We start from the raw sequence: 72,089 nt of genomic DNA on the forward strand, positions 1-72,089 counted from the left end.
TAATTACGATTTATAATTTAAATTTTTATTGTATTTACTTCGATTTGTACTTCAGGGAGCGCAAAGTGCAGAATAAAAAATATCGCTGTGATGATTGTATGCTCTTGTATCAATTGTTTGGAGACAATAAAAGGGTGGAAATGGCTGATATGAGAGGGCATAAGTTGAAGGTGACTGGAGGAAAGTATAGGGGGTGTCAGAGAGGTTTTTTTACACTGAGAGGGGTAAAGCCCTGCAACACACTCCGGGGTGGGGGTTAAAGCAGATATATTAGGGGCCATTTATGAGTCTCTTAGATAGGCACATGGACAGAAGAAAAATGGAGGTTATGTGGGAGGGCAGGGTTAGATTGATAGGAGAGGAGTTTAAGCAACATCGTGGGCCGTAGGGCCTGTATTATGTTGTCCTATTCTGTATTTTATGTTCGCCTGCCTGAGATCAGCCTGCCCTCGTATTGCGGCGAGCATTCGGTCCGTGATGACAGACGAGAAGAACTCGTCTATCTCGAGCCCAACAACAGACAGAGCGCCATCACTCGGTGAGAACCCACTCAGCAACATACAGATGCAGGGGAGGTGATTATTACGTACCCCAGTCACAGTCTGGGTGACCCACAAACACACAAGCGAACAACTGTATAACCTGAGCTAAAATAAATGAACTTGAACGTGAACACATTTCAACACAAGATCAATAAGTAGCGCCGGCCACTGGGAATGCTGAGGTGAGTTGTTGGCCACTCTGCCCCCACCTGAGGGATCAGCCCTCCCCAGCAACCCCAGAGTCCACAACAAAGTTCAAAAGTCCCGATGGTGGTCAACACAGCCACCTGGAGCACTGGCAGTGTCTGTAGCTCCCCCCCCCCCCCCCCCCAGGAGAGGCACTGTTTAGTGAGGCAAGAGGCAGGGCCCCGGAGTGTCACTTCCTTCCTTCAGCCTGGCAGAGGGCCGATATGGTGCCAGCCGGTCCCAGTGCAGTACGACTGCCTTCCACTGCTCAGGCCACTGCATCCGGTATACCACATCGGAGATGCAGACCTCTCCCCCCCCCCCACCCCCACCACTTCCAGTGGCTTCCACGCTTGGGGGATAGTCTCTCCTTCTGAGTGTGGGGCAGTAGACCTGTACTGGGGCCCCCACCAGGTACCACTGCATGGGTGCCCTAGACTGGCGTCCCGCCTGCACCCAGGCCAATAGAAGCGTCCCCGCAGCTTGTCCAACGTCTTTGCGGCCCTGAAGTGGCCAGTCCTGGTGGCCCCTGGTTCTGCTGTGTTGCGTTGGCTGTTGTGGGGTGTACTGCACAGCAGAGGGCCGTGGTGAGACTGGTGGTGGTTGGTGCAGGACCCAGCTGGTCCTCTTCCTGGAGCTGCCCTGCCGGAGAGCACCAGCTTCGGCAACAAGCACGTCCACATGGGTCCCTGGCAAGACAGCACGTCCAGGCCAATGATGCAGATGTTCTGGATGTTGGCTAGGCATACCTCGTGCTCCACTGGGCTTTTCCCCTCTACGACACGCAGTCATCTCTTCCCTTGCATCACTGCACAGTTGCCGGGGACCATAACCCGCCGGACTGCCCAGTTCCCAGGCTCTCCCAGTGAGTCGGCATCCAAACTCTGGGAGCACGGCCTGGGGTGCGGAGGAGACTCAGCCCCAGGGTCTGAAGGTCTTCCATCCAATGTCGTAGCTCTTCAATCTTCTGTCCGTTTCTAATCCCACTTCTGACGCCAATGTGGCGAGCATTCTGTCCACGATGACAGAGAAGAGCTCGTTTAACTCAACTGCCATCTTTATTGTGACAAGCAGCAGCTCAGTCACATACAGATTGGGGAGGGGATTATGATGCACCCTGGTTACAGTCAGGGTGACCCACGAACCTGAGCTAAAATGTAACAATTAATGAAACTGAACATCTCACCATAATTCCACAAGCGCATTTTGAAACGGGAACAGTACGCAGCGCTGGCCACTGGGAACGTCGGTGTGAGCTGCCGACGTCGCACCGGAGCGCCACGGTATTGGACGTGGAATGATGATACAGGAAAGGAGCCAGACGCCGGACGGTGCAGGGCTTGCCATCGTTTTGCTTCAGAGCAGTATCCTAAATGCAAGACGCTGGAAATCCAGAGCAGCACACACAAAATGCTGGAGGAACTCAGCGGGTCGGGCAGGATCTCTGGAAATAAATAAACAGTTGACGTTTTGAACTGAATTGAATTGACTTCATTTCTTACATCCTTCACACACATGAGGAGTAAAAATCTTTACATTATGTCTCCCTCTAAATGTCCAATGTGCAATTTACAGTAATTTGTAATAAATAGTATGTACAACAGGACAGTCAATATCACATAGAAACGCAAATTAATCAGTCTGATGGCCTGGTGGAAGGCGTTGTCCTGGAGTTAGTTGATCCTGGCTTTGATGCTGCGGTACCGTTTCCTGGATGGTAGCAGCTGGAACAGTTTGTGGTTGGGGTGTCTCGGGTCCCCAGTGATCCTTTAGGCCCTTTTAACGCACCAGTCTCTATAAATGTCCTGAATAGTGGGTAGTTCACATCTACCGATGCGCTGGGCTGTCCGCACCACTCTCTGCAGAGTCCTGTGATTGAGGGAGGTACAGTTCCCGTACCGGGCAGTGATGCAGCCAGTCAGGATGCTCTCAATTGCGCCCCTGTAGAAAGTCCTTAGGATTTAGGGACCCATACAAAACTTCTTCAACCATCCAAGGTGAAAGAGGTGCTGTTGTGCTTTTTTCAGCACACAGCCAGTATGTGCAGACCACGTGAGATCCTCGGTGATGTGTATACTGAAGAATTTAAAGCTGTTCACCCTCTCAACCCCAGATCCATTGATGTCTATAGAGATAAGCCTGACTCCATTCCTCCTGTAGTCCACAACCAACTCCTTTGTTTTTGTCTATAGAGGTTAGCCTGACTCCATTCCTCCTGTATTCCACAACCAGCTCCTTTGTTTTTGCAACATTGAGGAGAAGTTGTTCTCTGACACCACTGTGTCAGGGTGATGACTTCTTCTCTGTAAGTTGCCTCATTATTATTTGAGATTAGGCCAATCAATGCCGTATTTTGGACTGAGACTGTAACCCTTCATCAAAACTGGAAAGCAAATGGGAAAAGCCAGAATAAGAAGGTGGAGGGGGGAAGGAGAAGGAACACAAGCTGGCAGGTGAGACCAGGTGAGGGGGAAAGTGGCTGGGTGAAGGGGGGGATGAAGTGAGAAGCTGGGAGGTGAAAGGTAGAAGAGGTAAAAGGCCAAAACAGGAGGAATCTGATAGGTAATGGACAGATGAGGAGACAGTTAACAGGCAAGCTAGAATGGAGAAAGGGAGAAGTCAGGAAGGGTTGAGAAATTACTAGCAGTTAGAGAAATCAGCGTTTATGCCATCAGATTAGAACGTACCTGGATGGAATGTGAGGTGTTGCTCCTCCAACCTTAGTAGACATATTGGAATGGGAAGTCAGATTGAAATGGGTGGCCGCTGGGAGATCCTGCCTTTTGTGGTGGTATCATAGCTTTAAGTTTACAAATCAGTTGCAATACGGCAGGCCTGCAAAAAGGCAATATACACGTGTGACCCACTCTGAACCTGTAGATAAGCAGTACAATAACTGACAGGGATTTGTGCTGGAATAGAATAGGGGAGACTTCTAACACACTGTGAAAAAACCTGTGGGGTTAGCTAGATTTATAATCTGACTCCCGAGCATATATCAAGCAGTGAAACTCTGAGACTCGTGAAACGAATACTTCCTTCTGTTTATATCACTTGACCTTGAAGTGTATTCAGTTTATGCAATGGGAGAGATCCATGGTCAGTACTAGAGATCCTGACATTATTTACACCAACTGCTAGCAAAATTCTGCATCCTTTCATCGCTAAATATATATACTGTTTACTGTAGCTAACACCTGAGCTGTTTTGAGGATCCCATTTTGTCCATCACAGCTGATTCACATGCAGGTTCAGTTTTCTATATCATGTGTACATCGAAACACACAGAACTCAACAAAACCGACATACGAAGCAACAACAGCGAAATAATCGCCATTCTTCCCACCCTCACACATAAACAATCCTCTAACACCAGAACAGACCATCTTCTTTGGTGGACTCGTGGATTTGCAGACACTGCGCCCCGACTTCGCCAGGCGACTTGCAGAGATTGGCAGACCTGGGCTCTGACCTCGCCAGGCGACTTGCAGAGATTGGCAGACACTGCGCCCCGACCTCGCCAGGCGACTTGCAGAGATTGGCAGACCTGGGCTCTGACCTCGCCAGGCGACTTGCAGAGATTGGCAGACACTGCGCCCCGACTTCGCCAGGCGACTTGCAGAGATTGGCAGACCTGGGCTCTGACCTCGCCAGGCGACTTGCAGAGATTGGCAGACACTGCGCCCCGACTTCGCCAGGCGACTTGCAGAGATTGGCAGACACTGCGCCCCGACTTCGCCAGGCGACTTGCAGAGATTGGCAGACACTGCGCCCCGACCTCGCCAGGCGACTTGCAGAGATTTGCAGACACTGCGCCCCGACTTCGCCAGGCGACTTGCAGAGATTGGCAGACACTGCGCCCCGACTTCGCCAGGCGACTTGCAGAGATTGGCAGACACTGCGCCCCGACCTCGCCAGGCGACTTGCAGAGATTGGCAGACACTGCGCCCCGACCTCGCCAGGCGACTTGCAGAGATTGGCAGACACTGCGCCCCGACCTCGCCAGGCGACTTGCAGAGATTGGCAGACACTGCGCCCCGACCTCGCCAGGCGACTTGCAGAGATTTGCAGACACTGCGCCCCGACTTCGCCAGGCGACTTGCAGAGATTGGCAGACACTGCGCCCCGACTTCGCCAGGCGACTTGCAGAGATTGGCAGACACTGCGCCCCGACCTCGCCAGGCGACTTGCAGAGATTGGCAGACACTGCGCCCCGACCTCGCCAGGCGACTTGCAGAGATTGGCAGACACTGCGCCCCGACCTCGCCAGGCGACTTGCAGAGATTGGCAGACACTGCGCCCCGACCTCGCCAGGCGACTTGCAGAGATTTGCAGACACTGCACCCCGACCTCGCCAGGCGACTTGCAGAGATTGGCAGACACTGCGCCCCGACCTCGCCAGGCGACTTGCAGAGATTGGCAGACACTGCGCCCCGACCTCGCCAGGCGACTTGCAGAGATTGGCAGACCTGGGCTCTGACCTCGCCAGGCGACTTGCAGAGATTGGCAGACACTGCGCCCCGACCTCGCCAGGCGACTTGCAGAGATTGGCAGACCTGGGCTCTGACCTCGCCAGGCGACTTGCAGAGATTGGCAGACACTGCGCCCCGACTTCGCCAGGCGACTTGCAGAGATTGGCAGACCTGGGCTCTGACCTCGCCAGGCAACTTGCAGAGATTGGCAGACACTGCGCCCCGACTTCGCCAGGCGACTTGCAGAGATTGGCAGACACTGCGCCCCGACCTCGCCAGGCGACTTGCAGAGATTGGCAGACACTGCGCCCCGACCTCGCCAGGCGACTTGCAGAGATTGGCAGACACTGCGCCCCGACCTCGCCAGGCGACTTGCAGAGATTTGCAGACACTGCGCCCCGACCTCACCAGGCGACTTGCAGAGATTGGCAGACACTGCGCCCCGACTTCGCCAGGCGACTTGCAGAGATTGGCAGACACTGCGCCCCGACCTCGCCAGGCGACTTGCAGAGATTGGCAGACACTGCGCCCCGACCTCGCCAGGCGACTTGCAGAGATTGGCAGACACTGCGCCCCGACCTCGCCAGGCGACTTGCAGAGATTTGCAGACACTGCACCCCGACCTCGCCAGGCGACTTGCAGAGATTGGCAGACACTGCGCCCCGACCTCGCCAGGCGACTTGCAGAGATTGGCAGACACTGCGCCCCGACCTCGCCAGGCGACTTGCAGAGATTGGCAGACCTGGGCTCTGACCTCGCCAGGCGACTTGCAGAGATTGGCAGACACTGCGCCCCGACCTCGCCAGGCGACTTGCAGAGATTGGCAGACCTGGGCTCTGACCTCGCCAGGCGACTTGCAGAGATTGGCAGACACTGCGCCCCGACTTCGCCAGGCGACTTGCAGAGATTGGCAGACCTGGGCTCTGACCTCGCCAGGCAACTTGCAGAGATTGGCAGACACTGCGCCCCGACTTCGCCAGGCGACTTGCAGAGATTGGCAGACACTGCGCCCCGACCTCGCCAGGCGACTTGCAGAGATTTGCAGACATTGCGCCCCGACTTCGCCAGGCGACTTGCAGAGATTGGCAGACACTGCGCCCCGACTTCGCCAGGCGACTTGCAGAGATTGGCAGACACTGCGCCCCGACCTCGCCAGGCGACTTGCAGAGATTGGCAGACCTGGGCTCTGACCTCGCCAGGCGACTTGCAGAGATTGGCAGACACTGCGCCCCGACTTCGCCAGGCGACTTGCAGAGATTGGCAGACCTGGGCTCTGACCTCGCCAGGCAACTTGCAGAGATTGGCAGACACTGCGCCCCGACTTCGCCAGGCGACTTGCAGAGATTGGCAGACACTGCGCCCCGACCTCGCCAGGCGACTTGCAGAGATTTGCAGACATTGCGCCCCGACTTCGCCAGGCGACTTGCAGAGATTGGCAGACACTGCGCCCCGACTTCGCCAGGCGACTTGCAGAGATTGGCAGACCTGGGCTCTGACCTCGCCAGGCGACTTGCAGAGATTGGCAGACACTGCGCCCCGACCTCGCCAGGCGACTTGCAGAGATTGGCAGACCTGGGCTCTGACCTCGCCAGGCGACTTGCAGAGATTGGCAGACACTGCGCCCCGACCTCGCCAGGCGACTTGCAGAGATTGGCAGACACTGCGCCCCGACCTCGCCAGGCGACTTGCAGAGATTTGCAGACACTGCACCCCGACCTCGCCAGGCGACTTGCAGAGATTGGCAGACACTGCGCCCCGACCTCGCCAGGCGACTTGCAGAGATTTGCAGACATTGCGCCCCGACTTCGCCAGGCGACTTGCAGAGATTGGCAGACACTGCGCCCCGACTTCGCCAGGCGACTTGCAGAGATTGGCAGACACTGCGCCCCGACCTCGCCAGGCGACTTGCAGAGATTGGCAGACCTGGGCTCTGACCTCGCCAGGCGACTTGCAGAGATTGGCAGACACTGCGCCCCGACTTCGCCAGGCGACTTGCAGAGATTGGCAGACCTGGGCTCTGACCTCGCCAGGCAACTTGCAGAGATTGGCAGACACTGCGCCCCGACTTCGCCAGGCGACTTGCAGAGATTGGCAGACACTGCACCCCGACCTCGCCAGGCGACTTGCAGAGATTGGCAGACACTGCGCCCCGACCTCGCCAGGCGACTTGCAGAGATTGGCAGACACTGCGCCCCGACCTCGCCAGGCGACTTGCAGAGATTGGCAGACCTGGGCTCTGACCTCGCCAGGCGACTTGCAGAGATTGGCAGACACTGCGCCCCGACCTCGCCAGGCGACTTGCAGAGATTGGCAGACCTGGGCTCTGACCTCGCCAGGCGACTTGCAGAGATTGGCAGACACTGCGCCCCGACTTCGCCAGGCGACTTGCAGAGATTGGCAGACCTGGGCTCTGACCTCGCCAGGCAACTTGCAGAGATTGGCAGACACTGCGCCCCGACTTCGCCAGGCGACTTGCAGAGATTGGCAGACACTGCGCCCCGACCTCGCCAGGCGACTTGCAGAGATTTGCAGACATTGCGCCCCGACTTCGCCAGGCGACTTGCAGAGATTGGCAGACACTGCGCCCCGACTTCGCCAGGCGACTTGCAGAGATTGGCAGACACTGCGCCCCGACCTCGCCAGGCGACTTGCAGAGATTGGCAGACACTGCGCCCCGACCTCGCCAGGCGACTTGCAGAGATTGGCAGACACTGCGCCCCGACCTCGCCAGGCGACTTGCAGAGATTGGCAGACACTGCGCCCCGACCTCGCCAGGCGACTTGCAGAGATTTGCAGACACTGCGCCCCGACCTCACCAGGCGACTTGCAGAGATTGGCAGACACTGCGCCCCGACTTCGCCAGGCGACTTGCAGAGATTGGCAGACACTGCGCCCCGACCTCGCCAGGCGACTTGCAGAGATTGGCAGACACTGCGCCCCGACCTCGCCAGGCGACTTGCAGAGATTGGCAGACACTGCGCCCCGACCTCGCCAGGCGACTTGCAGAGATTTGCAGACACTGCACCCCGACCTTGCCAGGCGACTTGCAGAGATTGGCAGACACTGCGCCCCGACCTCGCCAGGCGACTTGCAGAGATTGGCAGACACTGCGCCCCGACCTCGCCAGGCGACTTGCAGAGATTGGCAGACCTGGGCTCTGACCACCGGGCCTCCACTGGATCTCTGATTGCCCTTCCGGTTTTGATCCAGACCTCCGATCAGCCCTCGGGCTTCGACCTTCGGTACCATGGATGATGACGAACGAGAACCCGGCACGACGGCCCGAACTCCAGGCCTCGAACGCCGGACTTACCGAGGATGAGGCCCCAGTTGTGTGCAGCTGGCCACGCCCTCACTGCTGGCCTTCAAACCTGGACCGGAGGCTTAGACTCTGAGCTGCCCTCCAAGTCCCCTACATCTCTGTCCCTTCACCTAAACCTAACCCCAAGGACTCAAGCATGTTGCCACAGGTGAATGACGGAGAGCATTCTAATTGGCTGGTACGGAGGCAGCAACGCACGGAATGGGAAGAGCTGCAGGATATGGTAAACTCAGCCGGCTCCATGATGGGCACTAGCCTCCCCACCACTGAAGACATCTTCAACTGAAGATGCCTCAAGAAGGTGGCTTCCATCATTAAGGACCCTTGCCACCCAGGACATGCCCTCTTTTCACTGCTACAATCAGGGAGGAGGTACAGAAGCCTGAAGGCACACACTCAGCGATTCAGGAACAGCTTCTTCCCCTCTGCCAACAGATCCCTCAATGAGCATTGAATCCACGACCATTACCTCACTTTTTTGCTTTTTGTTTTGCACTAATTGTTTATTTTTTCAATTTTAATGTCATAGTTTTTTTTATTTATAGCACTGTACTACTGCTGTAAAACAACAAACTTCACGACATATGTCATTGATAGATGAGAAGTCACCTTCAGCAAAGGTGGAAGAACAAATCCCATCCTCAAAAACAAGCGTAGACATGCAAACGAGACGGTGGGCCACATCAGAAACCACTCCATGTCTGTCAGCATTTCCTTTCCATCAAGTAACATCCTGGCATCAAAACCTCCATTGGAGAATTGTCACCATGCACCCAGTAATCCTGGCAAATGTGCTTCCTTCCACAATTCCAAGACACTGAAAGCCCCACTCAGATACAAGAGCTTCTACACATGCTGGAAATCTTAAGCATAACACACTAAATTAGAGGACCATAGCAAATTTGGTGGCATCTATGAAGGAAAATAAACAGTCATGCTTAAGGCTGCTTTCATTATTCTCTACCAGATATGCTGCCTGACTTGGGAGTTCCTCCAGCGCCTTTCTTTCTGTGTATTGCTCAAGATTTACAGTATTTGCATAATTTTCTGTGTCTCCCTTTTGCTGCTCCACTATGAAGGCTCTTCAAAGGATGTCTTCAAAAGAAGTTTTCCTCCTCTCTTCAACGGGAGTTCTGCAAGACCCTCTCTCCCTTCTCCCAACCTGTGATCTCTGCAGTCTTGATGAAGTGTCTTGGCCCAAATCATTGGCTGTTTATTCCCCTCCATTGGTGCTGCCTGACCTGCTGAGTTCCTCCAGCATTTCGTGTGCTGGCCAAAATCTCTGCTGTTTAACACACACAAAGTGCTGGAAAAACTCAGCAGGAGAGGAATAAACGGGTGATGTTTCGGGTCGAGACCCCTCAGCAGGGCTAGAAAGGAAGAGGGAAGAGGGTGAAGGGGAAGGAGTACAAGTTGGCTGCTGTTAGGTGAGGGGAAAGGTGGGTGGGTTGAAGTGAGAAGCTGGGGGGAGATAGGTGAAAGCGATAAAGGGCTGAAGAAGGATAGGAGAGGAGAGTAGACCATGGGAGAAAGGGAAGGTGGAAGAACACCAGAGGGGGGCAAGGAGAAGAGGAGCGTAAGAGAGGAAATGGAAAAAGAGGGAAGGCAGAGTGGGAGAAATTACCAGGTTAGATAAATTGATGTTCGTGCCTTCAGGTTTTTATGCGTTATCTGGATTTGATAATACAGTACTTTTATATATTGTGTTATTATAGTCTAAGATAACAGGTAGGTGGGCAAGATTCCAAAAGTGGCCCCATGCAATGCTCTCTGGTCTGGTGAGCATACTGACCAGAAAGTCTTGCCTTTCCTACGTAGTGCGAAGGAGGTAGCTGTGGAATATAAACGAAAGCAGTAAAAACATCTCCTATTTACATAGTGCCATTATCGTAGCCAGCACATTACAAAGCAGATCATGAGGGTGTTATCAGTCCTCTAATTGATATAATTATGTATGTATTCACATATGGCAAGATAGAGTAAGGTTGATTGCAAAAACCATAACAGTTATTAGCCTGCCAACCCTTTCTTGTGAATGCACTTGTTTGTTTTTGCAGTTACTGCCTTGGATAAGTGAATGAACCATAAAAGACAGACAAAGAGAGCCATAGGGGTAACATTAGAAGGAGGGAAAAGGAAACCTTCTGGGTTTTGACTTTAACCACTGAATGGCTGAACAAGGAGTTTAGGACCTCTAAGCTAACGACCCAATGCCTTAGTAATCTGGCAAATCCAGGAGGTTGAATAATGATCCAGGAGGTTGAACCATGCAATAAGGACACCAGTGAGTGAGCAGTCAATTTGGAATCACACCCAGATACAGAAAATGGTGAGGAGATGGAGAATGGTCCCACTGTGGTTTTGAATGAGAAATAATTCTTGTAATATTGGAGCAGTGAGGTAGTTAAGTACAATGGATATTAGTTTAAAGTGTGATTTATTGATCACGTACAGTGAAATGCATCAATTGTCTTAACATAAGCTACACAGCTAGGGACGTGCTCGGGGCAGCCCGCATGTCTCGCCACAAATTCTGGCACCAACATAGCATGCCCAAAGTGTTCAGCAGGACAACAGAGAACGCAATGAACAATGCAACAACAGCGAAACAAGTCTCTTTCCTCCCCCTCCAACACACACACACACACACACACACACACACACACACACACACACACACACACACTCACACACACACATACACCACACACACATACACCACACACACTCTCTCTCACACACACACACACACACACACACACACACACACTCATACACACACACACACACACACACACACACACACACACACACACACACACACACACACACACACACACACACACACACACACACACCCCAATTATCCCAGTACCCATGGCTTCAACCCCATGATTTCCCTAAAAATTGTACTTTGATCCTGCAGGTATTGAACAGAATACAAATAGTTCCTCACAAGCAAGAAAACCCAGGCTAAACCAGTGTGCAGGTCACCATCGTCATTTAATCATTGGCTTATAGCTTAGAGCAATCCTGGGTCACATTCCTTCACTCCAAATAGGATTAAAGGTGCAAAAGAGGTTTAGAAAGCTAAAGTGCATTTTGTATACAATAATGATCCATTTGTCCAGTCATGCTCATCAAAGTGCTGGCCTGAAAGAGTTGCCTTCATGTGGTAAGAAGGAAGGAGAAGGGATTTCTTTAGCTAGAGGGATAATAAATCAGTCCTGATGGAATGACAGAGCAGACTTGATGGGCTGAATGGCCTAATTCTGCTCTTGTGGGCTACATATCTGAAGTGATGCACACCGGTTAACTTCTCCACTGAGCCCATCTTTCTGTTTCAAGCAAGCGAGCAGTGAACGATTCTCCTGACAGCTGCAACTTGTGTGTGGATCTGCCCATTGGGACGCGATGCAATTTCTCACATTACCCACAAAATGCCAAAGAAATGAAGAGGTTTTTTAATCAGATTACAGTGTTTTACTCAGCTGCTGTACTGCACCGCCAAAAATAGCCGTTGCGGATTATTTCACAAAACCCCCGTTTTCAGAGCAATGCAAGTATAAACGCCAGGTCACAAAAATGTTTGTTTTATTGGAACAGGAGCTCTGCACTGAGGTTTGTAGCAGTTTAATTCACAAGGATCTGGATCTGAAGGGAAAATGAGTTCCCCAGTTCCTGCAGCATCTATGGAGAAGAACAGTCAGTGTTTTGGGTCGAGATCCTTCACCTGCACCAGAAAGGGGGGAGTTAGAATTCTGGCTACTTCACTAACACCCCCTTCCCCTCCTTCCTTTCCAGTCCTAATGAAAGGTAGCCTGAAACATTGTCTGTTTTCTCCCTTCCATGGATGTTGAATGACCCGCAGAGTTCCTCCAGCTCTGGGTTTCCAGCTTCTGCAGAATCTCTCGTGTTCATGATTTCTGCATTTGCTGTCCTGCAGGTGCTCTGGCATTTTGGACCAGTTGGTCTGACCCAGTGCCACCGTGTTCTAGAAATGCCCGCTCTTTTCATTTCCACTTCAAAGACTCAGAGCCGCTTTTCTACAGCGGCTTAAATTCAATTTTTCCTCAATCTTTGATTCAGGTAGTGGGCATTTGCAGCTTCAGACGTTGTCACAGTACATCTGGTCGCATAAAATGGAAAGGGTTCTGTTCTTCAGATGTGCCTGGCACTTTGAAACTTTGAACGCATCGTGGTCGAGATTCAATGCAATGGTTTAAAATAGCTTCCACTTTTATTTTAGCCAACAAAATCTACAAGATGTGAAATTGATGTACCATAAGATCTAGGAGCAGAATTGCGGCCATTCGGCCCATTGAGTCTGCTGCCATGGCTGATTTATTATCCTTCTGAACCCCATTCTCCTGCCTTCTTCCAATAACCTTTGACCCCCTTACTGATCGAGAAACCACTCAGGTTAGGTTTTATCACCTGTGGCAGGTTGACTGATTTCAGCAACCAAGTTAACTAATTGTGGTCTACCTCAACTTGGACGGGGAAGAGAATCGGCCATGTTTTATATTACTTTGATGACAATATTCAGTAGCATGGAGACAACCACTCTACAACGAGTCTCTGAATAAGTAAATATACTGTTTTTCATTTATAGGATTATGGCAATTCCTTTCCTTCCACAGATGCTGAGTTCCTCCGGCAGACTGTTTATTGCTCCAGATTCCAGCATCTGCCGTCTCCGTGTCTCCTTCAGGCTGTGCGTTCTTCATTTTAGCCACTTTCTGGGCGAAAATGATCTTCCTTGAAATTCCACTAATTTGTCTTTAGTAAATCAAAACCATGGTACTAACATGGTTAGAGCATTGGCTGATTGATGAGAGGCAGTGAGTGGGAATAAAAGGATCCTTGTCTGGTTGGCTGCCAGTGACGAGTGGTGTTCCACAGGGGTCAGTGTTGGGACCGCTTCTTTTTATGCTGTGTATCAATGACTTCGATGATGGAATAGATGGCTTTGTTGCCAAGTTTGTAAATGATTCGAAGACTGGTGGAGGGGCAGGTAGTGTTGAGGGAACAGGTAGGCTGCAGAAGGATTTACAAGATTAGGAGAATGGGCAAGAGAGTGGTGATTGAAATACAATGTTGGAAAATGTATGGCCATGCACTTTGGTAGTAGAAATAAATGTGCGGAATATTTTCTAAGCAGGCTGAAAATCCAAAAAATTAAGGTGCAAAGGGACTTGGTTGTCCCTGTGCAGAACACCCTAAATGTTAACTTGCAGGTAGAGTCGATGGTGAGGAAGGTAAATGCAATGTTATCATTCATTTCAAGAGGTCTAGAATACAAGAGCAGGGATGTGATGCTGAGGCTTGATAAGGCACTGGTGAGGCCTCACCTTGAGTATTGCGAACAGTTCTGGGCCCCTCATCGAAGAAAAGATGTGCTGGCATTGGGGAGGGTCCAGGGGATGATTCCAGGAATGAAAGGGTTATCATACAAGGAATGTTTGATGGCTCGGGGTCTGTACACTCTAGAATTTAGAAGGATGAGGGGGGATCACATTGAAACCTTTCAGATGTTGAAAGGACTAGACAGAGTAGATGTTTCCCATGGTGGGGGGAGCCTAGGATAAGAGGATAGAAGAGCGTCCATTTAAAACAAAGACGTGGAGAAATTTCTTTAGCCAGAGGGTAGTGGACTTGTGGAATTTATTACCACAGGCAGCTGTGGAGGCCAGGTGGTTGAGTGTATTTAAGGCAGAGATTGATAGGTTCTTGATTGGACATGGCATCAAAGATTACAAGGAGAAGGCTGGGGAGTTGGGCTGAGGAGGGGGAAAAAAGCATCAGTGATGACAGAATGGTGGAGCAGACCCGATGAGCCAGATGGCCTAATTCTGCTCCTAGGTCTTATGGTCTTAGTTGTTTGTGTCAAATTAATTCAGTCAGGATTGTGCTAGGCAGCCCGTGAGTGTTGCCATGCCAACAGAGCATGCCCACAACTTACCAACCCAAACCTGTATGTTTTTGGAATGTTGATAGAAATCAGAGCATTTGGAGGAAACCCATGAGGTCATGGGAAGAACATGCAAACTCCTTGTAGACAGTTGTGCGAATTGAACCCAGTTTGCCGGCGCTGTAAACCGTTAAGCTAATCATTATGTTCCCACGTTCGCACTTCCCCCACCCCCATACTGCTGCTTCGCATACAGAGCAATTATGTTACCTTTCATCCTTAATCTATGACCTCTAGTTCTATTTTCATCCAGCCTCAGTGGAAAAAGCTTGGTTATATTAACCCTTTATATACAGCTCATAATTTTGTATACCTCTGTCAAATCTCCCCTCATTCTCTACGCTCTAGGGAATAAAGTCCAAGCCTATTCAACCTTTCCCTATAACTCAGATCATCAAGTCCCAGCAACATCCTTATAAATTCTCTCTATACTCTTTCAGTCTTATTGCTAACTTTCCTGTAAGTCGATGACCAGAACTGTACATGATACTCCGAATTCGGTCTCACACTGCTGACGCATGGCTGTGTTGCAGGATTCAGCTCAAACCATGTCATCGAGTTTGCGGATGACTGAACAGTGGCTAGCCTCCAACAATGATGATGAGTCAGAGTACAGAGAGGAAGTGGAGTGGCTGGTGGACTGGTGTGAGAAAACAACCCAAGTATGAACACAGGGAAGACAAGGGAAATCATATTGGACTACAGGAAGGTGCAGGTGTCCCATATCTCTCTGCGGATGCATGGCTCCTCTGTAGAGAGAGTTAAGTGCACCAAGTTCCTGGGAGTTTGCATCACAGATGATCTTACCTGGTCCCTTAATATCACCTCCCTGAACTAGAAGGCACAGCAGCATCTCCACTTCCTAAGGAGACTAAGAAAAGCAAGGCTCCCTTCCCATCTTAATTACATTTTATAGGAGTACCACAGAGATCTTCCTGACAAGTTGCATCTCCATCTAGTATGGGAGCAGCTGAGCATCAGACTGGAAATCCCTACTAAGACAGCGAGAACGGCTGAGAGGATCATAGGGGTGTCTGTACCATCTATCGGGGACACTGATCAGGAGTGCTGTGTACGTAGGGTCCTTCGTGTTATCAAGGAACTCACCCGTCCATCCAGCATCGTCTTTGACTTTCTACCATCAGGAGGAAACTCTGATACATAAAAGCAAGAATGGTAAGGATGGGAAACAGTGTCTTTCCTCAGGCACTAGCCTCCAAAGTGTCATTGGCTAATCTGTTCTGTACCTTCCAATATTTAATTTATGCACTTGTGTAATTCATCTGTAGATTTCATCCTTACTTTCGTAAGTTATTGTGTGCTTTGTGTGTCATGTATACAACTGTCCTTCACACTCTGGTTTGAAGAAACTTTGTCTTATTTGATGGTATAAATGACAATAAACTTGACCTGACCAACGTTTATGCAACTTAACCTCTCAACTCTTGTACTCAGTACTATGATTTATGAAGATCTACGTGCCAAAGGCATCTTGACTTTAACTTAAAGTCAAATTATCAAATTATACGTTGGAAGAGTATAATTCTGGAAACTGAATTTCTCTCATTAGACAATGAACTAATCAATGAGTTTCTGTGACTGGTAAGACAATAAGGCATAGAGCAGAATCATGCCATTTGGCCCATCGAGTCTACTCTGCCATTCTATCATGGCTGATTTGTTGTACCTCTCAACCCAATTCTCCCGGCTTCTTTCTGTGACCTTTGACCTCCTTACTAATCAAGAGTCTCTTAACCTCTGCTTTAAATACAGTATATACAATGACTTGGCCTCTGCAGCTATCTATGGCAATTCGACAGATTCACCACCCTCTAGCTAAAGAAATACCTCCTCATCTCTGTTATAAAGGGACTTCCCTGTATTGTAAACGGATGAATTCAAAGTAACAATTCCTGGTAGTTTTTTTGTAAGTTCGGAAACAAGAAGCATTATTCCTCTCATCTGACTCTGTTCATCTTGTGGGATGGGTAAGATATTTTTTCTCCTTTCACTGAAAACATTGACAAACGTTGTACAGATATACAGGCACTAGCTAGCAGAATGGCCTTGTCCAAGTTTGTCAGAAAGTCCAGTTAATCAAGGTCATTGAACTCTACTCTTTTGGCCTCAACATATTTGGTACAAAATTCAAAATTCCATTTCAGGAATCCAGGATAATGAAACAAGGCTTGACTACAACTTTGGCATGTGTTCGAATAGCATATCACTGCAGACTAGGCTGTTGAACTTCGGAACTTCCCGGTCTTTACAGCTTAATAGAACAAGAAAAAAATAGACCAAACATTTACTCAGTTGGTCATTGGAGAAGTCAATAGGTTTTGAAAAGAAAAGTGAACATTCCATCAAAGATTAGTCAATAAAAGTGATTGTTAATAACAATAAACTTCCAATTAATTCCTTTTAGGGCCACCACTATCGTATGATCCCATCTGTTGGAAAATAACCAAATCATGAGAAGAGTGTTGTATAAATATAAAATTGACTGTTCTCTGCACAGGCATTAGAGAAAATCAATGTTCCTTTAATGCAATTCCAACATTAATAATCCTCACTGTGGCTCAATCCTTGCAGTTAAGAATGTTGAAGAGCAGAAGGTACACACTATTCCAGTATGAGCCTGTGCAGGGATTCAGAAATATTGTGGGATTAGGGGATTGAGTAGACATTGACAATATATTGGGTACCTTATGCACATTACAGCCATGAAGTTGTAGTTACTTAGGGACTGAATATTCTAGGTATTAGATTGGGTGAGAGTCAAGCTACTTTTGGCCTGCATGGTGTTGAGTTTCTTGAGTTTTGTTGGCCCAACCAGCATCCAGCGGAATATCTGATCGAACTGCAGGATGCTTCATTTAGATGGTGGAAATGGTTTGGAGTGGCTGGTGCTGAGTCAGTTACACCAGGATCTCCAACCTCAGAGCTGCTCTTGTAGTCCAAGTATTTATTTGGCTGGTGTATGTGAGCCACTGATCAAGTGTGCCCCGAGATATTTGTGGTAGAAGATTTGCCAATGGTAATACCATTGAATGTCAAGAGCAGATTAACACCACCACTCCAGACAAAAGCAATGTGGTGTACAAGATCACTTGCAGAGATTGCAACAAGAACAGTCAGCCAGATAGGATGGAAACTCTCAACTTGTTTACGGGAACACAAACTGGAGGTATGGAGACATGATCCACCGTTGTTGATCTAGGTGCATGAAGACCGAGAAGAGCACCACTCTAACTGGGACACTGCCGAGGTTCTGGTGCAGGCAAACACAAAGCGGACATGGGAATTTTGAGAAGTGTGCTTCTCCTCTGATAACTCTATAAGTTTATTGAAATAAACCCCATCTATGAACCTCTAAGAGCCAAAGAATCATGAGCCAACAGAATTCAAAGGTGAGGAGAAGGGATAGCCAATCAGGACTGAGGCCAGTGAATGGGAACGTCTTTATGAATGTGAGAAATATCAACAACAGAGCACTGAAGATGTCAGCTTCATAGACGATGAAATGTCTGCAAGCTAATTGCCAAGCTGGGTGAATCCCACAATATCAAATGCCTTAACCTGAGCTACCAGTATTCTAAACACTAGACTCTCTTTTGTTGGTGTTGGCACATGAGTGGTATGTGAGTTACTTCCCACTTGTCAGGCCATTCCAGAACGTTGTCTAAATATTGAAGTGGCGTATCACAATATAAATATTTTAACCCATGAATCAAATGTCATAGCCCAGTTTGATAGGGCTTAAAATGACATTGGAAAAATAAAGTTATCCAATGTTCCCTAGATGTACTGGGGCACACCCACAGTTACCACTAGCCTGGTTCAACTTAATTAAGTAAATTAATAAAACTGATCTGGAGTTTTGTCCAGACTTGCAAGATAGTGCTTAACTGATCTTTAACAAGGGATAAATTAAGTTACCTGAATACACAAGGTAGAACTGTGACAGCAAGAGAAAACAAATCTCTGCAAAGAAAATTGGATGAATCATACACTATTCTTTATTCTGCACAGACACAGGCAGCAATCACTCAGATTCAGGTGTATTTATCACGTGTTAACAACCAACACACCAAGGAGGTGCTGGGGAGCAGCCCCCACGCATCACCACATTCTGGTGCCAACATAGCTTGGCTACAATGTTCTGCTGTGCATCAGTAGGTTGTAGGTTCCCTCTCTTGGGACTTCAAAGCAGTTTCTAGGCTGATACACCCGTGTGGTTATGAGGGGACACAATGATGACATGGGACAAAGTGGTGAAGCATTTGGACCCATGGATGCATAATCCTAAATTTAATGGATTGTTTATAACAAGAAGCACATCTGGGTAAACATTACAAACCTTTGTTTAACTTTCATTTTAACCTGCAGTTCATCCCCTTAGAGTCACGGAACCATAGAGCATTACCTGACACTGGCACCACCCTCTGAGTGAAAAATTCCCCTTTCGGGTTCCCTTCAAATCTTTCACCTTTACCCTATGACCTCTAATTCTAGTCTCACCTCACCTGAAGGAGAAAGGCCTGCATGCATTTACCCTATCTACACCCCTCATAATGTCATTTACTTCTATCAAACCTCCCCTCATTCTCCTGTGCTCCAGTGAACAAAATCCTAACTATTCAACCTTTCTGTAAAACTCCAGTTCTCAAGTTCCAGCAACACCCCTGTAAATTTCCTCCGTACTCTTTCAATCTTATTGATACCTCTCCAGTAGGAAGGTGACCACATCCGCACAAAATACTCCAAGTTATGCCTCATCAATGTCCTCTACAATTTCGGTGTAACATCCCAACCCCTGTACTAAATACATTGATCTATGAAGGCCAGCATGCAAAGGGCTGTCTTCGCAACCCAATCTACCTGTGACAGCACTTTCAGAGATTTATGGATCTGCATTCCAGGATCCGTAAAGCACTTCTCATCGAGGGTACCTCCAAAAGGCCAAGACTCAAAAAGGGCAGCATCCATCACTAATGTCCTAGGACATGCTTTTTTCTCATTACTACCACCACGGAGAGGTACAGCAGCCTCAAGACACACACTCAACATTTCAGGAACAGCTTCTTCCCTTCCGCCATCAGATCTCTGAAGGAACAATGAACCCATGTACACTAACTCAATGTGTTTGCTTTCTTTGTGCACTGTTAATTACATATATATATCCCAGAGAAAGAAAAGCGAAGAAGTAAAGTAAAAGAGACGTGGTTTGTTCCTTCAAAGCCTTTTCCACTAATGAAAATGTAACGTGGTAATCCAGATTACCATATCGGGATCATTTTACATGCCATTTGGGAAACTATTTATCGAAATCACATTAAGCAGGTAAACAGACCCTAGTGTTAACAATGCTTTATTTCATAAAATACTGCAGCATGACCTTCTGGCTGGGTTAATACTGTCATTGTCTGTAAAAAAAGACTATCATTTCTATTTTCTTTCGAAACTGTTAGGATTGGAAAGCAGACTAACCATTCCAGGAAAACACGTTGACCATTGGCGTACATTCAAAGTCAAATGATAGATGTTTTTTTTTGGAAAATACGAGATTGTTGATGTACATGGGATCCAAATAACAAATGCCAATTAGTCATATGTGAGGTTCTACTGCTGCAGAAGAGTCTTCAGTTAACTGTGAGGGCCGAATTCATAATTTTGAACCAAACACTGAGACCGCATAAACTAAATCTGCTTCAAATTAGTGAAAGTTTTTCTGAGATACATTCGGTGATCAGTTTATTATGTCCACCTGAACACCTGCTCATTAATTTTATTTATATGTTGAGGTACAACATGGAGTGGTCCCTGGATTTCCATGCACTATAGAGTTTACAGAGAAAGGTGCAAATAAAAAGGACCATGCAGTGAGTGGCAGTTCTGTGGGTGAAAATGCCTTATTAAAGAGGAAAATCAGTGGAGAATGGCCAGACTGGTTCAAGCTGACAGGAAGGTGAAAGTAATTCAACCACACGTTACAACAGTGGTGTGCGAAAGAGCTTCTCTGAACACACAGCACGTTGAACCTTGACGTGGCTGGGCTGCAGCTGCAGAGGTCCACAAGCAAGTTCAGGAGGTATCTAATAAAGTGGCCACTCAGTGTATGTTCAGAATGAAGGTTTTGACCTTTTTTTTGAAAATCCTGAGATAGTTGGTGTACATGGGACCGTACTAACAATGACTAATTAGTTATACCAGAGGTTCTATTACTAAAGAAGTGTCGTCAGTTTACCTCATAAAATGTGACGGCCAAATTCAACTAATTTCTCAATTTGAATCAGGCACTGAGATTGCAAAAACTAAATCTGCTTTAAATTGGTGAAAGTTTGTCTTTCAAATAACCCAAACTCTTATAAGCAAATATGGCTTTCTTTGCTGAGGTCATTGGCCACCAAAGGACAATATTTATGCTTGACCTTTGTGTATGTCTGACTGATTAGAGTTCTCTTTGGCACTTTAACCATCTGCCTGATCTTTTCTCATTTAGATCATTTGCAAGCTGACCCAAGTTTGTGCTTTTACACTGATGGAACATTAATAATTTACTTACGGAATATTGCCATTTGATCCACCTTCTCAGTGCTGGCTTTCCAAAAACTCTTTCCAAATGAGGCACTCCTATTCCCCATGGTGCTGCCAATTATTTTTCATTTAGCACTTCAATCTTTAATGATCATTTGCAAAACCACGTGGCGGTTAATGATTCCAGTGCAAGAAGCTTAGACAGTAGGGATTCTTTTGCAAATGTCAGGAGGATTAAGAATTGTAGGAGACAGATTTAAGTTGATTGATGAGAGAGTGTGATGGTGCGGAGGGGCAAGAAGCAGAACTTCCTCAACCAAACAACTGCCCTGCATGGGAATACACCTCTGAACTGGTGACAGGGCACGTACTGGGTAGTGGGGATCCTTAATGATGGATGCTGCCTTCCTAAGGCACAGCTCCTTGTAGATGTCTTGGGTACAATGGAGACTGGTAACCGTGGAAGAGCTGACAAATTTTACAAGCTTCTGCAACTTATCTTGATCTTGACAGGGCAAACTTCACAGGGGAGGAGCTGGGTGCAACCTTCTTACAGATATCAGGTGTGGGTTTGAAGGTCTAAAATGTAATGATTACAGAATTCAACATGGCAGGTGGAGATTGCTCAAGGTCTGAATTTGCATTATTTCTATTGACAATGCACTTTGCTGTAAAGTTGTATTTGTGATTATATCAGAATGACAAAGGTGACGTTGTGTGAAGCTGACATTGAGCAGTTGTATCGCTGAGAAGTGAAGATTTTCAGCTGGGTTGTGTTAAGATTGTACGAACAACCATTTACATTTGCAGCTACAATTTGTCACCAGAAAAAACGCAACATTTAACATTACAGTGCTGCCTTGCGAGTCCAGTCAGAATAGAAGGCGTCTAACTCATTTCTGTGATGTTTCCAGTGAATTTGTCTTTGACTGGAGAAGGGCACCTTCTGCTTGTGACTGGGTGCTCTGCTTTCCAATCTTGTCCCAAGCACGGTAGATTCAAGAGATTCTGCAGACACTGGAAACCGGGAGCAACACACACACACGCGCAATGCAGGATGAACTGTGGGGAGAAATGCCCAGTCGATGTTTCGGGCCCAGGTCTTCAGCATTTTGTATGTGGGCTGGTAGTGAGTGTAGGCGGAGGGGTTGGAGTTGTTGAGAAGGTGAGGAAATGTAGAATTGGTGGGAAATGGGGATTGCTCTGTGAGGTAACTAGAACTGATAGGGGAGAAATGCTGTCTCTTTATGTCACAAGGATATAGAGAACTTATTCCATTGGTACTCTTCATTCATGACACAGAAATTTAATTCAAATACCACTAAAATGGATACCACAGAACTCTGGGTACATCGATCTCTTGGAAGAGGGGACTTTATCCTAACAGAAATTGAGTAAGATGTGCCAACGATGGTGATGTGGTCTAACCCTCCCTTCAGGGTCGGAGGGAGGGACCCACAGTAGGCGATGTCATCTTTAAAATGAAGTATTAAGCTAAGCCCTATCTTCACTTTCAAATGGATGTAAAGATCTCACAGTACTATTTTGAAAAGGGAGGGGCAGTTTTCTCTCACTTATAACCTGCTGGAGAGCACTAACAGGTTATTATAACAAAAACTTTGTGCCATCTTAAAAGTTTCTTCCCCGGGACAGTTAATCTGATCAACCATTCTAGTTACCCACCCACCCACCTCTACTACCCCCATCACTGCACTGTGAACACTTTAAAGCATTTTTTAAAGTGCTTTTTACATTGTAAATGCATGCCGGTATATATGAATGTATGCACATTTTATTTTATATCCTTATTTCCAGCACTATTTTTATATAATTCTTTATGACTGTTGAATGATTTTTGCTGTATGTCACACAAACACACCACAACAAGTTTGTAATACATGGAAATGTAAATGATGAATAAAGATGATCCTTGATGTCCATGTATATGATAAGAACAATGAGACTGCAAAAATACTTGATTGGTTATAAAGCACTTACCCCAAAGCCATAAAACTATAAGACCATAGGACATAGGAGCAGAATTAGCTCCACCAGTCCATCATGGCTGATTTATTATCCCTCTCAACCCCATTCTCCTATCTTCTCCCCATAATCTTTTACTAATCAAGAACCTATCAACCATTTAAATATACCCAAAACCCACAGCCGGTGACAATGAATTCCATAGATACTCTACCCTCTGGATAAAGAAATTCTTCCTCATTTCTGTTCTAAAGCTGTAGAACCCCAGCGTAGCAGTTAGCATTACAGCTCGGGATTCTCTGGAGTTCAGAGTTCAATTCTGGCGCCGACTGTAAGAGTCTCCGTACGTTCTCCCTGTGGTTTTCTCCTGGGTGTACTGGTCACCTCCCACAGTCCGAAGATGTACCGGGAAGGTTAATCGGTCAATAGACAATAGGTGCAGGAGTAGGCCATTCAATGTGATCATGGCTGATCATCCACAATCAGTACCCCGTTCCTGCCTTCTCCCCATATCCCTTGACTTTGCTATCTTTAAGAGCTCTATCTAACTCTTTCTTGAAAGTATCCAGAGAATTGACCTCCACTGCCTTCTGAGGCAGAGCATTCCATAGATCCACAACTCACTGGGTAAAAACGTTTTTCCTGAATTCCGTTCTAAATGGCCAACCCCTTGTTCTTAAACAGTGGCCTCTGGTTCTGGACTCCCCCAACATCGGGAACATGTTTCCTGCCTCTAGCGTGTCCAATCCCTTAATAATCTTATATGTTTCAATCAGATGCCCGCTCATCCTTCTAAATTCCAGTATATACAAGCCCAGTCGCTCCAAAATTTCAACATATGACAGTCCTGCCATCCTGGGAATTAAGATCGTGAACTTACGCTACACTCCGTCAATAGCAAGAATGTCCTTCCTCAAATTTGGAGACCAAAACTGAACGCAATACTCCAGGTCATTGTAAATCGTCCCGTGATTAGGTTAGGGTTGCTAAGGGTTGCTGGGTTGGCATGTCTCGAAGGGCCCAAAGGGCCCACTCTACGATTTATCACTCAACAAAATAAAAATGAAATTTTAAAAAATATTGTATAAGGAAAAACTTTTCAAATGAAGCTGATTCACCAGGGATTTGAAGTGACGGGAATGTACAGCCTGGTACTACTCTATGCGGGGCATTTGCCAGAATGTCACCTTAGGGATAGCTCATTTGAACTTGGTGACAAAGCTGTAGCCAGAGCAGCTGATGGTTAACCAGTAGCCACTTGCCATATTTGCACAGTCTCAGCTCCTTTTCCTGACGTTACTAGCACGTGGGGGGTTGGTCAGTCATTCATGCCCCGAATGCCAAAGGTGAAAGAGATCAGTATCATTTGCCGCATCGAAACATCGAAAATTGCTGAGAATTGTGCTGCTTTGTGTCAATGACCACCACAGTCTGTGGAGTGTACCAGGGTCAAGTGTCACTGTGCTTCTGGCGCCAATATAGCATGCCACAGTCACGGCCACACTTGCGGTCTGATTTGCCCAGTGAAAGGAACTTCCTAGGATGCAAACACAGAAGGATCACAGGTGATCATGCTAAAGAATTCAAACAGTGACTAAGATGACCTGGACCTCTTCTGGGGCAGGTGGGACCCGTACAAAAGGGACAGGTTGCGCTTGAATCTGAGGGGGATCAATATTCTTGTGGGCAGATTTACTAGAGCTGTCGGGAGTGGTTTAAACTGATATGGCAGGGGGATGGGAACCAGTCTGATAGAGCTGAGGATGAGCCAGCAGGTTTACACGTAGATGATAGATGTAACATGAATGTAAGGAAGGATTGGGTACAAATGCAGGCAGAGTAAAGAGTTAAATTATACCACAGAGGCAAAATTCTAAAAGGCGAAGAATGCAGGACTGAAGGTGCTGCATTTAAATGCACGTAGCATTCAGAATAAGGTGGATGAACTCGAGGTGCAATTAGAAATTGGTGGGTATAATGCTGTGGGCAACATTGAGTTGTGGCTGAAAGAAAGCCATAGTTGGGAAATTAACATCAAAGGATATACTTTGTATTGAAAGGACAGGCAGCAAGGCAGAGGCGGTGGTGTAGCTCTGATGGTAAGAGATGGAATTACATCTTTAGCAAGCGATGACATAGGGTCAGAGAATGTTGAACCTTTTTAAGAAACTACAAGGGTAAAAAACCATTATGGGAATCATTTATAGGCCTCCAAATAGTAGCCAAGATGTGGGGTTGAGATTGCACGTGGAGCTGGAAAAGGCATGTAAGAAGGGTAATGTCACAATTGCATTGGGGGTCTTCAATATGCAAGCGGATTGGGAAAGTAAGGTTGATGTTGGATGGCAAAAGAGGGGGAATTTGTTGAATGCATTTGAGAGTTTTTTAGAACAGCTTGTGCTTGAGCCTACTTGGGAAAAATCTTAAACTGGGAGTTGTGTAATAATCCAGATCTTATTGGGGAGCTTAATATAAAGGAACCCTTAGGAGACAGTGATCATAATAAATTCATACTGCAGTTTGAGAGAGAAAAGCATGTCAGAAGTATCAGTATTGCAGTAGAATAAAGGGAATTGCAGAGGCAAGAGAGAGGAGCTTGCCCAGGTGAATTGGAGGAAGATACTGGCAGGATAACAGCAGAAGTGATGGCTGAAGTTTCTGAGAATAGTCCACAGGGCAGGATAGATATGCCCCACAGAAGAAGTTCTCAAATGGCAGGGGTAGGCAACTGTGGCTGACAAGGGAGGTTAAGGACTGCATAGAGGCCAAGGCAGGGGCATGTGAGGTAGCAAAGGTAAGTAGGAAGTTGGATGATTGGGAAGCTTTTAAAATCCAACAAAAGGCAACTAAAAAGCTATAAGAAGGGAAAAAAATGAAATACGAGGGGAAACTAGACAATAATATACAGCAGGATACTATAAGTTTTTTCAGTTATATAAAGAGTAAAAGAGAGGTGAGAGTTGACATTGGACCACAGGAGAATGATGCTGGTGAGGTAGTAATGAGGGACAAGGAAAAGGCAGATGAACTTAATGGGTACTTTGCATCAATCTTCACTGTGGAAGACACTAGCTGTGGTCTGTGAGTGTCAGGGAGCAGGAGTGAGTGCCATTGCTATTACAAAAGAAAAGGTGCCAGGGAAACTGAAAGGTCTTAAAGTGGATAAGTCACCTGGACCAGAGGGACGACATCCCAGAGTCATGAGAGAGGTTGCTGAAAAGCTAAAGGATGCATTGGTCATGATCTTTCAAGAATCACTTGATTCTGGCATGGTCCCAGAGGACAGGAAGATTGCAAATGTCACTCCACTCTTTAAGAAGACAAAAGAATGGAAATTATAGACCAGTTAACCTAATCTCAGTGGTTGGGAAAGTGCTGGATTCTATTATAAAGGATAACGTTTTGGAGTACTTGGTGACTAATGATAAAATAAGTTGGTTTCAGCATGGTTTCTGTAAGGGGAAATCTTGCCTGACAAATCTGTTAGAGTTCTTCGAGGAAGTAACAGGCAGGGTAGGAAAAGGAGAGACAGTGGAAATCAGTTACTTTGATTTTCAGAAGGCATTTGATAAGGTGCCATATATGAGGGTGCTTAACAAGATAAAAGTGTTTAATTGGAGTAAGGGGAATTATGAGACTATCAGGCAGGAACTTGGAAGCTTAAATTGGGAACAGATGTTCTCAGGGAAAAGTATGGAAGAAATGTGGCAAATGTTCAGGGGATATTTATGTGGAGTTTTGCACAGGTACATTCCAATGAGACAGGGAAGTTATGGTAGGGTACAGGAACCGTGGTGTACAAAGGCTGTAATAAATCTAGTCAAGAAGAAAAGAAAAGCTTACAGAAGGTTCAGAGAGCTAGATAATATTAGAGATCTAGAAGATTATAAGGCTAACAGGAAGGAGCTTAAGAAGGAAATTAGGAGAGCCAGAAGGGGCCATGAGAAGGCCTTGGCGGACAGGATTAAGGAAGACCCCAAGGCATTTTACAAGTATGTGAAGGGCAAGAGGAAAAGTCATGAAAGAATAGGACATATCAAGTGTGACAGTGGAAGTGTGTATGGAACCGGAGGAAATAGCAGAGGTACTTAATGAATACTTTACTTCAGTATTCCCTATGGAAAAGGATCTTAGTGATTGTAGTGATGGCTTGCAATGGACTGAAAATCTTGAGCATGTACATGTTAAGAAAGAGGATTTGCTGGAACTTTTGGAAAGCACCAAGTTGGATAAGTCGCTGGGACCGGATGAGATGTACCCCAGGCTAATGTGGGAGGCAAGGGAGGAGATTGCTGAGCCTCTTTCGATGATCTTTGTATCACCAATGGGGACAGGAGAGGTTCTGGAGGATTGGAGGTTTGAGGATGTTGTTCCTTTATTCAAGAAAGGGAGTAGAGATAGCCCAGAAAATTATAGACTAGTGAGTCTTACTTCGGTGGTTGGTAAGTTGATGGAGAAGATCCTGAGAGGCAGGATTTATGAACATTTGGAGAAGTGTAATATGATTAGGAATAGTCAGCATGGCTTTGTCAAAGGCAGGTCATGCCTAATGAGCCTGATTGAATTTTTGGAGGATGTGACAAAACACATTGATGAAGGTAGAGCAGTAGATGTAGTGTATATGGATTTCAGCAAGGCGTTTGACAAGGCACCCCATGCAAGGCTTATTGAGAAAGTAAGGATGCATGGGATCCATTGCTTTGTGGATCCAGAAATGGTTTGCTGACTGAAGGCAAAGAGTGGTTGTAGACAGGTCATATTCTGCATGGAGGTCGGCCACCAGTGGTGTGCCTCAGGGATCTGTTCTGGGAACCCTACTTTTTGTGATTTTTATAAATGACCTGAATGAGGAAGTAGAAGGATGGGTTAGTAAGTTTGCTGATGACACAAAAGTTGGAGGTGTTGTGGATAGTGTGGAGGGCTGTCAGAGGTTACAGTGGGACATTGATAGGATGCAAAACTGAGCTGAGAAGTGGCAAATGGAGTTCAACCCAGATAAGTGTGAAGTGGTTCATTTTGGTGGGTCAAATATGATGGCAGAATATACCATTAATGCTAAGACTCTTGGCAGTGTGGAGGATCAGGGGGATCTTGGGGTCCAAGTCCATAGGACACTCAAAGCAGCTGCGCAGGTTGACTCTGTGGTTAAGAAGGCATACGGTGTGTTGGCATTCATCAATTGTGGAATTGAATTTTGGAGCTGAGAGATAATGTTGCAGCTAATAGGACCCTGGTCAGACCTCACTTGGAGTACTGTGCTCAGTTCTGGTCATCTCACTACAGGAAGGATGTGGAAACCATAGAAATGGTGCAGTGGAGATTCACAAGGATGTTGCCTGGATTGGGGAGCATGCCTTATGAGAATAGGTTGAGTGAACTCGGCCTTTTCACCTTGAAGCGACAGAGGATGAGAGGTGGCCTGATAGAGGTGTATAAGATGATGAGAGGTATTGATCGTGTGGATAGTCAGAGGCTTTTTCCCAGGGCGGAAATGATGGTCACAAGAGGATACAGGTTTAAGGTGCTTGAGAGTAAGTACAGAGGAGATGTCAGGGGTAAGTTTTTTATTCAGAGTGGTGAGTGTGTGGAATGGGCTGCTGGCAACGGTGGTGGAGGCGGCTACGATAGGGTCTTTCAAAAGACTTTTGGATAGGTACATGGTGCTTAGAAAAATAGAGGGCTATAGGTAAGCCTAGTAATTTCTAAGGCAGGGACGTGTTCGACACAACTTTGTGGGTCGAAGGGCCTGTATTGTGCTGTAGGTTGTCTATGTTTCTAAAATCCTATGGCGTTAGAGGAAAGATACTGGCACTGTTAGAGGACTGGCTGACATCCAGGAGGCAGTGAGTGGAATTAAAAGGGGCCTTTTCTGGTTGGCTGTCTGTGACTGGTGGCGTTCCTCAGGTACTGGGACCGCTACTTCTCACCGTTTGGATAATGGAATTGATGACTTTGTGACAAAGTTTGTGGATGATATGAAGATGGGTGGAAGGGTAGGTGGTGCTGAGGAAGCAACGCGTTTGTAGCAGGACTGAGACAAATTGGAAAAGTGGGCAAAAAAGCGGCAGATGGAATGCAGTGTTGGAAAATGTATGACAAATGCATCCTTTTTGGTAAAAGGAACAATAATGCAGACTACTAACTAAATGGGGAGAAGGTTCAAACATCAGAGGTGCGGAGGGACTTAGAAATCCTTGTGCAACACTCCCAGAAGGTTGAGTCTGTGAGTCTGTGGTAATGAAGGCAAATGCAATGTTGGTATTCATTTCAAGGGGAATAGAATATAAAAGCAAGGAGACAATGCTGAGGCTTTTTAAGACACTGGTCAGGCCGCACTTGGAGTATTGTCAGCAGTTTTGGGTCCCTTTTCTCAGAAAGGATGTACAGCATTGTCTTTGGAGGGAGTCCGGAGGAGGTTCACGAGGATGATTTCCAGAATGACGGGGTTAACATATGAGGAGCGGTTGACAGCTTTGGGCCTGAACTCCCTGGAATTTAGAAGAATGCGTGGGGATCTCATTGAAACCTACCGAACGTTGAAAGGACCAGATAGGGTGGTTGTGGAGAGGATGTTTTCTATGGTGGGGGGTACCCAGAACTAGAGGGCACAGCCTCAAAACTGAGTGGCAACCTTTTGGAACAGAGGTATGGAGGAATATTTTTAGCCGGGGAGTAGTGAATCTGTGGAATGCTCTGCCACAGACTGCGGTGGAGGCCAAGCCCATGGGTATATTTCAGATGGTTTCCTGATTGGTCAGGGCATCAAAGGATATAGCAAAAAGGCAGGTGTATGGGGTTGAGTAGGATCACCCATGATGGAATAGTGGAGTGGACTCGATGGGCTGAATGGCCTACTTCTGCTCCTGTGTCTTATGGACACATGTGGTGATTCACTGGTGTCCATTAATTACAACATTGCTGACGTGTGTGCTTTGTCAGCTCACACCAGGGTAAAGGCTGCTGATGAGCCTGATGAAATTTGTGGAACTCTCTGCTGAAATCTGCTGGCTATTTACTCCCGTCTTACTGCAAGGCTCGTGGTTGTCTCAGAGACAGCCACCATGTAATTGCTATAAATCAGGTCTATTTGCCCGCAGCATCACCATGGCAAAACAGTTATCAGACCCTTGAACGAACCTCTTGTACCACAAGAAGGACTCCTTACCTCATGATCTAACTCGTTATGATCTTTGCACTTTATCATTTATCTGCACTGCACTTTTTCAGCAGCCTTTACAATTTATTCTGCCTTTTTATTGATCTACCTTATTCTCCCTTAGTGCAGTGTGCAATGATGTGATCTGTATAAACAGCGTACAGGACCAGTTTTTCACCGTATCGCGGTACCTGTGACAATAATAACAAGCACCAATACCAGGGAGCTGAGGGCGGAAAGCGCCGGCTGACGGAGAAGCTGACTTTGGGCACCTGTGTAATTCATTGCAGCTGTTCACATTATCCACGCCTGTCATCAGAGTCATACTGCAGTCCTGTGGCTGGTGACATGTATCAGCACGTCGTCTGTACTTTCTCAACGCTGAGAAAGCTCTTCTCGGGTCAGCGGCAGCAACATCGCCTGTTTTGCTGAGACAGTTTCCTTTTATATCGCTACTCCACCTTTGTCCCTGTGGTAACGTTCGTGTCAGAACACAGAAATACATTTAGTGGCCACTTTTTTAGGTACACTCTGGCACCTGATCATGAACAGAAATATTTAATCAGCCAGTGGCATGGCAGCAATTCAGTGCACAAAAGCAAGCAGACATAGTCAAGAGGTTTGGCTGTTCAGACCAAACGTCAGAATGGGGAAGAAATGTGATCCAAGTGACTTTGACTTTGTTGGTGCCAGACAGGGTGGTTTGACCATCTCAGAAACTGCTGATCTCCTGGGATTTTCATTTACACAGTCTCTAGAGTTTACAGAGAATGGTGTGAAAACCAAAAAGTAAAACATCCAGAGAGTGGCAGTTCTGTGGGTGAAAATGTTGATGCGAGACAGCAGTGGAGAAAGGCCAGACTGGTCCAAGCTGAAGGAAGGCAACAGTAACTCCAATAACCACACATTACGGAGCATCTCTGAATGCACAGCACATTGAACCTTGAAGTGGATGGACTACAACAGCAGAAGAACATGAAAAGCAGTCAATGGTCACTTATTTAGATACAGGAGTTACCTAATAAAGTGGCCACTGAGTGTACAGTGAAACATGTCAGTGGCTGACACAGTCCGAGGATGTGCTGGGGGTAGCCCGCAAATGGCAACATGCTTCTGGTGCTAATATAGCATGTTTACAAATGTGACAAGACTTGCCGTCTGGTTTTCCCAGTGAAATGTCTGGTCTAAGTCAGCTCAACCCAGCTAACAGGGGGTCACCTGCCACTCATTTCCAACTCATTTGGAAACTCAACTCAACTCACTCATTTTCTCCGGCAGCCTATTTAAACCCATTGTCCTTGTTCACCCATTGACCAGAAAGCTTCAACCAGTTTCTCTTAGCCTTCAGTTACCTTTCTGCCTTGTTGTGGTTAATAGTGGTTCTCTCTTGTTTTCAGAATCAGAATCAGGTTTAATATCACCAGCAAATGTTGTAAAATTTGTTGTTTCACAGCAGCAGTGCATTGAAATATACCCATAATAATAAAAACTATAAATGACAATACAAAGTATGTATAAAGAAAGAAAATTAAATTACATTAGTGGTGCAAAAGAAAGGGGAAAATGCTGAGCTAGTGTTCATGGGTTCATTGTCCATTTAGAAATAGGATCAGTATGACGGCAGAGAAGAAGAAGCTGTCCCTGAAATGTTGAGTGTGTGTCTTCAGGCTCCTGGACATCCTCTGTGATAATAGCAATGAGAAGAGGGCATGTCCTGAGTGATGGGGGTCCTTAATGATGTAAGCTACCATTTTGAGGCATCGCCTTTTGAATGCTGGATGCTGGGGAGGCTGGTACTCTTGACAGAGCTGACAGAGTTTACAAGTTTCTGCGGCTTTTTACAATCCCGTGCAGCGGCCCCTCCATACTAGATACAACCAGTCCCGATGCTCTCCACAGTACATCTGCAGAAATCTCAGTGTCTTTGGTGACATACCAATTATCCTCAAACTCCTAAGGAAATATCGCCGCTGACATGCCTTATTTGTAATTGCAATTGCATGTCGAGTCTAGGATAGATCACCAGAGAATTGACACCCAGGAACTTGAAACTGCTCATGTTTTCCACTTCTGATCCCTCAGTGAGGACTAGTGTATATTCCTCAACTGACCCTTCCTGGAGTCCATGATCAATCCATTGGCCTTACTGATGCTAAGTGCAAAGTTGTTGTTGCAATACTACTCAACTAGCTGATCTATCTCGCTTCTGTAGGTCTCCTCATCACCACCTGAAACTCTGCCAACAATAGTTGCATCATCAGCGTTTATAGATGAGGTTTCAGCAGTGCCTAGCCACACTGTTGTGGGTGTAGAGAGAGTAGTGCAGTGGGTTAAGCATGAATCGTTGAGGTGCGTCAGAGTTGACTGTCAGCATGGATTTGTGCATGGAAGGTCATGTTTGACAAATCTTATTGAATTTTTTGAAGAGGTTACTAGGAAAGTTGATGAGGGTAAAGCAGTAGATGTTGTCTATATGGACTTCAGTAAGGCCTTTGATAAGGTTCCACACAGAAGGTTAGTTAGGAAGGTTCAATCGTTAGGTATTAATATTGAAGTAGTAAAATGGATTCAACAGTGGCTGGATGGGAGATGCCAGAGAGTAGTGGTGGATAACTGTTTGTCAGGTTGGAGGCTGGTGACTAGAGGTGTGCCTCAGGGATCTGTACTGGGTCAGATGTTGTTTGTCATATACATTAATGATCTGGATGATGGGGTGGTAAATTGGATTAGTAAGTATGCAGATGATACTAAGATAGGTGGCGTTGTGGATAATGAAGTAGGTTTTCAAAGCTTGCAGAGAGATTTAGGCCATTTAGAAGAGTGGGCTGAAAGATAGCAGATGGAGTTTAATGCTGATAAGTGTGAGGTGCTACATTTTGGTAGGACTAATCAAAATAGGACATACATGGTAAATGGTAGGGCATTGAAGAATGCAGTAGAACAGAGTGATCTAGGAATAATGGTGCGTAGTTCCCTGAAGGTGGAATCTCATATGGATAGGGTGGTGAAGAAAGCTTTTGGTGTGCTGGCCTTTATAAATCAGATTATTGAGTATAGGAGTTGGAATGTAATGTTGAAATTATACAAGACATTGGTAAGGCCGAATTTGGAGTATTGTGTACAGTTCTGGTCACCAAATTACAGGAAAGATGTCATCAAAATAGAGAGAGTACAGAGAAGATTGACTAGAATGTTACCTGGGTTTCAGTACCTAAGTTACAGAGAAAGGTTGAACAAGTTAGGTCTTCATTCTTTGGAGCTTAGAAGGTTGAGGGGGGACTTGATAGAGGTATTTAAAATTATGAGGGGGATAGATAGAGTTGACATGGGTAGGCTTTTTCCACTGAGAGTAGGGGAGATTCAAACAAGAGGACATGAGTTGAGAGTTAGGGGGCAAAAGTTTAGTGTAACACGAGGGGGAACTTCTTTACTCAGAGAGTGGTAGCTGTGTGGAATGAGCTTCCAGTAGAAGTGGTAGAGGCAGGTTCAATATTGTCATTTAAAATAAAATTGGATAGGTATATGGACAGGAAAGGAATGGAGGGTTATGGGCTGAGTGCGGGTCAGTGGGACTTGGTGAGATTAAGCGTTCAAAATGGACAAGAAGGGCCGAGATGGCCTGTTTCCGTGCTGTAATTGTTATATGGTTATAAGGAGGAGATGTTATTTCCGATGGAGTTTGTTGATTAGAACTGAGGATATGATAGTATTGAATGCTGAGCTGTAATCAATTAACAACAGCCTGATGATGATATTGCCATTGTCCAGGTGATCCAGGACCGAGTGAGATCGAATCCACTGTTGACCCAGTGTGGCAACAGGCGAACTGCAGCAGGTCCAGATCCTTGTTTAGGCAGGAGTTGATTCTGGCCATAGCTAACCTTTAAAACCCTTCATCACGGTAGATGTGAGTGCCACTGGGTGATAGTCATCGAAGCAGCTCACCCTGCTCTTCTTGGTGTGATTGTTGCTCGTTTGAAGCAGGTGGAACCTCCGAATGCTGAAGTGAGAGATTGACGGTGTCCTGGAATACCCCCACCAGTTGGTTGGCGCAGGCTTTGTGAGCCACATCATCAGGCCTTGGCATCTTCTTGAAAGACGTCCTGACATCAGGCTCTGACACAGGGGTCACAGGGTCACCAGATGATGCAGGGATTCACACATTCTCCCTTTCAAAGCGGGCGTAAAGGTGTTTGTGGCCCCTTGTGGCTTGTTATTATTAAAGTTATCATTCACTGCTAAGGCATCTCTGCTGCTTTGTGCTCGGGTCAAGCCTCCTGACAATTTAACCACCAAGCTAAACGACGTTCCTCCATGCCAAAGTATAGAACACAGTACAAATAACTCACAAACAACACATAAGGTTATATTACCACAAATATCATTCTAAGGAATTCAAAGAATTGCTCTGCGCGGACCCAGATGTGATTCACTTAATGGCCGTTAATTGTAACATTCTTTATGTGGGTCCTCCGTCAACTCACACCAAGGTAAAGGCAGAGGTTTGAGCGTGATAAAATTTGCGGAGGTGACGGGAGATTTGATAGAGGTGTATAAAATTATGATGGGTATAGATAGAGTGAATGCAAGCAGGCTTTTCCCACTGAGGCTAGCGGAGAAAAAAAACCAGAGGACATGGGTTAAGGGTGAAGGGGGAAAAGTTTAAAGGGAATATCGGGGGGAGCTTCTTCACACAGGGAGTGGTGGGAGTGTGGAATGAGCTGCCAGATGAAGTGGTAAATGCGGGCTCACTTTTAACATTTAAGAAAAAGTTGGACAGGTTCATGGATGTGAGGGGTATGGAGGGATATGGTCCAGGTGCAGGTCAGTGGGACTAGGCAGAAAAATGGTTCGGCACAGCCAAGAAGGGCTGAAGAGCCTGTTTCTGTGCTGTAATGTTCTACGGTTCTATGGAGCTCCCCCTATTCTGGACATGTTCACTAAAATCTGCTGGCAATTGATTCCTTTCTTACTGCAAGGCTCGTGGTTGTCTCAGAAACAGCCACCATGTAATTGCTATAAATCAGGCCTATTTGCCCGCAGCATCACCGTGGCAAAACAGTTACCAGACCCTTGAACGAACCTCTTGTACCACAAGAAGGACTCCTTACCTCATGATCTAACTCGTTATGATCTTTGCACTTTATCGTTTATCTGCACTGCACTTTTTCAGCAGCCTTTACAATTTATTCTGCCTTTTTATTGATCTACCTTATTCTCCCTCAGTGCAGTGTGCAATGATGCGATCTGTATAAACAGTGTACGGGACCAGTTTTTCACCGTATCGCGGTACCTGTGACAATAATAGCAAGCACCAATACCAGGGAGCTGAGGGCGGAAAGCGCCGGCTGACGGAGAAGCTGACTTTGGGCACCTGTGTAATTCATTGCAGCTGTTCACATTATCCACGCCTGTCATCAGAGTCGTACTGCAGTCCTGTGGCTGGTGACATGTATCAGCACGTCGTCTGTACTTTCTCAGCGCTGAGAAAGCTCTTCTCGGGTCAGCGGCAGCAACATCACCTGTTTTGCTGAGACAGTTTCCTTTTATATCGCTACTCCACCTTTGTCCCTGTGGTAACGTTCGTGTCAGAACACATAATTATAGAGGCAAACGGGAGGCTATTTGGCTCCAGTACGCCTCTGTAAATTCTCTGAAAGAATTACTTAATTTGTCTCTCTTCAACTATTTTGTGACAAGTTGGCTTACTTTACAGATAGGTGGGGATGTAGGTCATGTTGACGAAGCAGGGAGTTTGTGGAAGGAAGTGCATTAGGAGAATGGGCAAAGGAGCGCAGGGAAGTGTATGTCATGTACTCTGGTAGAAGGAATAAAGGCATAGACTATTTTCTAAATGGGGAACAAATTCAGAAATCAGAGGTGCAAAGGGACTTGGACTCCCTAAAGGTCGAGTCAGTGGCAAGGATGTTAGCATTAATTTTGAGAGGACTAATTATAAAAGCAAGGATGTAATTCTAAGGCTTTATATGTAATGCTGGACCAATAGAAAAATAGAAAACCTACCGCACAATACATGCCCTTCAGCTCATAAAGCTGTGCTGAACATGTCCTTGCGTTAGAACTACCTAGGCTTACCCATAGCCCTCTACTAAGCTCCGTGTATCCATCCAGGAGTCTCTTAAAAGACTGCACTTGGAGTATAGTGACCAATTTTAAGCCCTTGCCTAAGAAAGAAAGTGTGGCTTTGGAGAGTGTCCAGAGGAGGTTGATGAGAATGATCCTGGGAATGAAAGGGTTAATGTATGAGGTGCACTTAATGGCTTTGTGCCTTTGATGGAGTTCAGAAGAATGGTGGTGGGGGGGGAGAAATCTCCTCATACAAATCTATAGAATATTGAAAGGCCGAGATAGCGTGTTCATGGAGAGGATGTTTCCTACAGTGGGAGAGTCTAGGACCAGAGGGCATCAACGCAGAATACAAGGATATCACTTTAGAACATAGATGAAGAGGAATTCCTTCAAAGGGGGGTAAATCTGTGGAATTTGTTCCCACAGGTGGCCGTGGAGGCCAAGTCATTGGGTATAATTTAAGCGGAGGTTGATATGTTCTTGATTATTATGGGCATCAAAGGTTACGGTGAGAATACAGGAAACTGGGGTAATAAATCGGCCATGATAGAAGATGGACCAAACTCTATGAGCTGTGTGACCTAAATCTGTTCCTATATCTTGTGATCTTATAATATTACAGATTTTTCCTTCATATTTTTGACCCTTTGGAAGTTATGATAGAATGTGCTTTCATGGCTTTGAAGGGGTGAGCTTGCTAGTTGCTGCAATAGGGAAAATGAGGAACCTATGCTGTTAACTTGCTGGTCTGGTGCAGCCATTAAAGCAGAGAAATGTTTAATGCTTTTGAAGCTGCTTTACTTCCTCAAAAGTAAGAGGGTGGAACCTTCTGAAGATCCAAAGGTCAGTTCACCTGCTGAGTTAAATTCCGGTTTCCTGTTTGTGGAAATCCCTAAATTGCTTCGGAATGAGCCTTGTCGAGCCAGCCAAAGACAAAACGGCAGGATTGCATCAGGCTCCATTACTGACGCCCATAATTAACAGTGAAGCAGCTTTGGTTTTGAGGAGTGGATTTAGTTGTTTTAGGCCTTGTGTTGTATGACAGGTGGAAGGAAGGCTGTAACCTGCCCTGTGGATGGGTGTGTGCAGGAATTTTTCTATGCAAAGAGTCAGAAAAAGAGGAGTGCTTCATTAACTGCATTCAATGTGCCACATACAATGGTGGAGAACTGTATAGACGGGGTGCCCCATCCGTTGGGCAACAAGCTAAACATTTAAGGCTCTGGCAGGAGCCTGGGGGAAGGGCGAAGATGTGGGGAGTGGTACATTGATTTGTCTTTATATCGAGAATACTATTTCTGAGAGGTGTGCCTGAATCCCAGCTTTACCTGCAAACACCGCTTAAGAATGGCTTGTGTTTCTCTGCAGGCTTTCAAGATATCCCAAATCAGACTGCGGCCAGTGAAGTGCTTTTGAACTGAGGTCACTGCTGTGTATTGGGAAGCCAGCAGTCCCTTTTTACACACCAAGCTCCCACCAGCAACTGCTTTATAATGTCCTGATGATTGATGTGACTGAGGCCAGTGCACTGGCAGTGACCCTTGGAAGTGGTGGTTACCTGAGAGAACAATGGCTTAAACTGTCAGAGTTATCGACTGTATCCGGTGGTCCCAATGCACCCTCCTCTGCATCGGTGAGACCCAACGGAGACTGGGGATTGCTTTGTCAAACAACTTTGCTCTTTCTGCCACAACAGGCAGGATTTCCTCGAAGCACACACACAATGCTGGAGGAACTCAGCAGGCCAGGCAGCATCTATGGAAAAGAGTACAGTCAACGTTTCAGGGCGATTGCTTCTTCACCAGTCCTGCTGAAGGGTCTCAGCCCGAAACGTCAACTGTATTCTCTTCCATAGGTGCTGCCTGGCCTGCTGAGTTCCTCCAACATTTCGTACGTGCTTCTGGCATCTGCAGATTTTCTCTGGTTTGTGAGGCAGGATTTTCCGGTGGCCACCCATTTTAATTCCACTCTCCATTCCCATTCTGAAATGTCGGTTCATGGACTCCATGATGAGGCCACTCTGAGACTGGAGGAGTAACGTCTTCTATTCCGTCTGAGTAGCCTCCAACCTGAAAGCAAGAATGTCAATTTCTCTAACTTCCAGTAATTTCTCCCTCTCCCCCTTCTCCCTTTTTCATTCTCCCGTTCTGGCTCCCCTCTTACCCCTTCCCTTTTCCTCAGCTGCCTCTCCTCCTTCCCTTTCTCCCATGGTCCACTGTCCTCTCCTATCAGATCCCCTTTCCTTTCAGCCCTTTACCTTCTCCACCTATTGCCTCCCTGCTTCTTACTTCACCCCTCCCCACCCACCACCTGGCCTCACCTATCACCTGCCAACGTGTAATCCTCCCCCTCCCCCTGTCTTTTTATTCTGGCTTCCTCACCCTTCCTTTCCAGTCCTGATGAAGAGTCTTGGCCTGAAATGTCAGCTTCTTATTCCCTCCATAGATGCTGCCTGACCGGCTGAGTTCCTTCAGCATTTTGTGTGTTAAACTTGCATTCAAAAGCAGGAGCCTGATAATGCTGCACTCTCTCAGTACCACAGCACAGATTACATCCCCCAGAATGAAGAGTGAACCTCCAGTCGTGCTTTACGGAGCAGTGCACTCACCTTGACCGTTGATCGTGCTTCCGTCCCATTCCAGAGACCGAGCACACGATCCTGGCCAATACACCGAGAGTGAGGACAAAGGGAGCTCTGATAAAACCAAAGCTCACACCCTGACTGCTCCATTCAGTGGAGCGGAGAACCCAATGGCTATCACAATATCTATTCCAGCATCTGCAGGATCTTTAGCAGGGGCAGCACCATAACGTAGCAGTGCCAGTGATCTTGTACCAGTGCCAGTGAGTTTGTACATTCTCCCCGTGAGCATGAGGGTGCTTCCGTTTCCTCCTACGTTCCAAAGATGCGCGGGTTAGGATTGGTGAACGGGCGGCTTGCTCTGTTGGCAACCGAGGCATAGTGACACTGGCCGTCTGTATCCTTCTCGGCCCTACCCATCAAAGCACTAACATTATCTTTATTCGTCACTGATACATCGAAACATGAAGATATTCAGAGGAATGTGGCATTCTGTGACAACCCTGTTAACTATGTCTCCCTCTTCTGCTCTGCATCAGAACCAAGCACAGAGGCACAAACTTGCTCCTGTTGCTGACTTACTCTGAGGTTCATCCCACACAGCAATACTCAAAGTGGTGACCCTTTTTGAGAGATTTTAGGGCTCCTATCATCCTTAACTGCACTTACTGCCCTTCCTAGTGGTCATCCATCTTTTTGTCTGTACCTGTAGTGTGACCAGTCACTAAACGCACCACCTAAGACGTGGATACTCCACAGTCAGTCCATCCTCAGCTCCAACTGCTCTGTGCAAGAGCTACTTCCCACAGCTATCATATTGGAAATGTCCCTGATCTCTCACGTCCTGAACAGGAACGTCACACTGCTCTACCTTCCGTATCCCTTATTCCTAATCCCTCCCACTAAGGAGAACGAAGAACCCTCACCTGATCACCACTGGCACTTAGAACTCAGAAACACACAACATAGAAAGTCACAGCACAGTGAAGTTTTTAGGTCTGACTTTATAACTCCATTTTTCTAATATACAAGTGCCTATCTAAGAGTTTCTTAAATGTCCCTTATGTATCTGCCTCTATCAGCAGCCCTGGCAGGGCATTCCACACCCCCTCCTCTTCTACATAAAAAAACTTACTCTTCTCATCCCCCATCCCTCCCTCCAGTCACTTTAAAGTTATGCCCTTCGCAATAGATTTCATGGAATCATCAAAAATGATCATATTCAGATCAATAGCTTGTGATCTATTCACTTACAATTGAGCCATACAAACAGAAACAGATCCTTTAAACCCACCAACAACACACACACAATGCTGGTGGAACACAGCAGGCTAGGCAGCATCTATAGGGAGAAGCGCTGTCGACGTTTCGGGCCAAGATCCTTCGTCAGGGCTAACCGAAAGGAAAGATAGTAAGAGATTTGAAAGTAGTGGGGGGAAGGGGAAATGCGAAATGATAAGAGAAGACCGGAGGGGGTGGGGTGAAGCTAAGAGCTGGAAAGGTGATTGGCGAAAGTGATACAGAGCTGGAGAAGGGAAAGGATCATGGGACGGGAGGCCTCAGGAGAAAGAAAGTGGGTGGAGCATCAGAGGGAGATGGAGAACAGGCAAACAACTAAATATATCAGAGATGGGGTAAGAAGGGGAGGAAGGGCATTAATGGAAGTTAGAGAAGTCAATGTTCACGCCATCAGATTGGAGGCTACCCAGCCGGTATATAAGGTGTTGTTCCTCCAACCTGAGTTTGGATTCATTTTGACAATAGAGGAGGCCATGGATAGACAGATCAGAATGGGAATGGGACGTGGAATTAAAATGTGTGGCCACTGGGAGAACCTGCTTTCTCTGGCGGACAGAGCGTAGGTGTTCAGCGAAATGGTCTCCCAGTCTGCGTCGGGTCTCACCAATATATAAAAGGCCACACCGGGAGTACCGGATGCAGTATACCACACCAGCCGACTCACAGGTGAAGTGTCGCCTCACCTGGAAGGACTGTCTAGGGCCCTGAATGGTGGTGAGGGAGGAAGAGTAAGGGCAGGTGTAGCACTTGTTCTGTTTACAAGGATAAGTGCCAGCAGGGAGATGGGTGGAAAGGGATGGGGGGGGGGAACGAGTGGACAAGGGAATCACATAGGGAGCGATCCCTGTGAAAAGCAGAAAGAGAGGGGGAGGGAAAAATGTGTTTGGTAGTGGGATCCCGTTGGAGGTGGCGGAATTTACGGAGAATTATATGTTGGACCTGGAGGCTGGTGGGGTGGTAGGTAAGGACAAGGGGAACCCTATCTCGAGTGGGGTGGCGGGTGGATGGGGTGAGGGCAGATGTGCGAGAAATGGGAGAGATGCATTTGAGAGCAGAGTTGATGGTGGACGAAGGGAAGCCCCTTTGTTTAAAAAAGGAAGACATCTCCTTCGTCCTGGAAAGAAAAGCCTCATCCTGAGAGCAGATGCGGCGGAGACGGAGGAATTGTGAGAAGGGGATAGCCTTTTTGCAAGAGACAGGGTGGGAAGAGGAATAGTCCAGGTAGCTGTGAGAGTCTGTAGGCTTATAGTAGATATCAGTAGATAGGCCGTCTCCAGAGATGGAGACAGAAAGATCAAGAAAGGGGAGGGAGGTGTTGGAAATGGACCAGGTAAATTTGAGGGCAGGGTGAAAGTTGGAGGCAAAGTTAATGAAGTCGATGAGCTCAGCATGTGTGCAAGAGGCAGCGCCAACGCAGTCGTCGATGTAGCGAAGGAAAAGAGGGGGATGGATACCGGTATAGCCTTGGAACATGGACTGTTCCACAAAGCCAACAAAAAGGCAGGCATAACTGAGACCCATACGGGTGCCCATGGCTACACCCTTGGTTTGGAGGAAGTGGGAGGAGCCAAAGGAGAAATTATTGAGAGTATTCTACCAGCATTTTGTGTGTGTTGTTGTTTGAATTTCCAGCATCTGCAGATTTCCTTGTGTTTGCTCTTTAAACCCACCCTGGAGTTTATGGTAATCCTATGCTAATCCCATTATATGTTCTCGTTAACTCCCTTCCTCACATCCTCACAGATTCTATCAATCACCAACAGGCAAGGGCCAATTAACCCCCCAAGCTCACGTGCCTTTGGGACGTGGGAGGACAGTGAAGCCAGAAGAAGCCTTTGTGGTCACCGTGAGAATGTGTAAACTGCTCACACAGAGCACCAGAGAGCAGGTCACTGAGACCGGGAGGCAACGGGGAGCCACTGGTTTGAACCTGCTGGCTATTAGTACGGTGACATTATTTTTTGCACCATATGTATGTGCACCTTAGAAACCATTCTACCTGGATAAATAACAATTTAGTATGGCAACTACTTGGCACACGAACACAAAAAAAACTGCATCACAATAGGCAAACCAGCCTCCCCTCTGTGGACTCTTGTCTATTCCTACTGGCTCAGGAAAACAGCCAGCATAATCAAAGAACCCCCGCCCCCCCCCCACAATCCTGGAAATTCTCCCCCATCGGGCTGAAGATACAAAATCCTGAAAGCACGCACCACCAAGCTTAAAGGCAGCTGTTATCCCTCTGCTATGTACAATAAGATAGATTCTTGACCTCAAGGCCTACCTCATGGTAGTGCACTGTACTGTTTAGCTGTACGCTCTCCTTCACAGCTCGTTCTCTGGTACTTCGTTCTGCCTCAATGCACGGTGTGATAATTTGATTGGAATGAACAGTACGCAAGACAAGCTTTTCACTGTGTCCCTGTCCATGTGACAATAATAGAGCGATAATGATATGCTTGTTAGGTTCACTGGGGGCACGTTATTTGACTGAGAGGCACTGCTGAGTAACCGTGCGGATCAGGAGCGGGGTATGGGCCACAACAGCAGGCCACATGGCATGTAATGACTAGGTCCTCCCCTGTAAACCCCATTGTCTGGAGGACCAACTAGGCAAACGTACTCAGTGTTCAAGGGGCACAGACTGAGAAAGGTGAAGGACATGCGAGGGGAAGAGAAGGGGTAAGAGGGGAGCGAGAATGGGGAATTGAAAAAGAGAGGAGGGGAAGGGGGCAAGAAATTTCCGGAAGTTTGAGGAATCAATGTTCATGCCATCAGGTTGGAGGCTAGCCAGACGGAGAATGCAGCAAGAGTTTGTGAGGGGTTAAAGAGAGGAGATTTGTTCTGAGATTGGAAAGAATGAGACTTTGTGATCCCTGAAGCAATTTAACTATATATGGCAATGCCTCAACATTTTCATATTTGACTATTAGTCATCTTGAAGGAGCTGGGGTTAGGAATGTGCCACTGTTACTTTTCCAAGTGCTTAAAGGTCATTGCTAAATCAAAAAAATAACATCTTATCCCTTGATATCTGCTTCCACGTGGGCACACTGTCCTATTCTGCTGAAGCAACTCTATCTCCAGCGTTCTCTGTATTTATGACAGGAAACTGTCAACCTGCGATTGACGGTACCCATAATGCCAGGCAAGCCAGTGCAAATATCAATGCAGAAAAGACAAGTATTTATCCACAAGGTATCGCGTGAAAGAGCTGTCATGGGGGCCCATTCAGCTTACTTTCCCAGTGAGAAGCTCAGAGGTGGAATTCAAAAGACTCTTTCAAGCATGGCCTGAATAACGCTGTAATTTATATGGCATCTCTCCAAGTTGTTTTTTTTTTGTAATTCTTACGCACGGCTTTGCACCTGTCCTCACATTTAATAGCACAGTTACTATGTGAAGCCTGTCAGTTTGGGATTAGAACTAAGAATGTACGAAAACAGGAGCAGGATAAGGCCGCTCGGCTCCTCGAACCTGCACTTCGGTGCCAGTGACCCGTGACCCTTGGTTATCCACTTCCTCTTTCAGTACCCTCCTGTGCACCACCCTCCAGAGTGCAGGCTCTACCTTTTGTCCCGTAGCATTGGTCACCCAGCCCTTTGAACCTGCTTTCCCTTTCATCAAGAACCTGACTGATTTTTTTTCAAAATTGTGCCTCATTTTCCTCGGCCATAACCATATCCCTTGACTCCCTTAACATACAGAAACCTCTCGATCTCGGCTTTGAATGAGTTCCATAACTGAGCCTCCTTGGCCTCCGGGGCAGAGAATTCCAAAGGTGATCCGCTAACTGACAGGAGGAATTCTCCTCATCTCAGCCCTTATTTAACTGTTGTATGTCGTGGTTTATTGTCGCATGTCACGCCCTGACAGACAAATCCCTAAAATGTGTAAATGGCAAATGAGATTGCTTCTTTATCTAACCCCCGTTCTGAGACACAAAATTCTGCAGAAGCTGGAACCCGTAGCAGCAAACAAGATGCTGTAGCAACTCAGGATCCTTGAACTCAGACTTGAAACTTTGAGAGTCCTCATCCCTCTACCAACGCTGCCTGACCTGGTAAGTTCCGCCTGCACCTTGTTGGTTGTCACCACTTGGTTTGGGACCATGATCGATGCTTCCAGATGCCCAGGTCAACGGAAGCACCCTCACTACATCCAGTCTGTCAAGGCTTTTAAAAATGCAGGAAACCTAAACGTAGAAACCGCTGGAAATACACAACGGGTCAATCTGCGTCTGAAGATACAGAACAAAAGCATTGGAGCCTTCTGTCCACGGTTGATCTGATCTTGTCCTCAGTCCACATTCCTGCTCATTCCCTATAACCGTGATTAAAGCATCTACCTGTACTATCTTGGAATACTTGTACAGTGGCCACTCTATCAGGTACCTTCTGTACTGAGTAAAGTGGCCACTGACTGTATGCTCATGGTCTTCTACTGCTGTAGCCCATCCACTTCAAGGTTTGATGTGTTGTACATCCAGAGATCCTCCACTCCACTTACTGAGTTACTGTTGCCAGTCTGGCCACTCTCCTCCGACCTCTCTCATTAACAAGGTAGAATTGCCACTCACAAGATATTTCTCATTCATTTCTCACTCAGTTCTCTGTAAACTCTAGAGACAGGTGTGTGTGAAATCCCTGATCAGCAGTTTCTGAGATTCTCAAAACACCCCGGCTGGCACCAACTATCATTCCACGGTCAAAGTCACTTAGATCACATTTCTTGCCCATTCTGATGTTTGGTTCAGCAAGAAAACAGGCCCTTTAGCCCAACTTGGCCACACGAACCAAGATGCCCATTTAGTCCAGGCCCTTCTAAATCTTTCCGACTCATGTACCTTCTGCCTCCAAAGTTCAATTCTGTAGATTTCAAAGGAATGAATTTTAGAGATGGGTTGTAGCATACTGATGGTAATGAATAATGTGTTGAATGTAATTGGCTGGAAATAAATTTCTGAACAAACCCTCTTTCCATTTGCTGTCATCCTTATGAATTCCTTCTCCAGTATCTCCAAAGCAATAGATAAAACAGCCTTCTGCCCAGTTCTCCAATGGTCTAACCAAAGCTTTGTGTATATTTAATATACTAACCCTGGTTTGCAATTCTGTCCCTTTGGGTATACTTAAAGCAGAAGTTGAAAGGTTATTGATTAGTAAAGACTACAGAGGATATGGAGAGAAGGCAAGGAAATGGGGTTAAGAGAGCAAATATATCAACCATGATTGAATGGCAGAGTAGACTACATAGGCCAAATGACCTACTTCTGCTCCTATGACGTGATCTTATGGAAACCTATCGCTATTCCAAGACACCTAGGAGTGGTGCCTTAGAAAGGCAGTGCCCATCATTAAGGACTCCTTGCACCCAGGGCAGGCCATCTTCTCAGTGTTGCCAAGGAGATACAAGAGGTACAGCAGCACACACTCAGTGATTCAGGAACAGCTTCTTCCCCTCTGCCATCCCATTTTGAAATGGATATTGAACCTATAACACTGCTTCAATACAGTTTTATTACTGTTTTTGCACTACTTTAATTCAGATACATTATATACTTACTGTCATTCAGTTATTTTCTCTGTATTTATCAGGTATTGCATTGTACTCCCGCTGTAAAATTAACATATTTCGCAACACATGCTGGTGATATTAAATCTGAACTGTTCCACTCTGAAACTTGAAATGAATTGAATTTATTACTTACATTCTTCATATACATGAGGGGTTACATCGCTCTCTGAATGTGCAATGTGCAATTTATAGTAATTTATAATAAATATTATTCATAACAGGATAGTCAATATAACATAGAAATACAATTGTACCAGCATGAATTAATCAGCCTGATGGCCTGGTGGAAGAAGTTGTCCCGGAGCCTGCTGGTCCTGGCTTTTATGTTGCGGTACTAGAAGCTGGAAGAGTTTGTGGTTGGGGTGACTCAGGTCCCCAAAGATCCCTTGGGCCCTTTTTACACACCCTGTCCTTGTAAATGGGGAACCATGGGGAGTTCACATCTACAGATGCGCTGGGCTGTCCGCACCACTCTCTGCAGAGTCCTGCGTTTGAGGGAAGTGCAGTTCCCATACCAGGCAGTGATGCAGCCAGTTAGGATGCTCTCAACTGTGCCCCTGTAGAAAGTTCTTAGGATTTGGGGACACATACCAAACTTCTTCAACCGTCTGAGGTGAAAGAGGTGCTGTTGTGCCTTTCTCACCAAACAGCTGGTGTGTGCAGACCACGTGAGGTCCTCGGTGGTGTGTGTACTGAGAAACTTAAAACCATTCACCTTCTCAACCCCAGATCCATTGATGTCATTAGGGGCTCTAAAGCAGAAGCTTTTTTTTTGGTATATTAACAGTTTCTTTCTCTACAGATGCTGCCTGACTGCCTGAGTGTTTTGAGCAACACACACAAAATGCTGGAGGAACTCAGCAGTCCAGGCAGCATCTATGGAAAAAAGTAGAGTTGACATTTTTGGCCAAAACCTTTTAGCAGGACTCTGAAATGTTGACTTTACTATTTTCCATAGATGCTGCCTGGCCTGCTGAGTTCCTCCAGCATTTTGTGTGTGTTGCTTGGATTTCCAGCTCCTGCAAATTTTCTTTTGTTTGTGCCTGGGTTTTTATATTGTTTACTAAATTTGCATTAGCATTTTTCATTGGTTTGATTTTTAAAATGCTTCAATTATCTGCCTGATGCCTCTCTTGCTTTCAGTCTCCCTCATTCACAAACTCTGGCAAGTTTGGCCTCCATGGACAGCATGGCTCTTGCTGTTTCCTAGCACACGGCATCCCAGGCAAATTGACCATAACTGGACAAACATCAGAAAGATGAACCGGCGTTCTGCACTTTCATGTTCTGTTCAAAGGTTCAAAGGTCCAATTTAATGTCAGAGGAATGTATACAATATACATTCTGAAATGTTTTTTCTTCACAACCATCCACGAAAACAGGGAAGTGTCCCAAAGAATGAACGACAGATAAACATAAGAACCCCAAAGTCCCCCCAGCTCCCCTCCCTCACGCGCGTAAGAGCAGCGAGCAACAATCCCCCTCCCCCACCAGCAAATAAAGCAAGCATCGGTACCACCTCCGAGACTCATCGTGAGCAAAGCAATAGCAAAGAGACAGTCTTGCAGTTACCCCACAGACTTCACATTTCATCCGGCATTCGACATTCCACAGGTTCTCTCTCTCCCTGATAAGGGAGAAGGAGGCGTCTCCATTTTCTCCCCAGTGAGTGGGAGACATAACAACAACCCGCTGGTTTATGACATTAAAGGTCTGTTACATTGCTTTTTTTTCGAGCTCTGTGCTTGAAGATTGCACAGATCCCGAGTCTTCAGGCCCACAGCCGATATCCTGACTCCCTTAACGATACACGGGTCTCCTGCTGTGACACCGACCCTCGATCCGCCCGTCTCCAGAGCCCCGAGATCTTAAGCTTCTGAATCCGAGCCGGACTCTCAGGCTGAACCCTCGGTGTGCCGAACAACGGGCATTCCTGAAACCCTGAGAACAGGTCCCATTCCCACAAAGAACCTATGTCAGTGTGTAACTCCAGGGCAGGGTCTTCAAAATTACCCTGAATGGGAAAAATAAAGATATTAAGGATGGAAATAGAGCTGTTTCTAAAGATGCAAGCAAAGGAGTCTCTGTTTAGCATTAAAGATAAAAACTAGTTTACATTTGATTTATTTTACTTTCAATCTTTAGGAGTACATGACATCTATAGTGCACTTGCATTTTGATATACTATTACCATTGTAATTGTATTCATTAATTTTCACTGCAAGCAAAGAGTAAAGACAATCCTTGACCCTTAAGTGATTTGAAGGAACCAAATTATGTTTGGTCGAGCATTTTGCAAATCAACCCCATTCAGTTTGCTGGGATGATACTAAGCCTGTCACTGTAATTCTCCATGTCGCTCCCATTCCGACCCTTCATACACTCAGTGGACACTTTATTAGGTACACCTGTCACCTAATTCTCTGATGACGTGGCAGCAACTCAATGCATAAGAACATGCAGTCATGGTCAAGAGATACAGTTGTTGTTCAGACCAAACAACAGAATGGGCAAGAAATGTGATCTAAGTGACTTTGACCGTGGAATGATTGTTGGTGCCAGATGGGGTGGTTTGAGTATCTCAGAAACTGCTGAGGTCCTAGGATCTCTCTGCCCAGCAGTCCCTAGGGTTTACAGAGAGTGGTGCGAGAAACAAAAAACTGCCAATGTGCGGCAGTTCTGCGGGTGAAAACACTTTGTAATTGAAAGAGGTCAGAGGAGAAGGGCCAGAGAGGTTAATGCTGACAGGAAGGTGACAGTAACTCAAATAATTGCTCTTTGCAATAGTGGTATACAGAAGAGCATCTCTGAAAGCACAACAACACATTGACCTTGAAGTGGCTGGGCTACAGCAGCCAAAGACCAGGAACACACACTCAGTGTCCACTTTATCAAGTATAGGAGGTACCTAATAAAGTGGCCATTGAGTGTATGCTCAAAGAATGGCTTCTCATCTTCAGAGTAGACATTTTGTGTCTTCAGAAGCCACAATCTCGTTTTCTGTGACTGGCTGGTTCTGAATAAAGGGAAGAGCTAACAAGAAGAATCTATAAGGGCAGTTTGCCTGATATAACCTATGTGAATTTTAACCAGGCTTTTAACAAGGTTGGGCATAGAAAGTACTAACCTTTCAGGTCTGAGTAAGTCCATCCAAATTTGGTGCCGTGGCAGAAAGCAAAAGGACATAACTGTTTTTGTGACTGGTAACTTATGAGCAATACCTTGTTTTATGTCAATGGTTTAGACATCAGCGTACAAGGCCTGGTAAATAATTTCAATGTGAAACTGAAATAGTGTGGTTTACAGTGAGGAGGGAAGCAGTAGACCACAGGAAAATGAAGGTGGTTTAGTCATCTTGCAGAAAAATGTCAAAAGGAATTTATTCTGGAGAAGTGGAAGGCTTGGGAAGTTACACAAACAAAAGAAAATGCAGTAAATAGAGTATTGACTCATGTGGGAAAATAAAGGGACTTTTGAGTGTATGTCCACAGATCTTTCAAAAGGCAGGACAATTAGAACTTTCAACATAGAAAAGTAAGAGCATAGGAAAAGGCTCTTTGGCTCATGATGACATTCCTATCCCATTAAACATCTAACAAAACTAATCACTTCTGCCTACATGATGTTCCTGTTCCTGTATTCCATGCCCACTCCTATACCTGTCTAGGACCCTTTTAATTGCCCCCACCATATTTGTCTCCATTACCGCCCATGGCATCTGCCACTTTCAGAGTAAAAATAAATTTATCCCATACATCTCCTTTGAACTTAGCCCCTCTCAACTTAAATGTATGTCTTGTAATATTAGATATTTTGGCTCTGGGTGAAAGATTCTGGTTGTCTACTCTAAACACAAAAGGTTTCTGCAGCTGCTGGAAATCCAGAGCAACACTCACAAAACGCTGGAGGAACTCAGCAGGTCAGGCAGCGTCTATAGAGAGGAATAAATAGTTGATGCTTCGGGATGAGAGTCATCAGGAATGGGAAGGAAAAGGGGAGGAAGCTGGAATGAAAATGTGGCAGGAGGGGAATAAGTACTCAAATGAGAAGATGTGGAGGGGAAGGAGACGCTATCTACACTTCTTATAATCTTGACCTGAAATGAATGAAGTACACCAGATGCAGCCTACCTTTATAAAGCCACAACACAACCTGCTGTCTTTTGAACTCAGCCCCTTTACTAATAACTGCAAGAATGCAATGTTCTTTTCTTATCACCCTTTCAATCTCTGTATGCACTTTCAGGCAGCGATGGGCTTGCATCCCAAGATCCTTCTGTACATCAACGATGTAAAGGGTCTGGCTACTCAGGTGCCAATCTGGTGACTGAAAAAGCATACAATATTTTCCTTTATTATCTGAAGGACTGCGGATAAGAATGAAGTTATACTAGATATGTGTACAGAGTAAGCAACGGCTTGAATACTACATGGAGTTCTGCTTGTCATGTTGTGGGAAAAATGTGACTGAACTGGAGAAGATGCAGCGATTTATCAGTGATTAATGCAGTCAGTATACAGTACAGGTTAATCTTTAGTCAGAAGTATACAAGTTAAGTTTGTTTCTTTGGCACACAGGAGGTTCGGGAGAGTCTGAAATGAAGTGTATAAAATTAAGTGGGGCCTAAAAAACAGAGCAACTTATTCACCTCAGCGAACCAGTAAAATACGTGGAGGCATAGTGATGTACCATCAATAACTCTGAGACGTGGGTTATGGTAGGCTGTTATTGGCTGGAAGAAAGCACAAGCAGGAAGTGACCACCACACAACATCCTGGAGGCTGAGGGAGGAGCAGTGCCTCCAATCGCCTTTATACTGGGGTCTGTGGGAGGAGCCACAGGAGCAGTCAGCAGAGGGGCGTGTCCAGACAGATATGTGTAGTTCACCACACATAGATTTAAAGTAATTGATTTGAAACAAGAGAAAATCTGCAGATGCTGGAAATCCAAGCAACACACAGAAAATGCTGGAGGAACCCAGCAGGCCAGAAAAAGAGTTAACGTTTCATGATGAAGGGTCTCGGCCTGAAAGTCGAATGTTTACTCGTAGATGCTGCCTGGCCTGCTGGGATCCCCCTGCATTTTGTGTGTGTTGCGATAGAGGAATTAGGATTTTTTTCTCCTGCCTAAATGGGTAGGAGTGCAAAAACCTTCATTCAAATTAAACCAGATGTGTATATGTACAGGAAGTTCTAACGTGACTGATGGATTTTTTTTTCTATTTAGTGATACCCCACATTAACAGGCCCTTCTGGTCTAGTGTGCCCATGCCATCCAATTACACCATGCGACCAATGAACTCGTATGTCTTTGGAACGTGGGAGGAAACCTATGTGGTCACGGGGAGAACATACAAAGTTCTTACAGACAGCAGTGAGAAACGAAATTGGGCAGCTGTCACTGTAATAGCATTACGCTAGACCGCTATGCTACCGTACCAAGATTAGGGAACAATGTTTGCATTAGCCACATTGGTTTTAGTACAGTCAAGAAAACTTGTTTAAGTGTGTGCTTTGAAGGCATCTACAGACTGTTCTGCTATCATATGGCCTTCTATAATAAGAGGTTTCTTAGGAACTCAATTATCACATTGTTACAGAACTGTCCGTGCTTGAGGAACCTGGTCCCAGCGCTAGAGTGTAGTACATATAATGCTGGGTAGCTCTTTGACACAATGGTCCAAATGGCTTCCTTGTGTGTCGTAAATCTTCAGTGATTCTAGAACTGTATATCATCAGTCTGAAACATTATCTGTTTCTGTGTCCATAGATGTCTGACGATCTGAATGTCTCCAACATTTTCTGATTTTTTTTCTATTTCTAACACTACAGATTTTGTTTTGCTTTTCATGAGAATTCCCTTGCCATTCTTTAGATATAGCACTGGATTATTTTTTAAAATTTATTTCTGAGGTTAACTGGAACAAGTGGTCAAGTGAAAAGAATGCCTGCTGTGTGGGTGGGGAAACAAAGTTTTAATTGAACCTCTGCACTTCGAACAGTGCGGCACTCTCCCAGGAATGCACTGAAGTGATGTCCTAAATTAATTGCCCGCGTTTCTGGAGCAGGACTAAACTTTTTGACTCAAAGATAATTAGCAGGGAACCACGACTGAATGCTACCAAGGGATTTTTTGTGTCCCACTGAGATGATCGACAAAGGCAGAAATGGTGGTAGTTTTACAGTAAATGGATGGCCACATGTTCTGGGAAGGTTTGGCTCTTCAGCTATTTGGAATGTGTCGTTATGTGCATTCAGAAGCTCTGCAGTCACTGATTTTATAGTTTCTGGGCTCTACTGACACTCAAAACTTCAATTGTACACCACTAAAACAGTCGGGGCTTATCAAATACTGACTTTTATTACCCATAACACTCATTCATATTCATATTTTTGGTCTCTTTGCCCTGAATTAAGACTTCACCCTTGACTAGATTGGTGACTCCTCCTCAGACTGAAAGAAATAGATTTGATGAAATTGCCTGCCTCGGGGGTACAGTAAGCATAACGCTTTACACCGCCAGTGATTGGGACTCATTTCCTGCCGCGGACTGTAAGGAGTTTGTACATTCTCCCTTTGAGCGCATGGGTTTGCTTCAGACATTCCAGTTTCCTCCCACATTCCAAAGTCTTATGGGTTAGTAATCTGCAGGCATGCCATTTTGCCACAGGAAGCATAACGACCCTCACGGGATGTGCTTCCAACACATCCTTGGACGGTGTTGGTCGTTCATGCAAACAATGCACTTCATTGTACGTTTCAATGTGCATGTGACAAAGAGAGTTAATCTTCCTACTTTAAATCTTGCTTGTATATTTCCAGCTAAGAGCAAACACACTCATGTAAAGTAATTTTGGGATTTAGGCATTCCAATGTGGCTTTTTTGACTTAAACAGTATTTATAAATCCCATTTGGCACAAGTTGTCCCCCCATCAAGGTGATGTCAGGACTGAGGAATGGAATGTTCCGGCACTCGATATCACTGTCAGTCAGGATGCTGTCCCAGTGCAGCTTGTTGTCCGGAGCCACTGCACCTTTCAGCCCAATCTTGGCTTTGCTCTCCCCTCTGTGTCAGCGTAGCTTTTCCATTTCTGAAAGCAACTTTTAATCAAAGCTGCCAATTTTTGGGGTAAGTTGGTGCTTTTAGCTGCTGCCAGCCTATCGCAAAGGTCTGAGGTGTGACCATTCAAATGTGTTTGTCAATACACCCAGCCAGCACAGTTAGATGCAAATGTTATCCCATCAGTTTGGGCTTGGACTCAGATCTAGGGTCCAGGAGTGACGAGGAGTAAATTAGCTAACTCTCATATGTTAATCCTTCATCATCAGATATTTTTTTCTGTTTCCTTGGGTCTCCCAGCATTAGACCACAGTTGGGGTTCTGTATACAATTTTTTGCCAGATGTCTGTCAGTGGTGATCTTGATCTGGGAACCTGGGGAGTAAGGAATTGGACCATAGTGACCTCAGTCAGCTTTATTCTCTCTCCTTTGCTGTCTCATGAGGTGAGAAAGCACTAGTTTTGGCACGTCATTCCCCCAATCCACCATGCTCAGTGCTGCTGCCAAAAATGAGAACTCAGCTAGAGGGAACTGGCAGATGAAAACGTTCCTCCATCCTCTCCATGGCACGCGGCCTTCCCGAGTCCTGTGCAGTTAACATTTCTTTTTGATCTTCCTTCAAAACGCTGGCTTCATTCCGGGCTGATCACGGGATGACCTGTCTTGCTATTTCAAGTAGGCCTGAGTTGCCTGCTACCTTAGCGAGGAACCTGAGTTCTGTGAATTGTGAATTAGAGCAGCTCGGACTCAACCTCATTCAGATTTATTTATCATATAAACGTGGAAACAGTGAAACGTGTCATTTGTGTTAACAGCCAACAAACCCAGCGACGTGCCGGGGGCCAGCCTGCAAGTTCTGTCATTCACAGAAGGAAGAGTGGAACACATATAAATTGAGTGAATTTAGGAACTGCACGGAATGTATGATAAGAGGGCCATTTGGTCCAATAGGTATTTACGTTTCAGGCAAGCCTTCTCTGTCTCTCTCAGTCTACCCATGAATAATCTAATCTAAGGCTTGCCTGAGATGTAAGGACCTATTGGACCCAATCTACACTGTGTCCACCATTCCTCACGACAAAATCTGACTGCCCCTGGGTGAAATTTTGAGAGTTGATTGCACCTGATTACATTCAGATTCAGTTTCAATTTCAGATGTACTTATTTATCACACGGACATCACGACATACAGTGAAATACATCGTTTGCGGGAATAATCAATATACCTAAGGAAGAGCCGGGGGCAGCCCGCATGTGTTGACACATGTTCCAGTGCCATGCCCGCCACGCCTGGCAGAACAACACAGAACCCAACAAAACCGAACATATCAAGCAACAACAGGAAAACAAGTCTGATCCTCCCTCCACACACAAATAATGATTATTTCATTAAGTCTTAACTGGACTACTATTGCTTAGTGAGTGGACAATGGCCCAGCGAATTGCTGGGGTGAAATGGAACCAAATTCCAAAGTGGTTAGGTCTCAGAGTCAGATGGACTTAGCTGAGGCATCTTTTGGGCTTGGTGTTCCTGAAACCCTTGATTTGCAATCGATGAACTCTGGGAGAAGATGTGAGGCCAGGATTGGATCGTTGGCACTGATTGTCAATGAGTTGCCATTGACAGTGGCACTCTTCTGTTCTGTAAGTAAAAAGGAAGAGCCTGGAACAACGAGCCTCAATTTGGACAAAACCGCAGTATGGCAACATGCAGGCAAATCAGAGTTTCTTGTCAATGTAATGAGGTTGCCTCAAATCTTTCAAAATGAGTCAAGAGTCTTTAAATTAAGTGCAAAACTGCTTTTATGGATTAAACATTTGTGGAGTATCTTAGCTGCCAAACAGTTAGAGCTCAGTTTACATCCCCGCAGGTAGAGGCAATGGAGAAGGTGCAATGAGAGGGAAAAGTTGCCTTGGTATCCGGAAGATTCTAACCAGGGCGATAACTTGCCAGTACTGGGAATCAGAAGATAGGGTTGAAAAGAAGAAGCAAGCACTGTTTCTGATTACATTCCAGAGAAGTTCATTTCGTCGAGATTGTCAAATATAATATAAACAGGAAATGGTGGAAATACACATCAGACCAGGCAGCATCCGCGAAAAGAGAGCTGTCAGATTGAAGGGTCTCTGATCAGAAATATTAACTCTGCTTCTCTTTCCAACAATGTCCCCTGACCTCCTAAGCCATTTTCTATTAACATTTCAGATTATGGAAGTCCACAGATTTTTAAAATTCTAATTAAAGGTAATTTGGGGAGAGGAGCTCCCTCGTCAGGAATGAAGGGGAACCATTGCAAACTGAGGGGTTGAACATTTTGGACAGTGCATTTCCTACTGAAAGATCTTTGATTTTGTAGTCAACTTGAGTAAACCAAACTGAGACAAAGTTCAAAGTGGACTTGAACCTTAGTTAATTCAACCTTCAAAAGGCATTTCTTGTCACCTGACATCTTCTTAGCGGTTAACTTTTTCCACAATACCTGTTTCACAATATAGCAATGATGAGAAATGGTACTGTGAGATTTGGAGGATGTGAGGTGACTAGATAAGAGGTGTACGTGCTGATAAAAGGCATAGATCAAGTGGATAGCCAGAGACCTTTTCCTCAGGGTGGAAATGACTAATACAAGGGGGCATAGATTTAAAATGATTGGAGGAAAGTATAGTGAGGATGTTGGAGGTTGTTTCTCTTTTATAGAGAGTAATGGGTATGTGGAACACCCTATCAAGGGTGGTGGAAGAGGAAGATATATTAGGGGCATTTCAGAAACTCTTGGAAAGGCATATGGATGATAGAAAAGTGGAGGGTTCATAGGAGGGAAGGGTTAGATTGATCTTTGAGTAGGTTTAAATATTTCACAACTTCATGAGCCAAAGGGCCTGCATTGTGCTGTAATGTTCTATGTTCTAAGAAACTTTACAACTACTTCCTGAGGGATTTATCATTAAGTTCCCTACCCGTAGCACTGCAGGAGCCCTCGCGTTACATAAAATACAGTGACTGAAGGTGGCAACCTGCCACTCCGTTCAGAACCTGTGAAGGTTTGGCGATAAATGCCAATCTTACCAGTATTCATGGAAATGACAAAAACAGTCTTGATTAAGTTTATCAAGGCTTTCTATCTTGAAATGCTAATTCTGCTTCCTTCTTCCTAACACAGGAGCCGTGGCTCGGTGATACAGCTGGTAGTGCCGCTGTCTCACAACTCCAGTGTCCTGACCTCGGGCACTGTCTGCGTGAAGCATGCCTTTTCCCCTGTGATCCTGTGGGCTTCCGGTGAATCGTCTGGTTTCCTCCCACGTCCCAATGGTGTCTGCTGCCAGTGTCATGTAGACGGGTTGTAGAATCTGGCAGGAGTCAATGGGAATAGAGGGAAAGTTAGTGAGGGAATGGAATTGTTTTGCACACCACCATCAACCGGGTGGGTCAAGTGGCATTCTCTCTCCTCTGTTGTCATAATCAAGGGTCCCTGAGTGTTTCCAGCCTTTTCTGTTATACTTTAATAAAATATTTCTTTAAAAAAGTCATGCCATTTTTGCTCAGAAATATTCAGGACAGCAACGTATGGTTTGTTATTTCTTCATAGTATATATATTGCTGCAGAAAATATGTCAAAGTAAATTTATTATCAAAGTACGTATACATCACCATATACTGTCTTGAAATTCCATATAACATTAATTTTCTTGCAGGAAATTACGGGAAAATAAAGACGTACAGTAGAATTTATGAAAAACTATATAAACAAAATGACAAACAACCAATATGTAAATAGATAGATAGGTAAATAAATAAACAAACAGGTCTCTATTCATTGGAGCGTAGAAGTTTGAGAGGGGATTTGATTGAGGTATTTAAAATTTTGAGAGGGATAGATAGAGTTGACGTGAATAGGCTGTTACTATTGAGAGTAGGGGAGATTCAAACGAGAGGACATGATTTGAGAGTTAGGGGGCAGAAGTTTAAGGGAAACACGAGGGGGTATTTCTTTACAGAGAGTGATAGCTGTGTGGAATGAGCTTCCTGTAGAAGTAGTAGAGGCCAGTTCAATTGTGTCATTTAAGGTAAAATTGGATAGGTATATGGACAGGAAAGGAGTGGAGGGTTATGGGCTGAGTGCGGGTAGGTGGGACTAGGTGAGATTAAGAGTTCGGCACGGACTAGGAGGGCCGAGATGGCCTGTTTCCGTGCTGTGATTGTTATATGGTTATATGGATAAATAAATAGATAGATAGATACTGAGCTCACTAGTTGTTGACTGTGAAATAATTGCTAGAGAATTCATTAGAAAAATTCACACAAGCAACTTTGACAACTATAAAGCTTGTTTCTGAGACTGGGAACCAGCTAAATTTTATTAACAGCACATGTGGCAAACTGGCACGAGCTTGTCAACACGCTCGCCCTGATCAGAGAGAAATTCCGGATTCACGATTGATCCTAATTCATTAGACAAATAGCACAACGGCTGATTTGCGCTGAGCTTTAATCTTGCTCTGTGCAATGCAAACAATCATTTTGAGCACCATCTGCTACTTTGTTTAAATAAATACTAAATAAGCTACTTATTTTGCCTGCACATCAATCTGAGTGCTCTGTTCTGGGATGGATGTGGCTGCTCTCAATGGTAAGCAATTGCAAAATGAATTTCTGAATCATTTTAGGAAATTACTTCTGGGTTTAGATTGATATATATATTCCTCTAGGGATTTGTACACATACCCAGGTGGGCTCGCTACAGCATTACAGGAGCACCACATTGCTGGAGCTGCTGGCTTCTCAGCGAGACATTAAACCAAGGGTCACCTGTCCAGGATGGATACGGCAGATTCCACGGCCCCGGACTTGCTTTGCTGTTGTGCTGTTGCTTGTTGTGTTCAGGTTCAGGTTTAATCACCCATGAATACAGCCGAACGAAACAGGGTTCTGCGTTGTTCTGCCAAGAGCTGTTGGCGCTGGAATGTGTGGCAGCACTTGTGGGCAGCCCCCGGCGCACCCTCCGGTGAGCCGGTTGTTAATACAAATGACGCTTTTCACCATGCATTTCAATGTACGCGTGATAAATGAAACTTGAGTCTTGAACTAATTTTACTGTGTTTATTTATAAATGAAGGACACTTTGAGCAATGCTTGCCTCTAGAATATGCTCCATTTTAACCCCGGATTGCCCGGGTTATGATATTCCATTGCAGATTGGCATAATATCCTTGCATCTGGGTTGTAATCTAACTCCATCTGTCGGCTGGCTGGGATGGGGTTCAAAGTTCAAGGTAAATTTATTATCAAAGTATGCATACGTCACCATAAAATACCCTGAGCTCCAATTTCTTGCAGGCATTTACAGTGGAGCAAAAATTACAATAGAATCAATGATCAACCACACACAAAGATGGACTAATGCGCAAAAGGAGACAAACTGTGCCAATACAAATAAAAATAAATAAGTGAATAAGTAATACTGAGATTATGAGTTGTAGAGTCCTTGAAAGGGAGTCTATAGGTTGTCCACAGCCCACGAATTCAGGTCAGTACTCTTTCAAAGTTGGCATCACTTTGGGCCAGTGAGAAGGTGTGAAGACAGGGGAAGGTCGAGGAATGAGAAGCCTTTACGTTGCAGGATTTGGAGTATCCTTGTCCGGTGTAACCTGAGGCTGACAGCACAGCAGTACCCCAAGTGGCAAAGACAAGGATGGGTAGTTATGTTTTCTCATGCTAGTTACTCTGAGCAAATATCGCTGTACATTTACCAAGGTATGATTTTGAGTGAGTGGAGACAGTTGAGGAATATTTTGCTTCATGCTTCTCCAAGGATTTTCACCTTGTTGTGGTGGAGAGGCTCCTGAGGTCACCAGAGCAACACCGTCTGGAGCTTAGCCCCTGGTAGAGTCACGTGTGGCTCCAGACAAAGAGCAACCTGACCAAGACATCAGTGGCGGAGCTGGCGGAAGATGATGACACATCATGACAGCGGTGAAGGCGGAGGAAGGCCGCAGCGGTGAAGGGTCCCCAGTCGCCATGGAGCTCTGACCCTGATCTGTCGAGGACTCTGTGGTGGCCGCTCGTGCATCAGCCTCCCCACGTTAAACAAAGACACGCACAGGCAACAGACAATAGACAGTAGGTGCAGGAGTAGGCCATTCGGCCCTTCAAGCCAGCACCGCCATTCAATGTGATCATGGCTGATCTTCCACAATCAGTTCCCTGTTCCTGCCTTCTCCCCATATCCCTTGACTCCGCTATCTTTAAGAGCTCTATCTAACTCTTTCTTGAAAGTTTTTCCTGAACTCCGTTCTAAATGGCCTACCCCTTATTCTTAGTCTGTGGCCTCTGGTTCTGGACTCCCCCAACATGGGGAGCATGTTTCCTGCCTCTAGTGAGTCCAATCCCTTAATAATCTTATATGTTTCAATCAGATGCCCTCTCATCCTTCTAAATTCTAGTGTATACAAGCCCAGTCACTCCAAAATTTCAACATATGACAGTCCTGCCATCCCGGGAATCAACCTCATGAACCTACGCTGCACTCCCTCAATAGCAAGAATGCTTCCTCAAATTTGGAGACCAAAACTGAACACAATACTCCAGGTGTGGTCTCGCCAGGGCCCTGTACAACTGCAGAAGGACCTCTTTGCTCCGATACTCAACTCTCCATGGCTTTCTCCATTATGGGAATCCTCATGAGAATATCGTACTTGCCTTGAGTGATCGCACTAATACTACAATTCTGCTTTGTTGGTATCCCACGCCTCTGGTTAACAGAGCTTCTGGGCTGCTTTACAATGAGAAAGGTGGGCAGTGACGAATCGGTGTCTGTACTTGCTTCTAATGTGTTTTACGGCTGATTACTCTGGCACTGCCTGGAGACGTGTAAACAATAGCAGAGGATGACAAGTGCCTGTCAACACCCTCAGGAGAATATGAGAGCAGAGAATTACTGAGGAATGAAATTCTGAGAAGTATCTGCAGTAGAACTTCAGCTGAGGCAATACAATAAAGTGAGGCTCAACCACTGAACAGGAGTCACAAGTACCAAGCATAATGTGTTACTCTGTCGGTGTTCATCCTCACAGATAATTGGAAGTGAAAGGCTCCCTGGAGCAAGTCAGCCACTCGAATTCTCAAACTCAGGCTACAATGACTTCGGCACCAAGTCTGGCTGGTTATGCTGTAGGAAGCAGCTGGCATAATCCATTACTATCATGACCAAGTTCACATTCGATAAACTCTTCCCTTTGTCCCCAAGTGCAGTAAATCCAGGTTCTGATCTTCTCAGAGTATTTACATTACTGTTCCCTTTACACATAAGGTGTTAGGATCTTGAGGACCATCTTCCTCTGTTCACTCACAGGGCTTTCTCTTTAGGTACTTGAGCTCTCCAAGATTCTCTGTGGATTGTGGGGATCCCTTATTGAGGTGGGTATTGGGGGCGGTGTGGGGTGGGGGGGGGATATTAAAGGGAAGAAGAAGTTTTCTGGGGAAAGAACAAATGAAGTTCAGACAAACAGAAAACAGAAAGCGCAAGAATTTGAGAGGTGTAAACAGTGAGGGAACACCGCGGGCAGGAGGCTGGTTGCCTATGTGTGAAGGGGACTTTGCTATGGGCCCTTTGTTTCTGGATTCCCGTGTGTGTGTGTGAAGGAAAGGCTTGTTTCTGGGCTTCTCGTCCAGCTGTTAACTCAGGTCTGGAGGCTGTCTGGCAATCATTACAGCAGCCTCCATCTTCAACGCCATAGAGAGTTCAGCACTTCCATGCTAATTAAGGATGTGCTGACTGCTTGATGTAGTAGGGCCTCTGGGTTTTGTCTATTACCCTGCAATAATGAAACTTCACAGCAGCGTCTTCCATTTTAGCAAAGCCAATGTCCAAACAGTGCAATCTTAAATCTCATTTCAAAGACACGAAATGGGCCCAGTTATTATCTCTTCTTTCAATTACCCTCAGTCATTTAACCCTGCAGAAATCTGTGGATGTCCCAGGGTTAAATCTTAACATTTCTTTCCTGTCTCCTCTCATGCCCACTCTGAGTCTCTCTTACCCCTCATCTCCCTTCCCTTATCACCATATACTACCCTGACTTTCAATTCCTTGCGGGCATTTACAGTAAGTACAAAGAAGCACAATAAAAATGCATGAAACAAATACAAACAACCAATATGCAAACTGCAAGTACAAAAAAAGAAGGAAAAAAGTAATAATAGTAATAAATAAATAAGCAATAAATATTGAGAGCATGATTCTAGAGTTGATAAAAGTGAGTCCATAGGTTGTGGAATCAGTGTAGTATTGATGTGAGTGTTAATTATTCCTTCTGGTTCAAGAGCCTGATGTTTGAGGAGTAATAACTGATGTTGAACCTGGTGATGCAGGACTTAAGGGTCCAGTACCTCCTTCCTGATGGCAGCAGTGAGAAGGGAGTGAGGCCTGGATGGTGGGGCTCCTTAATAATGGATGCTGCTTCCTTGCGCCAGTTCTCCTCGTAAGTGTGAATCTTGGCTGCAGTACTGCAGCCCATAATTGAAGTGCTTCCGCATAAGCTGTCACCAGCGCATCCTGGGAATTACCTGGCGTGAGCGGATGCCTCACACTTGTAAAGACCAACTGCAGAAGTATTGAGGCCATGACCACCCAGCGTCAGTGGCTGGGGCACGTGATAAGGATGCCCCCATGTCGGCTACCCCACAGAGTGTTACACGGCCAGCTGCATCACGGTCGACGCTCCGCTGGAGGGCTGAAGAAGCGCTATGAGGATCAGGTGAAGAACGCTTTAAGGAAGTGCAAGATCAGACCTGAGGACCTGGAGGATATTGCTGCTGACTGTAACACTTAGCTGTGTAGGGATGGGGTTCGTATTCTGGAGATGGAAAGAACAACCAGAAGACAGCAGGAGAGAGCCAGGAGAAATGCAGCCATGGTTCCCATCACTACCACATATTCACGTCCCACCTGCAATAGAGCTTGTGGGTCCAGGATAGGACTGTATAGTCATCAAAGATCTCACCGTTAAAGGAGTGGACGTCATCGTCGGATTTCGATGGGGAGCCAAAGAAGAAGACTGCAGCCCAATGGCTTCATCAGTCTCCACAAAGACAAGAGAGTTCGGTCTGTTAAAGACAGAAGAGGTGGATATACTTTATGATGAACTCATCGTGGTGCCTAAACGAGGCGGTTCTGTCTCACTTCTGCTCACCTGACCTGGAACATCTAGCAGTCAAATGTCATCCATTTTATCTGCCGAGGGAATTGTCCACCATTATCCTGGTAGCAGTGAACATTCTGCCTCAGGTCATGCTGTGGAGTAGCTGAGCAATGTAATTAGCAGGCATGAAATGCCAGATATGATGTTGTAGCCCTCACGGAATCATGGTTGAAAGATGGTTGTAGTTGGGAGCTGAATGTCCAAGGTTACACGTTGCTTGGGAGGGATAGGAAGGTAGACAGAGGGGGTGGTGTTACTCTATTGGTAAAGAACGGCATCAAATCAGTAGAAAAATGTGACATAGGATCGGAAAATGTTGAATCCTTGTGGGTTTGAGTTAAGAAACTGCAAGGGTAAAAGGACGTTGATGGCAGTTATATACAGGCCTCCCAACAGTGGCTGGGAGGCAGACCCACAGATTACAACAGGAAATAGAAATGGCGAGTCAGAAGGGAAATGTTATGGTAGTCATGGGAAATTTTAATGTGCAGGTCGATTGGGAAAATCAGGTTGGTAATGGATCTCAAGAGAGGGAGTTTGTTGAATGTCTAAGAGAGGAACTGGGGTTGAGGAGGAGAGAAAAAAAAGGATCAGCCATGATTGAATGGCGGAGCAGACTCGATGGGCCAGATGGCCTAATTCTGCTCCTGTGTCTTACGGTCTTATGGAAGTGGCTCCCTGATGTCTTCCCTGTCATTGTGGGGGATTTCAATCAGGTCAGCCTGAAGAAGTTTCTCAACAACTGCCACCAGCGTATCACCTGTGGAACCAGTGGAGCCAAAACACTTGACTACACTTTGGAAAGTCTGATCACCTGGTGTACCTCTACTCCCAGTGTATTGGCAGAGACTACAGGTGGCAGCACCTGTGGCGGGGACCAAGAATGTAAAGTCAAGGAAACCGGAGGAGTGCTTACTGGACTGCTGTGAGTCAGTGGACTGGACAATGTTCAGGGATTCATCTCCAAGACCGTTGTCAGTGACTTTATCAAGACCTGTGTAGACGAGTGTGTGCCTTCAAGGATAGACTGGACAATCCCAAACCAAAAGGCACGGATGAACCCGGAGATTTGTAGCCTGCTGAGGGCTTGATCTGCGGCATGCAAGACCGCTAATCCAGGGCACTACAAGAAGTCCAGGAATGGCCTACTGAGGGCTATTTTAAGGGTGGGAAAACAATTCTGATTCAGGTAAGAGATGGAATTGGATGCACGTCAGCTCTGGCACGGTTTGCAGGCCACTACTTCCTACAAAGCAAAGATGGCTGTGTTGCCCAGATAATCTCAACACCTTTAGTGCACGCTTTGAAAGAGAGAATAAAGCTCCACCCTGTGCGAATCCCTGCAGTGTCTGCTGACCCTGTGACCTCTGTCTCAGAGGCCGATGTCAGAACATCTTTCAAGAGGGTGACCCCTTGCAAGGTGTCAGGCCCCGGTAGAGTATTTGATGGGGCTCTGAAAACCTGTGGCAACCAACTGGTGGGAGTGTTCAAAGAGATCTTCATTCTCTCACTGCTGCAGTCAGATGTTCCTACCCACTTCAAAGGGTGGCAATCATATGAGTGCCCAAGAAGAGCAGGGTGAGCTGCCTCAATGAAAGTGCCTCCATAATTTGATCTGCATGGCCTCAGCACTGGACTTTAGGGCAGATAGTCCTGAGTTCAAACCCAGCTGGGTCCCAACCTGCACGGAAGAAAGGCTCGGAAATCTGCTTCTGCATCTTGCCATGAAAACCCAATGGACCCTATGGTCCACGAGGTCGCAAAGTGTCAGACTCGACTTAATGACTGAAGAACAACAAATGAACAGTATGCAAGACAGGCTTTTCACTTTATTTTGGTACATGTGACGATAATAAACCAATTCCAATTCCATTCACATGTCCTCCCTTACTACTGCTCTACCATCAAACCAAATCAGTCACCATCATCCCTGTACCAAAGAGCACTACACTTTCAGAACTAAACGGCTACTCCCCAGTGGCACTGACACCAATTATCATGAACAAGAGAAAATCTGCAGATGCTGGAAATCCAAGCAACACACACAAAATGCTGGAGGAACCCAGCAGAGCAGGCAGCATCTATGGAAAAGAGTACAGACGACATTTCAGGCTGAGACCCTCCGAAGGATACCGCTTGGCCTGCTGACTTCCTCCGATGATCATGAAGCGTTTTGAACAGCTGCTAATGGCAAATATCAAAGACTCCATTGCTGCCACATCGCTCGCTCACCGATATGCTTTCTGACAGAACTGCTCTACATCAGATGTGCTTGGTCCTGACACATCTAGAAAGCAAGGGCACTTCCAGTATGTCAGAATGCTGCTTCTGGATTTCAGATCAGCATTGTCCCACAGACCGTTGTGAACAAACTCCTACTCCTCAAACCCCTGTACAACTGGGTGTCGGACCTCCTAACCAACAGGCCTTAGATAGTCACACCCGCTCCTCAGTCTAAATACACCCCTGTACAACTGGGTGTCGGACTTCCTAACCAACAGGCCTCAGATAGTCACACCCGCTCCTCGGTCTAAATACACCCCTGTACAACTGGGTGTCAGACTTCCTAACCAACAGGCCTCAGATAGTCACACCCGCTCCTCGGTCTAAATACACCCCTGTACAACTGGGTGTCGGACCTCCTAACCAACAGGCCTCAGATAGTCACACCTGCTCCTCAACATGGCTGCCCGGGGCAGTGTACTGAGCCCATTACTGTACAGTCTACTCACACAGGACAGCACGGCCAAACGCCCGAGTGATCACGTTCGCCTATGACACCACAGTGGTGGGACTCATCACCATCAACAGAAAGAAGGTCTGGTTCCAGGTAAGTCACCTCTTCCTCGAAGTTAACCAGAACTCGTATCACTCACACCCTCTACATCGGTGGCACAGCAGTGGAAACGGAGAGCAGTTTCACACTCCTGGGAGTTCACATCTCGCACAGCCTCTCATGGTCCAGAACATTCTGCACTATCAGGAAGCTCAGCAATGCCTTTACTTTCTGACAAGGCTGAAGAGAGCTGAACTTTGTGCATCCGTACTCACACCGTACGACAGATGCACGGTAGAGAGCATCACTGCGTCACCGCTCGTTACAGAAACGGCAAGGTGGCAGACAGAAAGGCTCTACGATGGTGCTCCAAACTGCCCAATGCATCACTGGCACCCGCCATCTGCCATGAAGGAGATAGATACAGAAAAGGGCTAGTAACGTCATGAAGGACCCCACCCACTCTGCTTATGGACCATTTGTCTTACTCACGTCACGGAGGATGCTACGTAACATCCATGCCAGGGCCACCAGACTCAAAAACAGTTACTTTGCCTGAGCAGGAAAGCTAATTCATGCCTCCACCACCTACTAAGCAAGCCCTCCACACCCCCGCGCACCTTATCATTTCCCGTTAGTCTCCTTATGTACACTCATGTCCCTATTGTCATTTTATCAACATACAATCGATCTATGTATATAAACCATCTTACGTTTTTATATTTATTGTGTTTTAATTTTTTTTCTTTATCGTACTGTGTTTTTTGTGCTGCATTGAATGAGGAGTAATGATCATTTTGTTCCCCTTTACACTTCTGTGCGGGAGATGACATTAACTAATCTTGAATCTTGAACCTTGTTTCTTGAGAATGGCTCTTATCAAAGCAATTCCTGTTACCATCTCCAAGAGTGACTGTTGATCCCTCTCCCACTGCCCTTTCTAAATCACCGATAGAGTTGGCCTTCCCATGTTTGTCCAGCTGGGTGGGATCCATTGCCTCATGTCTGATCCCAGTCTTATCTGTTCAGCTGAGGCCAGATAATTATATTGTTGCCTCCTCTTCCCACACTGGCATGATACCATCCACTGCGCTCCCACTTCTTGCCTGCCCACTGCATCAAAACCATACTCCAAACTCCAATAATCTGTTCCGAATGATCAGAAATCCCTGAGATTTGGCATCTGCCTCATCTGATGCTGATTCCTTCAATTTCTTTAACACACCAGTGCCCTGTTTCCATAAACTCACTGGGGCCCCATTTTGCATGGTTCTTTCAAAATACACTGGGGTCCTCTTTTCTTCAGTTCATTTAAAACCCATTTCTGCATCCTCATTGTCCCATTTCCCACGCTCCTTTAATCTTAACTGGGCCCCATTTCTCACACTCCCGTTAAACCCTCCAGGACTCCCATTTCCTGTACTTCCTTGAAACTTTCTTGGTTCACCGGAAAAAATTATAATAATATAGGTTAGCATTAAAAATATATATGAAGTGAAAGTGCATTATTAATTGTGGTCTGGAAAACAAGCCATTCTGGCTTTAAAGTCCTGAGAATGTTCAGAGTTCAAAGTAACTTTAAATGATTGGTTGGTTCCATTTAATATTGGAGAATGTAAATGTTCATAGTATACCACCTGAAGTTCTTACTCTTCACAGACATCCAGAAGAAATCCCCGATGAATGAATGACAGGAAAACTTTTAGATCTCCAAATTTATTAGCCAACTCACCTCATTGATTGATTTCCTTGCGGGCATTCACAGTACCAGTGGCTTATCAGAGGTTTACTGTTTCTTGATGGGCATTGATGCTACTCAGCTGTACAAAACCTCTTTGAAGCCGCCTCCCCCAGTGGGTGATAGAGTTTGCGGGAGTGGGAGAAGAGGACGGTAAGCTGTTGATGGCTGTAGGCTACAGAGAAAATCAGTGGGAATAGGATTGCTTTGTGAGCTGGTATAGGCTCGATGGACTGAATAACCGTATGACGATGTTGATGGCATCTGTCTGCCTCGAAGGACAAAGGAGTGTGCACGATGGGCAACAGGGCACAAGCCTGGGTGGAAGGTATGAGGATCCTGGAATGCGCAGCTGTCGGGATCCCCCTCTCAGTCTCACCAGAGTGGTCCAAAGAAAAGCTCACGAAGTAACGAAGTAACATGTTTGTCGCCAGCTCGGCTGCAGGAGCTGCCGGAAAGATGTTCAGTGACGTCGAATTTACCGTCTGGGTTTACCCCCGCAGCTTTCGCCTCTTCCGAGGCTGCCCACAAAGCGGTGGGGGCTACTTACCCCGGGCTGGGGATCTGGTTCCCGAGCACCGGCGAGTGCCCACGCAGGCCGGCGGGCCTGCATGCTACGCGTGCAGGGCCAGACCTCCTCATCGTCCTCTGCAGTTCAGCCCGACTCTGAAAAGAAGTTCGGTTTCCCTGTGTCGCCAGTGAGGAGGCAGTACACGAGGCTTGCTGTTGGAGAGTGTGGTGAACTACGTATACCTGTCTGGACACACTACAGAGAGGCTGCGTGCTGGCTGGGAGAGCTCTCCTTTTCGCCAAACTGCTAGTCAGCAGTGGAAACTGAAGTGAGAGCGACAAGCACTACCCACCACACTACCACAGGAGACACGTCACAACAACCCTTGACACACATCTATGACTGCGTACGTGGGAGGGAGGGGGGAGGAATAGGGCTCGTTTTGCTGTTGTAGTTTTGTCGATTGGTATCTTCTGTTTCATTCTGTGCTGTGTTGTTCTATCGGACACTGTGGACGCGTTATGGCACCTTTTGGTGTGTTGGTTGTCACTGAATCTGTGTTGTAAGGAAGTAAGGAGATATACATGGCGTTTAGGCCATATAACAATTTAAAAGAGGCTAAAACAGGAATAGTGAGGAAAAGCTGAGTTTCACCGGCAGGTAGCTTGACTGTGGATGACATCACATCTCAGCCTTCGATCTCCCCCCCACCCCCAGTGGCCTGACTGTGTGGAATCATTAACTTACTTTAGAGATACAGCACGGGAACAGGCTCTACCGCCCCACTGGGCCCGCACTTCCCAATTACACCCATGTGAGCAATTAACCTACTGACTCAAATGCCTTTTTGGCATGAGGGAGGTTACCCGGAGGAATCCCTCATTGTCAAAGGGAGAACGTGCAAACTCCTTACCGGCAGCAGCGGGAATTGAACTGGGGTCACTGGCCCGTTTCCTCCCCTTGTAGCTGATATTTTACAATTCCTAATAATATGCTCAAGCCCTTTAAAACCTAGTGCCATATCTCCTTACAACAAAGAAGGAGGCCATTTGGCCCATCAAGTCCTTGGCTGCTCACAATACTCCTCCACATCATTAATTCTCCCTCAGTGCTTTTGACTCCTCCCCAGACCCTATACTGGCATACACAGGGGGTAATTTGCAACAGTTAATTTACCTGTCAAATTTCAGAGTTGTTTATGGATACATGGTTTGATAATAATAAATGAACCAATGAACTCTCACACCTTGGAGATGTAGGGAAGGAAAAACAGAACACCCAGAAGAAACCCATGTGGTCACAGGGAGAACATGCAGACTCCACAGAGACAGCACCAGGGAGGTGGGGATTGAGCCCAGATTGCTGGCACTGGTTTGCAATTTGCAGGTATTTATTTATTTATTTGTATTTAGAGATACAGCCCGGTAACAGGCCTAACGAACTCGTGCCACCCAATTACATGAATGCAACCGATTAACCTGCTAACCCGTACGTCTTCAGGACATGTGGAGCACTTGGAGGAAACCCATGTGATTACAGGGAGAAGGTACAGGCGTTGGTGGGAATCGAACAAGGGCTGCGGCAGCTGTAAAATATAACAGCAACGCTGACCTACCGCGTCGCCCCAATATCATTGCCAGTCGTTCTACAGCGAAGCTTTTACTGGGGAAGTATGATTTCACCAGATATTTGAACAGGGAAGGTAAGATGCCATTCAGTGCCTGACTTTCCACATCTGAAAGCCTGTCAGAGGATTATGCTTCAACAGATATGTCCTCTTGGAGCAACTATTGCCAAAAGTCAGCAGCCAGCAAGGAGTTCCAGGCTAACTCAGGGGTACATTAACGTCTAACAAAGCAGTTCGATTTCAAAGGCAGAGAAAGCGAGTACACAAAGTGTTAATTGGCAATTTTACACTTGTAACAGCTGCGGTGTTTTCTAGAGTATCGCGCTCGTCTCCCTCTGCTGATGTTAAAAGCAGCTGTCTGGCCCAGTGTGCTGGGATTCCCAGGCCTCTGAAGGCCATGAGAACTGTCCCCTCAGGTCCCAGAGGAAGGGCCTCCTCTCGGTCTCGTCAGTGATCGAGGATCGGTGATTGATGGGGTTGTTTCTCGGTGACCCTGGGCTTGCACTAAGGCTGTTGGGTCAGGAGGGACAATCAGGGTGAAATAACCTCCCACTCAGGGTGTAATAACTTCTGTTTCTGGCATTTTTCACTTTGTAATCAGTAGCTGGATTCGCTTCTGAAGAAAATGGTATCTGGACGATACCAGGACAAAGGTGAACAATACAGATCAGGAAAAATAAATTAAAACTTAGACAGATAACTGGCACTTTGGCACTCTGAATGCCATGTATGAGTTATTGTTCTGGTGTTACATAAAAGTGCAGTAGAGTCGCAGCAAGCGGAATGCTATTACAGCACAGGGACCTGAATTCAGTTCCCAGCGTTGTCCGTAAGGGGTTTGTACGTTCTCCCTGTGACCATGTGGATTTCCTCCAGGTGCTCCGGTTTCCACCCACAGGCCAAAGGTGTATTGTTTAGTAAGTTGTGGGCATGCTATGTTCGGCGCTGGAAGTCGGGTGCTCCTTGAACCGTGTTGGTCGTTGACGTAAGTGACGCATTTCAAATATGAAAGAACAAAGTGCCGTGTGGGTGGCAAAACATTAGAACTTTGAAAATGTAAGGACAGTAATGGTACCAACTGTAAAGAATTGGAAGTCTTTGAATGGTTATTGTATATAGTTTTATTTTGGAATAAAATATATTTTGTTTAATAAAAAAAGTGACACATTTCACTGTATGTTTCAATGAGCGCGTGACAAGTTTTTAAAGACTTACTTGGTGCATGGCACTTTTGCTTTTGACAATTAATCTCCTACTTTGCCATCTTCCTGAAGATGCTGGCTCCTCATTTAGGCAGAGTCAGTTGTCCCTGGTGTATCGTCTGATACTGATCAGTGAGTTTCGACGAGGAATGTCGATGGGGCTCTCAATCACAAACTCTGGTAGGGACCAATGCTGCTGTCTGTTGTGATGCATGAGATCTGCGTGCGATGACCTGGAAAGGCGAGTCTGGCCAGTCCTAGCAGAAAGACGCCATGCCAATTGCAAAGCCTTTGTTGCTATGTCAGCTAACACAGCACAATAACTAGAGTTACACCTGGGACATCACAGGTTTATATGGGTCAGTTCCCTGCACTTGATAACCTAACAAGAGGGGCCTCCCTTGCATTCTATAGCTTCGGCTATAAAATAGCTATTGTCTCCTTTTGAAAGGTAACCTAATAGGACAATCTCTTCTCAATCTAATCAATAGATCACAACCTCTGTATACATTCTTTGTTGTTTCCCTAATATTCGGAAGACTGCTTAGATCTTGGCAACTTTCATTGATAAAATGTTTGTAGGTACTGCAGGAGCACAAACTCTGTGTGTAACACAACCTGCTTCCAATCTGATTTACCATCGTCTCCTTTAATAGAAAAATTAGAGAGCTAGGCATTGGGTTGACTGATCTCCACTGTCCATACAAAATTTATCATAAACCAACCCTCCAGTCACTCGCTATTCACCTTTCCCTAATTAAGAGACTCGTAGCTTTGCTTTTTGCTCTTCTTTCATTCAAAACACAACCTCCCCAACCTCCCACTGGTGCAACACTGGAGGAACAAAGAGTAAGTAACTCAACTCTTGTTTCCAGATTAATCTCTTGACAGAACACAGAAACAGAAATGGACGCTTCATCCCTGCTGGACCATGCTGAACTGAGTCCAAATGACACAAAACTGGACAATGCTCCCACCCATTCAAATACTTACTCCAAATTTCTCTTAAATGTGTGCTTCCGGTCAAGATGGTCCCTGCATACATCGTTCCTTCGGTTGACGTCTTCTCGACAGATAGTGAGACCCTATATTTCACTCCCTTTATGTCTTTTACATTTGCTTTTCATCTTGAACATGATTCTGAAATTGTTGGAGCCTGTGATTTTTTAGGAAATCTGGCAGTTTGGAAATTGTTCGGGCGTTCCAGTGCTCTGCCGTCTTTGAGAGGGTTCCAGGAGACAAAGGCAGTGTGCGCGAATCTTGTGGCGAGAAGACAATGCGACTGCTCTGGGGCAGGAGCCGATGTTTGACTCCATTTTGCCGATTAAAGCTTCCATTGTCTGCTGATTAAAGCAACGAGGGAAATTTAAACATCGAGGCGAAATCGAAGGTGAGCACCAGCTGCCTTCCTTTTGATCGCTGTTGAGACCCCCCCCACCCCCGCTACAGAGAGCCAAAGACCTGCCATTGGGCCCGGAGTATGTCACCCAGTTTTTCTGCGTCTTGGGTCTGGACTTGGGCTGTAGACTTTCTTCAGCCTTAGAGTTTTTTATATTCTGTGTTCCTTGCCCAATCTTACTCATTTTTTATGTGTGGGGAGGAGGGGTTGATGTGCCTGTTCTATTTTTTGATCATTTTTTTGTGTGAGGAGGAGGGATTTGAGGGTTAATGATCATGTTGCTGTTCTTTTCGTTCTTGGTTTCGTGGCTACCTGGAGGAGAAGAATTTCAGAGTTGTATACTTTGATAATAAATTAACCTTTGAAATCAAACCCACATCCATTGGTAGCTGGTTCCACACTCTCACTACTCTCTGAATTAAGAAGTTTCCCCTCAGTTTCTCCTTAAGTATTTCAACTTTTACCCTTGGCCTCTAGTTCTAGAGCAACCCACATAAAATGCTGGAAGAACACGGCAGGTCAGGCAGCATCTACGGAAGTGTATAAACAGTCGATGTTTCGGGCTGAGACGTTTCATCCTGCCACTTTCTGTAGCGAATTTGTGCGTTCTCCCTGTGACCTTGTGGGTTTCCTCCAGGTGCTCTGGCTTTCTCCTGTAATCCAAAGACGTAGTGGTTGGTAGGTTAATTGGCCTTTTGGAAATTGCCCTGTGATTAGGCTAGGGTTAAGTCAGGGGTTTGCTGGGTGGCATGGCTCAAGGGGCTGGAAGGGCCTACTCCGCACTGTATCTCAATAAATAAATAGATAATAACAAAAATCAGGCCTGGAAGGGCAGAGGGAAGATGCCAGAATAAG

General features: G+C 46.0%; 1 long non-coding RNA gene across 1 annotated transcript; it reads right to left on the reverse strand.

Moving 5' to 3' along the window:
* Window positions 1–447: 447 nt before the first annotated feature.
* LOC132406406 (uncharacterized) lies at window positions 448–34,786 on the reverse strand. The gene is made up of 3 exons (XR_009516158.1): window positions 30,445–34,786; window positions 3,416–3,563; window positions 448–2,172 (listed from the first exon to the last, which is right to left on the reverse strand). It is a non-coding gene; the product is annotated as an uncharacterized LOC132406406 (long non-coding RNA).
* Between the last annotated feature and the right edge of the window lie 37,303 nt (window positions 34,787–72,089).

This window comes from Hypanus sabinus, chromosome 16 (genome assembly GCF_030144855.1).
Source record: "Hypanus sabinus isolate sHypSab1 chromosome 16, sHypSab1.hap1, whole genome shotgun sequence".
Taxonomy (NCBI): Eukaryota; Metazoa; Chordata; class Chondrichthyes; order Myliobatiformes; family Dasyatidae; genus Hypanus; species Hypanus sabinus.